This window comes from Seriola dumerili, unplaced genomic scaffold (assembly GCF_002260705.1).
Source record: "Seriola dumerili isolate Sdu_G_001 unplaced genomic scaffold, Sdu_1.0 BDQW01000017.1, whole genome shotgun sequence".
Lineage (NCBI taxonomy): Eukaryota > Metazoa > Chordata > Actinopteri > Carangiformes > Carangidae > Seriola > Seriola dumerili.
This window is the reverse complement of record NW_019174272.1, coordinates 10,536,782-10,603,002: the sequence shown is the minus strand read 5'-3', so window position 1 is coordinate 10,603,002 and position 66,221 is coordinate 10,536,782. Positions and strand designations below refer to the sequence as shown.

Sequence of the window (66,221 nt, the reverse complement as noted above, 5' to 3'; positions counted from 1 at the left end):
AAAGTTTTTTTAAAAAATGCAGTTATTTCAACACTACATGGTATGTATTTTTCAGGAGACTAACAGGGATGTAGGGACAGAACCACACAGGGAGAGCAGTGATCAGCGCATGGAGGAGCTTGGTAGCTGCCCACACCAGCCCAATACCTGCTTCACTGAGACTCAGTCCCTGACAAAAAAGACTCTCAAATTTCAAGACAGTTGGTTTAGGCAGTACAAATGGCTTCATTACAGCCCCTCGTTGAAGGGTGTGCTATGTTTGTACTGTGCCAAATATTTTGGAGATCAGAAATCCTCTCTAGCCAGTAAGGCTGATGGAGCTTTTATTAAAACAGGATTTAGCAACTGGAAAAAAGCACTCCAAAGGTTCTCTCAACATGAAGACAGTGATTGTCATTCAGCAGCGATGACGACACATTTGCACCGCAAACAGCCTGTCAGTACACAGCTTTCCTCTCAGTTAAAAAAGCAGCAGCACGTAGCCAGAAATAATCTCTTAAAGATTGTGGGAGGGGTGATGTGCTTGGCAAGATAGGACAATGCTTTAAGGGGGCATGGCAACAAAGAGGGCAACTTCCACCAGCTGATTAAGTACAAGGCAGAGGGTGATGAAGAACTTACAAGCTGGCTTCAGCGGCACAATAATTTCACCAGCCCCAAAATTCAAAACGAGGTCCTGAAAATCGTCAGTAACACAATTGTACATGAAATTACAAAGGAGATCCAATCATTGCCAGTAGTTCAGTATTCCCTTATCATTGATGGGACACAGGACGCAGCAGGAGTTGAGCAAGAGTCCTTCTGTCTGAGCTTCGTTGACAAAAACTTGCAACCCAGAGAGGAATTGATCGGCCTATATCAGGTTACATCCACTACTGGAGAAAACATAGCTAATGTAGCTAAAGATGTACTAATTCACCTAAATCTGACACTATCACAACTACGGGGTCAAACTTATGATGGGGCAGCCAATATGTCTGGTAGGATGCAAGGCGTGCAAGCTCATCTCAAGAAAGAACAGCCTCTTGCCGTGTATGTTCATTGTGGGCAGCATTGTGTAAATCTGATTACCCAAGCCACCTGTGCATCTTCCCCTATTATAAGAGATGTAATGCAGTTAGTGCATGAGTTGGGCGTTTTACTCAATCAGTCTGGGAAGTTCAAGGCTATCTTCACTGCTATAGCAAAGTCAGATCACACATCTCCGCACACATCTCTAAAGCCTCTCTGCCCCACCAGGTGGACAGTGCGAACGCCAGCTATGCGCTCTGTCCTCACCCAATACAACTCTGTGCTCACAGCCACAGAAGAAATGTCTCAATCCACCACGATGGAAATGTCTGCAAAAGCAAGTGGCCTTCATGACAGCTTTTTGAGGGGCAATACCATTCTCGGCATCGTTCTTGCAGAAGATGTCATGGCTGTTTTGGAGGAGCTGAACTTTTCTCTGCAGCAGAGAAGCCAAACGGCATCAGGGATGCTGGCTGCTGTAGAGCATGTGACGAAAAGCATCCAGGCTAAAAGATCAGAAGAGCACTTTGACCAGCTTTACTCCAAAGCATCTCAGGTTGTAACATCTCTAAACCTGCAGCCCATCAAGATGCCTCATGTACGGATGCCTCCGAAGCGCTTCATTGGTCCAGCCACACCACATCGTCATTCTCATGCCCAAGTGTACTACAGAATGCAGTACTTCAGTACCTTGGACACTGCTGTGGCGCAGTGCACTGAGCGTTTCAGTCAGGAGGGGCTTCAAAGGCTGCAAAAATTAGAGGACGTACTCATCTCTGGGAAGATTGATGCAGTCCTAGATGAATACCCAGAGCTGAATGCCATGGCTTTAGAAGTGCAGCTGCAAATGTTCCGGGCTAATTACAGATATACATCTTCCTCAGAGGTAGCAGACATTTTCCGGGAAATGGTGCCAGAGGTGCCACATCTTTTCAGGCAAGTTGAGGTCCTCTTGAGACTGCTGATGGTTGTTCCTGCCTCCTCAGCAGAGGCAGAGCGAAGTTTCAGTGCCTTGAGACGTCTAAAGACATGGCTAAGAACAACAATGACGCAGACCCGGCTAAACAACATTGCCATTTGCCATGTGCATCAAGAGAAATTGGATGCATTGGACAGGAAACATATCTGTCAGAGACTAGTTGAGTTAAACGATGAACGCCTCCTTGTTTTTGGACCATTTATTTAGATGATACCCTTCCATCTCTGCCCCCTGCTGCCTTGTCTGTAGTTGCAGTACCTTTACACATACTCACCCCATTTTTAAACATAGAGAACAATACATGCAACACTAATAATAATAATAATAATAATAAAAAAATAAAGAATGCACTGAGTGGAGTTAAGAAACTAAGAAAAGTAAATTGTTCATTTGTTGTGCTTGTTTGTATAACTCAGACTTCTCTTGTTCGTGTTTTGTTGCCTGACTTGAATATCTGCCATATATATAGTCAGAACTTCTGACCATTATTCACTGTTTTGTACAAATCTATGATTTCATTCACATTAAACTTTTCAGTGTAAATGTGTAGACATTTATTTTGAGACAAATCAACAAAATACAAATTAACTTGGACTTAAAAGTCCATTGTGTGATATGGACTTTTGGTCGTTCCAATCACAATATTTACATCCTATTCGCTATCTCAGAGAAATCACAGACTATTCTTTTAAATGTTAATTCAGATGGTCAATACATAAAAATCATAGAATTGTGGGAAATGCACTTTAAAAAAAAAAAAATTCTGGGGGAGGGCTCTCATCTGGACCCCCCCCCCCAATGTCTATACCATGGTTACGCCCTTGCCTATGACAGTAGCTTGAGTTGCCGTCATCACACAAACATACCGTCAGGAGTTGAATGAGCGTCACAAAGGTGAGGAGGAGAAACACCTAAGCCACAGCGGCACAATCACGACGTGACAGCTCAACAGCTGATCGCTCTCCGCTGCAGCACACGTGAGGAGATATGGGAGAGAAAGACTCAGGATCCCGTGATCAAGTCCGATGAAGGAGAGGGAAGATTCCCAGCGAGGAACTGTATTTAGGAGACAAAAGCTGACCTTGATGGCAACCGCAAAACTTTAAAAACAGCACAACAAAGCGTGCAACTGCAACATACCAGGGAGCAGCGAGCCGGGCGACCCGGCTGTGAGGCGATCAGGTGAGACGAACAGGTGCCGTGATTAGGGGGAAGGGCAGTGCACCCAGGAGCTTCAGAGCAAAAGGATTCCCAGTACACAACCACCCACCTTTATAGACTGCGCCCCCAAGCAGAGATAGGCTGATTCTGCAGCACTATTAAAGTCAGGTACATACTGCTACAATGAGGTTGCTTATTCTTCCTTATTACTTGAAAGCTTTCTTCATATCCAAGACATACCTTACTGGAGAGGTCTGGAAAGGTGTGGCTCCGGTAAGAGAATGAGGGGTCATCAACAATGTGTCAATGAAACACACTGAACTTACTCTAGGCCATAGTATCCTAAAAATTATCTGTTAATACCACTGATGATGAATGTAATCAGTCGCATAGAGATCTTAAATTCAGATTTCGTCATCTGATGGAGTTTTTAAAATGGCTTGCCACTGAAACCGGGGGAAGTCCTAAATCTCATTTTTTTTTCACCAAATACAAAAAAAAACAAATTATTATAAAGTTATAAAATAATATATATAAAAATGATTTAAGTGATACATCCCAAACATGAAAAGTTGAGATTGTGTATTCAAAAAGTCATGAGTTTGAACCTTTGGAAAATTCTGACTTTCTGAGCCAAAGTCCTACACGAGCTAACAGACAGTTTCCAGACCTGTGCTTGGTGAGAGGATTTATAGTATAGAATCGACAATCATTTGAATTTGCATAAATGACAATGGAATACCAAGAAGAGCTAGTAAATTCTTGGTAGCATGACTAATTCGATGCAATTTGGCAAGTCTGCCCTTTGCTAACAGTAGCTGATTGTTAACATGTTGTAACATGTTTTGTGCTTTTGTTCTTCAACCATGTAATGACTATCACCTCTTACAGCACCCCACATAGTTTCTGCATTCAGAGAGGTTTTCCCCTCAGAATTCAAATAGGAGCAGGTTAGATAAAGTACTTGACCCTGCTGGTTGGGACATATGTTGGCACTGTGACCTTTACCTGTGGTGGTCTGGCTCAGACAAATGTGTCAATACTTACATTTCTCAGGAGAGTACTCCTTTTGGTAACTGCAAAGTCATCATGGTCAACGCTGATGTCCATGATAAAGTACACCACTTGCTGTTGGTCATGAAACTGAAAGTATTAGTCACTATAGTTGCAGGATGATTAAAGCTTTGTAGAGGTGCATACATGGCCTGTGTATTTAAAATTGACAATGTTACAGTAAACTGTCATTATTCTATGAGCTCTTTTTGAAAACACAAATATGAAGCTGTAGAACTGGTCTATTATCATTGTGGATTTTAGAATAGGTTGATCTGTACTGGCTGACCAATGAACAGCTGCAAAGTCCAGTGATCAACTTGAAACACCTACATGACAAACAGAACATTCTAAACAAAACCACAATTATTACTCTCTAGATTTTTTTATATTCATAATGCAGTCTTAAACATATGCATCACGAGATCATCTACTCTTAATACCCACTATAGAATTTTATCACAGAAACAGTTTGAATATCTTTGTTTACCATTTTTGTTAGATTGGACCTTTTATCTCCAGGAAGGTGTAAAACCTTATTTTTGTTTTAATGAAATCTTAATTCCATCTCGCTTTATCAACTATAAGAGAAAAATATATCCTGGTCACAGCATCCAGCTGACTGTTTCCATGACCATAGTAGTACCCTGTGGGTTTAATGGGTACATGGGCACATTTGCTCCACAAGCTGAATTGAACTGAGAAATGAATGGATCATTTCAGGAATTGATTCAGTTCAGTTCGTTCACCCAAAAGATTTGTTTTTTTGAACGAATCGTTCATGAATGGCACACTACCTCCCACAGCTTACCATGAACCACATTTGAAATACGTGTGAATGTAATATTTTATGTCTGTTTAATGTCTTTTTTATTTTAATTTTCTTCCAAAACCCCCAAGAGATGACCTATGTCAATGTTTGCATATTTGAAAATATTTGTATCTATATTTATAGATACAAACAAGGAGATACAAACTACCTCACACCTCTTCTTTCATTTAAATCTAGTATCCACAGTACACTAACGAGTAACTACTTAGCCCTCAATATCCCTTATGTTCGCACTAGTCTTACATTTCCCTTGGAGATTGACTGCTTCTTGTTCTCACATCTGTCTTGAAAAAGAGATTTTAATCACGAGATTGCCTGATTAAATAAATGTAAATAAAATAAATGTTCATGAGATATATTTGCACATGCACAATATTTACATGTAATGTTAAAATCAGAAATAATAATGTTGACGTTGTTCAAGAAAAAAAAAAAAAGGTTACGTTGCTGTTTTGACCTGGACGTGACGTCAACAAGTCCTTCCTGCATCAAGACCGGCAAGATGGCAGCGGACACGCAGGTTTGTGTGACTATTTTTTTAATAGTACGCTATCCGCCTAAAGAATGATAATTAAGTACTTGGGAAACCAAATTCGATGTATCTTGAGTGGCGCTTTGTAAACATCCTGGTGTGTTTTGGTGTTCAACGAAAAACTCAGGTAAACTTTAGCAACAGCTAGCTAGCAGGCTGTTAGCTCAGTGCTACGTAGCCTCAGTGTGACTAGATGGGACTGAGCTGCTGCTACAGCCAACGACAACCAGCTCACACTGACAGAGGACTGGTCTCTGAACAGAGGGAGGCGAGCTGAAGCTGTGGATGGTACCGTTTTGTAAACTCGCCAGGGGCTTTAACTCACTGTCATTAACTGCAGTTGGTATAAATTACCAAACTTAAACAAACAGCCATCTTATATCTTTGTGGTGAGTTAACCAAGCTACGCCCTGCATAAGTAGTGAATCGTAACAACTGATATGTTGAGAGAGAGTTAAATAAACAGTAGCCTACGTAACCCAGCGTGGCAGATGCTGGCTCAGGGACAGTATTGCCTTTACTGAAAAATCCTTTTACGACCACCAGTTGATTGTAAAAAGAAGGCCTTCATTGTTGACTGGCTTTTACTAGTTTTCCAATTTATTTATTTTGTTGAAAGAAAGTTGGATACATGAAGAGCTCTTCCAGAAATAAAGATTTTCCTCCTTTTCTTTCGCATTTCTCTCGCTTAGAAGTAATCTCTGCCCCACACAGAACAATTTCAGACAAAATCTGACACTAATAGATTTATATCTAATGCATGTTTATAGGTTTTCAATCATGGGTCTGAATCTTATCAAACTACAAAATGTCAAATTTGGAATTAAAGTGAGAAATCAAAAATCTGAAGCAAAAATCCTTCACTTGTACTCCTCACAAACTACCAGTAAATATCAGATGGCTTCATTCCAGAAACAGAGCCAAGTATGCTGATGTTTTTTCTACTATAGCAATAACACCGTAGAATTAAGAACAGAGTAGTTTTCATGAGTTATTTGCATTTGAACATTTGATAGGATCTTACACCACTTTCTACCAATCGCTATATATCATGCAGCAGAATTTTCTTCTCCCATTACAGGCAATTTCCTGTTATTTCATCCCTATTTATATATTTATACATTATAATTTGTTGTTAATTTCTCCTGTGAAGATTTCACACAAATAAGATGAACATATAAAATTATGGTTGTTCAGTATATGTTCTTGCAGAACAACATACCACTGAGTAAACAGCTTTTTTCCCCCCAAAGTTATAAGGTGAAAAAGTTTGTGTCAAGATGTTTAATTAACAAGAAATGTATAAACAGGAGTGAACAGGGTTTTTAAAAAAACAATGTTCAATATGACAGATGTAGGGTGAATCTATATTCTATAATGATTGACTACTCCTTCTCTGAGCATACATGAAATCACTTAAGTTTGATCTGCAATGTATGTTACTCATACAATTGGCTGTAAGTAGGAGTAAATGACTTGATGAATGTGTCTTATTGTGCACACTCAGGGACAAACTGTTTTTTACTCTTATCTGCTCCTTTAGAGCATGCTGTAGTGTTATTCTTACAAGTTTGATAAGTACAAGCCCACATCTTAACATCAAGGCCCAAAGTATGAGTTGATGAACATGAAACTAGAGCTGAGATGAACTGATTTTTGTTGATAGACAGAAAGTCAGTCGCCTACTTTTCTTTTAATCAGTCAGTCATTTAAGTTATTTCTCACCAAGTATATCCTAGCTCCAGACTCTGACCTCACATGTCCCACATGAGCATGAACTTAATATCTTTTCCTCCTGGACTGAAGGTTCGATTGAGGATGTCACTACTGCCATTTACTTGATTTTTATTCACCAGTCCTCACACTAACTGTGACTACTACTTCAGGTTTCCGACACGCTGAAGAAATTTGCTGTAAAAGTGACCACAGCCAGTGTGAAAGAGCGCAAGGAGATATTTGGAGAGCTGAAACAGTGTATAAAGGGCAAAGGTGAGGAATTTTGTGATATTTAATTTTCTACATTATGGTGATGTTTTTAAAAAATATGCACTATAACCACCACTAATCATTCTTCAAAACACCTTTTTTTTTTTTAGAGTTACCAGAGCCTGCTATCAAAGGACTATGCAAGCTCTTCTGTCTCACGCCACACAGATATCGGTAGGTTTATGTTGTCATGTTCACCCACAACAAAACTACAACATAGTTTCAATGTTTACACTAAGTTTCCAGTTTATTCAATACACCTAGCTGAAATTAATGCAGCCCAATACAGCAGTCGTGTAGTTTATTTGCAGGTTGTGGTGCTGGTGAACTGGATTGCATTAGGAAGTGTTTTATGCTATTCAACCTACCCTCCTTGATATAAATGGAGTGGACAAAATAACCTGTCAGTATAATGGATGTGTGTGTGTGCGCGCTTCTCAGGGATGCTGCATCACGCAGAGAGTTGCTCTCTGTCATTGCCCAGCTGGCTGACAGTCAGCCTGGCATCCTGGTGACCAGCCTCCTTCACTGCCTGCTGAACAGTGGAGTCATCAGCAAACATGGAGAGCCCAGGTACTCCTCTGAACCACTGCAGTCTAAAGTTTGTTGTTGCACTACTTAATTAATTATTGCCTTCACAGATTAATAGTTGAAAGCATCGTCATAGCATTGTCACTATTGATTTTCCACTCTGTGTTTGACAGGCAGGGTAAGCAAGAATTATACAGTGTAGTGTATATACTTATAATGTTGTGAGCAAACGCAGCAGAAATACAACAAACTACATTAACACACCATAACAAAGTTCGCACAGTCTTATATAGATAAGAAACAGAATTTACCAATTAAAACAGCAGAAAATGTAAAAATATATATGTTCATAGTTGGATTCAAATAGAAATAAAAAAGAAAGCTTAAAAACAAACAGCTTATTAAATTAAATAATGTGTCTAGGAACTAGGGTCTTTGTTTCCATGTTTACCAACTTTATTTCTTCCCTTTCTTGTGCTTTCCATATTATATTTTTCAGTAAAAGCACAGGCTCTGCTGCCTTCATCGGCTTGTCTTGGACCTTCCTTTTAGTCCCCACTGTGTTTTCTGCTCCAGAGAAAAGAGAGGGACCCATCTGGAAGAAAATGGTCAGTGAAAGTTTTGGATTTCTTAAACAGATATTACATCATTATATTATTATCTGTGAAAAATATTGTTTGTATACAATCATATGGTTCTCATTGAATTGTTAAATGTCACTAGAATTTGCCCACATCTGGCCAGGGTCAGTGTTTATCTTGGATGTTAGGGTCATGTTGTGGCCTGTTGCCCTCTTTTTTTTAGGTGGAAGTTCAGAGCCTTCTTGTGGCCGAGGTGGTGGGAGGAGCCAAGAACATTGCTCAGAAATCAAGTCTCAAGAATCTCAATCACCTCTGGGAGCAAGTGAGTGCAGTACACACTGGCAGTGAATGGCATACTTGTCGGAGGGGAGGATCTAGTCTGATAATCAGACTGAATTGTCATTTTTTAAACTTAAGTCATTCACTTTGTTTGAATCACTAAACAAATGAGAGGTGTGGGGATGATACAGCAGCGTGGCAGGATCTTGACTAAATTGCCTGCACTGGTGCATAGATTTTAATCAAAGCCCCAATCATCTGCTCTTTTTTGTCAAAGGTGTTGTTCCTTTTGTGATTTAAGTCCACTCTGAACTCCACTCTCTGAGTTTTATTCAAAGAGTTGCCTTCACTATGACGTAGTTTCAACAGCTCTGTGCACAGTGTGACAACTGAAGAAGAAGTAGAGAGGGATTTTGATAACCTCACTGACAGTCGATCAGTCAACCCATTCAATGAGTAAAGATAAAAGGCAATTGCCATGTCATGGTGTGAGTGATTTTGTCTTTTCTGGTTTACCTTTGTCTGCATGAAATGGGTTTGTATGTAGTGAACTGCCTGTATTGCCTGAGTCATTTTCTCACCTCACCAAAAAAGCCGCTTAATCCCCATCCAGAAAGAGACCTTGAAGTAGATTGTCTGTATTAAAAATTAAATTACAGCTAAATAATAACTGGTAAATACTAATAATGAAATAACACTAAGCCAGTTGAAGGTCACATCATTTTCCCACAGCACACCTGTTAGAGAAATGGCTCCTGTAATTAATGGCTAAAATACCATTTGGTGTTATCACAAGAGAGGAGGGGAAATATTTTGTTACCCATCTCCCCCTGCAGTATTAATCCTGTGTGAATGGGACTTTAGAGTGTTGTCTTAAAAACCTGTACAGGAGCAGAAACCATGACCACTGTCGGCCTGTAAAATTAAATGATACTGGAATATACCTCAATTTGACCTGCCCAGTAGTCGTGGATCCTAATCTGTGAGCTGGAGGTCTGACGTTTGTTGTCTTTAACAGCACCCTGGACTGGTTGAGCAGTACATCAGCACACTGTTGAGTCTGGATCAGAGCTCCACAACTCTGCCCATGCTGGGCGTGTGTTTAGACTTCTGTACTGCTCAGAAAGACAAAGCTACAATAGAGAAGCATAAGGTGAGTTTCCTAATCACTTCTGATTTGTAACCTTACATTTTTAGTTATGTGCTCCAAAAATAGCAGCACCATTTGAACTTGTGTGTTTTCCAGAGTGCCCTGTTGGACCTGTACTTAAAATCAGTCCTCATGAGCAAGACAAAACCACAACAGCACATTTTGGACAAAAGTGGCGCCTTACTGCGTCATGTGTCCCACTCTGAGTTCAAGGAGCTACTCCTACCTACTCTGCAGAAGACAATGCTACGCAGTCCAGAGAACGCCATGCAGAGTGAGTCCCCTATAGTTTCTGGTGATTGTGTTTAATACTTACCTGCTCAGTGCTGGGGCCGCTCTCATATAGTGGATTAAAACCTTGTCCGGTCTCTTTCCAGCTGTTTCCTACCTGCTGTCCGCTGTGACTCTCGACCTCAGTCAGTATGCTATGGATATCGGAAAGGCCATAGCAAGTAAGGCCTGGGCTGATTTAGTTTTGTATTTGTTTTGTGGAACACCATTTTAAAAATGTGTCTTCATGCAAATAGCTGCCATAAGGATATTTAGCATAAGTTCCAGTGTATAATTATGGTATGGTCTGTGTTTCAGGCCAGCTGAAGGCCAACAATGCCCAGCTGATGGAGGAGGCGGTCCAGGCCATGCAGAACCTGGCCCAGCAGTGTAGTGACCCCACCGCAGTGCAGGACATCGTCACACACCTCTTCAAGATCCTCGGAGGTGAACTAATTAATTTCCTCTTAGAATGAGATATTGTCTCAATCATGATTGGTTCTGCTCACTTGAAATATAATTCTTGCATTTGCAGGGTCTGAGGGAAAGCTCACAGTTGTTGCCCAAAAGATGAGTGTGTTGTCAGGTAAGGGACCTTGCAGACACTTTTAATTATGACCTATCCATGAGACAGAAATGCAAACAGACAACCTGAGAATTTTCATCTTGTTGTTGTTGTAGGGATTGCCAGCTGCAGCCATCATGCTGTGTCAGGAACCTCTAGCCAGACTCTCAGCTCTGCAGTGACTGTGATGTTCATCCCTTATTTACAGCAAGAAGGTATCGCAGCGCTTCCTGTTACTGTCACTAGGGTGATAAGACAGTAAGAGCCCATAATGCAGTTTTATGCATTGGGCCTGTAAATTCTTAGCAAGATATGATGTTTCAGTCTAGTGCTAACTTTTCTTTGTTTTCTTTAGTTCACGAGGGCACCTTGGTGCATGCAGTGTCCGTGCTATCCCAGTGGAGTAGTCGCCTCACAGTAGAAGTTCCCAAAGCTCTCTTGGATTGGTTGAAGAAAGCTTTCACCCTCAAGACCTCCACCTCTCTGGTCCGACACGCCTACCTTCAAGCCATGCTGGGGGCCTTTAAAGGTCAGTGACACACGTTGCACTACATGTCAAACGTCCAGATGCATTAATTGAAGTCAGACCACTTATCACCTTTCTTTTCCCCTGGTGTTCAGGTGACACTCTGGCCCAGGCCTCAGACCTCATGCCTTTGCTTTTCCAAACGGTGGAGAAGGCTGTGGCACAAAACTCCCAGCATGCTCTGCTTGCAGAGGGTGTGGCAGCTTCTGTTCTTTTGAGTCGACTGGCTCTGTTGGAGACACAGACAGGTGGGGCCCTCATTTCAACAATAACTTCTTCTCATTCATCAAGACTATTTGAATTTTTTAGCTCACACAGATGGGATGTGATAATTAATTTTATTTTATTTTTTTGTCTCTGCAGAAGCAAAATTCACCATCTTCTGGAACGTGATCTTAGATGAGAAGAAGCCACTGTTCACCACAGAGAAGTTTCTCTCCCAGGCCAGTGAGGAAAGTAAGGAAATTGTTTCTTACTATCATCATTGCAGAAGCTCATGATTGATTAAAAAATGTTAAGACATAAAATTATGGCTTATATCTGTCTGTTGCATTTTATCTAGCTCTGCTCACAGAGCTGCTGCTCTGTGAAAGGCTCTTCCTGGACCACGCCCACAGACTTAACACCAGCAGATCACAGTGAGTCTGTCCTCCTATTAACCTGTAAACAACGTTTTCCCTGAAAATGTTTTAGAGAACTCAAATACTCTACATTTGCCTGCACACTTTGCATGTACCCAGAGGATTAAAAAGTATATTCACCAGTAGAATGGAAAAAATGGCCTGACACAACTTAGAATTAACTAAATTATGACACTCGGAGATTTCTATATTGTTAACACTGTCATCACAATAGAAAAAGCAGCTGTGGCGCCATTTTAAATTCCTCTTCAAAACCTTCTGCCACTATTGTTGTTGTTTGTTCTGATTTTGCTAACCTTACTTAATACATTAATTATCCTAATATAATATATGTGTTCTGCAGGATGTATCATCACGCCACAGTTGCCGTTTTGCTCTCTCGGAGCTGGCGTGTGAGGAAGAGGGCGCAACAGACCATCAGGAAGCTGCTCTCCTCTCTGGGTGGATCTAGTCTTGCCCATGGCCTTCTTAGAGAACTCTGCGTGATCATCAACAAACACAAAGTACAGACTGATTATTCAGACTTACGCCTCAAAAATATCTAGTTACAGTCCAATCTACTGAAAGACAATATCAAATTGTACTTCGGTACATATCCAGCCTCTGGCACCAGCTGCAAATATTAATTTAATGTTTTGTGAATATATATATACAACCACTACAGTTTGAAAATTAAAGAATGAGTTTGTTTTTTTTCTCAGCCTGACTATGACTGACTGTATGTTGTAAACGGTCAGGTTTTACCCCAGGACGTCCTGGTGTCAGAGTCAGGAGAGCTGACTGAGCTGGGTCGCAGCTACGTTCCCCCCCGTGTCCTGCTGGACGCGCTGTGTGTCATTTGCTCATCTGCCAGCCAATGGGGCGACCCCGCTGAAGCAGAGAATTTGGCCATGGAGATCCTCACAGTCACTCATCATCCATCCATAGGTAGGAGAACTCCATTCATCTTGATGACAGGTTTTTGTCATTTAATGACACTGGGATAGTAGATATTGGTGCTCTGTCCCACATCTCATCCACTACATGTATATATCTCTTCCAGTTGAAGCTCGCCGTGGCCTCTGGCCTGTTCTGCTCTCCTCCATGAACTTAAAAGCAGAAGAATTCATTGAAAAGAATCTGGAGGCAATTCTGCCACATCTACTGGAAGTCAATGCCAACAACCAGGTCTGATGACAACACACACCTCATTATGATTGAATGATGCAGTTAAACAGCTTTTTACCTTCTGCATACAGGATGTAAAAAATGCAGAAAAATCTTGCAAGAGATTAGCTATTGACTGTTGCTGTTGTATTTTACATGATACCAGGATGATTAATGGTCATGTGTTTCTCCCCAGGCGGTGAAAAATGCTGTTGGTGCCCTCTCCAGCCTTTCCCCCAACAAGCTGTTACCGCGGGTTATCAGTCATGTCACCGAGGGGCTTTCCCATCCTGCTCTACTTCAGGTCACAAGGGAGGAGTATGCCATCATGCTGACACCTGAAGGAAGCCTCTACGACAACAGCATCATCCAGAGGTAGCACACAGTCGCTCCTGCATCCGTTGACCAACCACAACAACAATCTCCTGTCTTCTCTGTTGTCTATCTGGCATTTATTCACTCATGTCTTCCTCCTCTACACTTGCTGCAGTGCTCAGAAGGAAAGCACCAAGAAAGTCAACATGAAGAGAGAGAACAAGGCCTACTCCTACAAGGAACAGATCATTGAACTAGAGCTACAGGAGGTAAAGTGTACTTTACCACCAACACTGTTCTTTGGTGGTGTTAAAGTCTGGAACACTGTTAGATTTCCCTTTGATCTTACAGGAGCTAAAGAAGAAAAAAGGCATCAAGGAAGAGGTGCAGCTCACCAGCAAACAGAAGGAAATGATGCAAATCCAGCTTGATAAAGAGGCCTCTATTCGCAAGAGACTTCAAGGGGTAAGGAACCTTAAGTCTAAAGTAAAGACTCAAATGATTTCTGTAACGCCTTCCTGACTTCTTGTTGACCTGTGGTTTACCTTTCTGTCACCAGCTGGATGTGGAGTTGCAGAGTGTGATGGGTCTGGTGGAAGCTACTTTGATAGAGAGACCAGCTCAGATCACCAGGGAGCTCCCTTCTGTCCTCCAGGTTCTTCTGCCTCTGCTACACTCCCCTCTGGCTGCTCCACGCGTCCAGCAGGTCTTCTTGGACATCGGAGCGTGCCTTATGCCCAAGCACCTTCACAGTCTAGGTACATAGCCTGTCTCGGTATTGTATTGATAAATACAGCTTTGTCTCAGTGTATCAAGTCATTATCATTCTATCCTTTTTCCTCCAGCTGTGCTTGTGGGTCATGTGACTTTGCGGATGCTGAAGCCCGAGTGTGATCTGGATGAGGCCTGGGGACTGGAGGACCTGGACACAGCAGTACAGCGTACTGTGATTCTGCTGCACAACCACACTGTGCCACAGAGAGAGGGCAAGACTGGTGGTGAGTCACAGACACTTAAAACTTAAAACTCAGCAGCAACCGCATTTTTCAACATAGACACATACAATGCGCCACTTTAGTTCTGAATCATGTATCAATTTTTTGCAAAAATGATGTTTTACATTCTGTGAATATATTCAGACTTTGACAAAATTGACTCAGCAATAAAAGCATTACAGGAACTCAGTCTCAGTTGGAAATCTCAATTAATTTAAGGAATGTGGAATTAAACTGTGTGTTATTTAATGTGCAAAGTACGTAGCAAAGTCATATCAGACATCAAATTAACAGTGTGAAAGAAGATGTCTTTATACTAAAGCAATAGGCTGTAACAACCAATCAAAAACAGGGGCCACATTTCAAACATCTGGGACAATTACCACATTAATAATTGTAAAATGAGACAAAAAATTTCATCAAAATCCACAGAACACAAATGAAATAGAAAAAAGAGAAAAACTAATAAGTGTAGAATCACTTCCTGATGAAGTTAATAGTCTAATGTTTCAGAAACTATTGAGGCAATATTTTAATCCTCTTTGTGTCAGGAAATGTAAAATGATGCATAAGAAGCCATAGTCTCACAATCTGTCGTGAAAATTTAATCTCATTTGATTCAGTGCTGGCATACTGACTGCTCTCTTGTTTCTTTGTGTTGTCTTTTTCCTTAGATGTGGTTCCGCTGTCTGCACCAGCTTTCTCCTTCTGTTTCCCTCTCCTCAACGCCATGCTCAGGGAGTCTTCAGGCAGCACAGAGGAGACAGAGAACATGATGACCAAAGCCCTGCAGGTCATCAACGAACACTCCCAGCTTCGGGCCGACACAGACCTTGGTGACATTGTTATAGATGAGGTAAAGACAAACGTCTCCGTTGTACTTTCTGTGACCTGCACATGAGGATGACTGGGAAATACATTATTTATGTGGAAAAAAAAAAAACATCAGTTCAGACAACCAGTATGACTCAGTAACAAAAGAGAAATGTTTTTCATGGAGTCCATTTGTCTCAGCATTTATTTACTCACCAGGCATCCACATAGCAGTCCTTGCCTTGTTCGGTTATTAAGCAAAGCCAAATGGTCTATGAAAATAAATCTCAAGGCGAATTGAGAAATCTTTGTGAAAATACTACCATTTATTTTGTAGTTTATTATGTACTTACTGTATGTGTTTTCTTGTCTCAGAACGGCCCTGAGCTTCTTCCACGTGTCAACATGCTGCTGCTTCTGACCAGAATTATTTCCACAGCCACCCCAAGACTCCAGGTACATAAGCGATTTTACAGACAGAGTTCACATTAAATTCATTTTAAACTCAATTCACATTATTGTAATTATTTATTAATTTATTTTCTAGATTCCACCATTGCTATATTTCTTACTAATTAAGTATTGGTCTGCTGTTTGTATTTACTGTACATGTCTCACTTGCTGTATTAGCTTTTCTAAAAGGACTGTTTTAGTTCCTGTTGGAACAACCTAAAGTAGCTACATCAGTGACTTGGCCCTGAGATGTGAGACTTTTCACATTCTGTGTTTCAGGTGTTGGCGTCTCAGTGCCTGACAGCTCTGTGTGCCAGTGCTGGAGGAGAAGAGGGCTGCACTGTAGCAGAGCAACCAGAGATAGATGTCCTCCTCAACGCCCTGCTGTCACCTTGCTTTTCTGTCCGGGATGCTGCCCTCAGGGTGAGCGATTGATCAGTTCATTTTTATACCTCCATGCTGGTGTCAGCCATTGGTGGAGACATTATATTTTGGGATTGTCCGTTTGGCACAAATGTTCACTTGGATTCAAGCATGAAATTAGATTTTGGTGCTCAAAGACCAAGGTCACTTTGACCTCACAAAACATATTTTTGGCCATAACTCAAGTGTTCGTATCCTAGTTATGGCAGAATACACTTAGTGCCTTTCAGTACACTCCTTCAAAGTCTTCACTGCATATATTTTATGAGTCTGGATATAAACTGCAACTTGACTGGATGGTGGAGGTGTAAAACCTCAAGGCAATAATTGTAGTTATATTAGTTGAAGATGGTCTATTCCATTCAAGCAATTACAGACAAGAGAAGTTACCATGTTTCATTTTCAGCTTCTTCTACATATTTTATGAGCTCAAAAACAAATTTAATAAACTAAGAAAGGCCAAACAGCTTTTAGACCATAATGGAGATGTACTTTCAAACATACTAAGTGGTAACCCTTTAACTATTTGTGCTCAGGGATTGTTGGAGATGGAGTTTGCACTGCCAACAGACAGCACAGAGGCCAGTGGGCTCAGCTTGCTGCGCAGGCTTTGGGTTGCCAGGTTTGATGTTGAGGAGGAGGGACGAGCCTTGGCTGAAAAGTATGTATTATGAGATTTCTTGCTCCTTTCTTGCTGAGTGTTCATTCTCTACTGAAAAGTAACCATGCTGTTCTTTAAATATCATTTAAAAAAATGTTACTTCCTGCAAGTTTTGATTTCTGCTCTGTGAAGGAGAATGGAAACGATTCAGTTTAACAGTTAAACTAATTTGTTGGTTTGTCTTTCCTCCTCAGACTCTGGGAGTCTCTGGGTCTGGAGTTGGTCCCTGAGCTCTGCTCCCTGCTGATTGGAGATGTCACCCACCACGAGGAAGCTGTCCGTTCTGCCGCAGCAGAAGCTCTGTCAAGTGCCGTGTCTGAGTACAGAGACCAGTCTCCTACGGTGCTCAGCCAGCTGACTGAGCTCTACCACCAGAAACTCTATGTGAGACCTGAGTCATAGCCAGATCACCTTATTACTCTTATACTGTAGCTCTGGCTGCTACTAGTGGATGAATTTGACCTCAGAAATCAAAGTGTGATATTTTTGTATTTTCAAAGAGACCACCTCCTGTGCTGGATGCTCTGGGCAGAGTCATCTCTGAGGCTCCACCTGATCAGTGGGAGGCCAGGTAAATCTCAGTGTGTGTTTGCAAAGATGAAAGATGCCAGAGGTTTTTAGCGTTTTTATTTTAGGAGACAAAATAAAAATCGGTGTGTCTCAGAGACCTTAGTCCACGCACAATTAACCACCATAATATCTACATTAGCCTCCTTTTAGTAAAGGCAGAAACATTTGGATTAGTTCCAACAAGGGGAGATAGGACGCCAAAAGATACTAATTGTGATGAGAGGAAAAGGCTGAAACGTGCTTGTCAGAGAGCCAGCTCACTACTTTTATCTGTGTAATTTTGAGACGGCCCCTTTCCTGGCAATCTGCTTATTAATGTCTTGCTTTAGCAGTTATATATCAGATATTATCATAAAAGCTATAATCCCATTATAACAGAGCGATAAATTTAAGTGTTCCCTTTTGTGAGCTAAGCTCCTTTGTCTCCCACACATTTCTTTGTCAGGTGTGGCATCGCTCTGGCTCTGAACAAGCTGTCCCAGTACCTGGATGAATCTCAGGTCACACCACTCTTCCTCTTCTTTGTTCCTGATGCTCTGAATGACCGCCACACTGAGGTGCGGCGCTGCATGCTTGACGCCGCCCTGTCAGCGCTCAACACACACGGAAAGGTACAGCTCACTTTTTTTTTTCCCCAGCTACATTTCAAACACAGAAATTGACGTGCACTTCGATATGAAAATGTATGTCTTGCTCTGTACTTGATGTCCCTGCTTTTTGTAACAGGACAACGTGAGCTCCCTGCTGCCAGTGTTTGAGGAGTTTCTGAAGAATGCCCCCCAGGATGCCAGCTATGACTCTGTCCGTCAGAGTGTGGTTATTCTCATGGGCTCCTTGGCAAAACATCTGGACAAAAATGACCCCAAGGTTAAACCCATCGTAGCCAAGCTCATCACTGCACTCTCTACGCCTTCACAGCAGGTAAGTAACTCAACCTGCTTCCAAACAACTTACTAACCCTTAAATATTCAGTGTTCAGCATCCAAGATTTGATTTATTATAATTTATTCTAGCCTTTTTTATACAGCTCTCATTTTGTTGCCACTCACATTGTTGTGCAGTGAAAAATTCACCACATTATCTCATGTGGTTTGTCATCTCTCATCAGGTCCAGGAGTCTGTGGCCAGCTGTTTACCTCCTTTAGTTCCTGCCATCAAGGAGGACGCTGCAGGGATTGTAAGAAACCTGCTGCAGCTGCTGCTGGAGAGCGACAAGTACGCAGAGAGAAAGGGAGCAGCGTATGGACTGGCTGGCCTGGTCAAAGGTCTCGGGATCCTGGCACTCAAACAGCAGGACATCATGACCACGCTGACCGACGCCATCCAGGACAAGAAAAACTTCAGAAGGAGGGAAGGTCAGTGATGATTGACCAACCACTGAACTGTTTGGCTTTGGATTAATTTACAACTGTTTTATGCAGATACTATTTTTGTCATTTGTATCTAGCATTTGACTGCCGCACAAAGTCTTTCAGAACATCACATTATGAAATATTTTTTGGCCCAATAAATATGAAAGTACTGACCTGCTGTTTGTCTCTTGCAGGAGCACTATTTGCCTTTGAGATGCTTTGTAACATGTTGGGGAAGCTGTTTGAGCCATACGTGGTCCATGTGCTGCCACACCTCCTGCTCTGCTTTGGAGATGGAAACCAGTATGTCAGAGAGGTGAGCAGGCAGATCCCATCTTGAGTCCACTGTCTCTCCTGCATTAAAATCTCATTTTCTGCTCAAATAAATCTCTTAGGGTGATCACTGTCAAAGGTTTTTACCCCTGTCTTTTTCTCCCCAGGCTGCAGATGACTGTGCCAAAGCTGTGATGAGGAACCTGAGTGCCCACGGAGTGAAGCTAGTTCTCCCCTCCTTGCTAGTGGCCCTGGAGGAGGAGTCCTGGAGAACTAAAGCAGGTGAGGAGCCCGTACATACACAGTTCCTAGACAGGTCTGGAATGTATTAATGATCAAGGATATGAAATTATTTGGTCATCTTCTGGGTATTGCTTAGAAAGCTGAGGAAGGTATACATACTACTTTATATTTCCTGTACTATAACTACACTAACTTGTCAATAGTTAGTAAAAAAATAGTTTTTTAAATGTGTTTTTGTTTACTTATATACTGACTATCACTGATTGTCAGAATCAAATGACTTTTCTAGTCATACAATAGATTCCTGTGAATAACCTTCTTCTTTCCTCCAGGCTCGGTGGAGTTGCTGGGTGCCATGGCTTTCTGTGCCCCAAAGCAGTTGTCCTCATGCCTGCCCAGCATTGTGCCCAAGCTGACTGAGGTGCTGACCGACTCCCATGTGAAGGTGCAGAAGGCCGGACAGCAGGCGCTCCGACAGATCGGTTCTGTCATCCGTAACCCTGAAATCTTGGGTAAGGGACTCAGCGGCCTGGGACAGAGCTTTTTTTTTTTTTGCTGTATGCACATTTTTCATTACGATAAGGTAAACTTCATTATTAATCCCATGGGAGTAAATTTACAGGGTTAGTTGTACAATATCAATACAATAGGTATTATTACTTATTTTATCTAGTTGTCGTTAAGCACTAACATATTCAGTCTGAGAAAGGCTGTCTGTCTCTGTTTCTAGATTTTAAGGTCTTAATGACAAAAACCACCCTTTATGTACTCTGTGATGCTAGTACTGCTACATTTTAATGGGCGTGTATCAAATAGGTGTTGAGTCACTAATGAGGGAAGCATTTTCCAATAGATAGCAGTCCAGTAGAGTAACACAATATGATTCAGGGTTATAACCAGAATTATTTCACCTGCTGTATGCATTAAATCTACATTCATGTATTTTGACATTTCCAATCAGAAAAAAATCCGTAAAAGTAATTTAGTTAGCAGCTCAGAAATGCTGCCAGTAAATGAATGAATGAATGAATGAATTAAAATTACAACATGAGGCTTGTAATCAAATAATAAGTTTGAGGATTTTTTTTGTTTACCACTGATGTTAAGTGAACTAGTATTTTAATGATGTCACTGTTACTCTCTCTCAGCCATCACACCCATCCTCCTGGATGCTCTCACTGATCCGTCCAGGAAGACCCAGACGTGCCTGCAGACGCTGCTGGACACCAAGTTTGTGCACTTCATTGATGCCGCCTCACTTGCCCTCATCATGCCCATCGTCCAGAGAGCCTTCCAGGACCGCTCCACTGACACTCGCAAGATGGCCGCTCAGATCATTGGCAACATGTACTCCCTCACTGACCAGAAGGTACACAGCATTCTAGATATATTACAAAGAACTATAAACAAAGTTAAAATCTTACTAATCCTTCAAACCAGTGTAGTCTGTAGACTTGCATTTTGCTTATGGTGTGACGTGTGTCATTGTTTACAGGATCTATCACCCTACCTGCCCAGTGTTATTCCTGGACTGAAGGCCTCTCTGTTGGACCCGGTGCCTGAGGTATGTTTAGTGACAGCTCTTTACACTGTATTTATTCATCAAGTGTTGGTGGCAGCAGAAGATGAAATCAATCAGATATGACATGAGTTTATTATAGACCTGTGATCGTAACCTTTAGTCCAACTCAGTGATTGCTTATTGATTTTGGTGATATGCAGTTGAAAAATTGTCTAGGTTCAAACTGAAATTTTTATACATCTATTATACATAAATTTTGCTCAGCATCATATTTTATATTTTATATATCATGTGATATTGCAAATGATATTGTAAATTTAAACATAGTAACTGAAATATTCAGACTATATGTTGCGTATTTTCACTCACTTTTAAACTAATATTTAAATATATTTAAACTAACAGTAAAAAGTAAATGTTTCATCTAAAGCAACTGATAGACAACATAACAGTCATCTTAATGTCCTCAGAGTCACAGTGTTATAAAGAAGGATGGTGTTAATCACATTAATGACTTATCATAAAAATGGTAACAGTAGTTAAGGTAGGCCTTGGGTAACAAACTAATATGCACTGGGGATTTTGATTATCTTCTCAGTAAACTTCTGCAAATTAATGCTTTGATATCAACTGTGTGAGGAAATGAGGAATGAGGAAATGAAACAGTATGTCAGACAGCTCTTGTCACCGTGGTAACTGACACAGACTTAAACTCAGACTCAGTTTCTCTCAACTTAGTATCTTCAAAACATCCCAGTTATATGTGCTCTGTTGTATGAAGCTGAAGCTGTAGTCGCTCCTCTTCTTCTCCTCTCCAGGTACGTACTGTCTCAGCCAAGGCCTTGGGTGCCATGGTGAAGGGGATGGGTGAGTCCTGCTTTGACGACCTGCTGCCATGGCTCATGGAAACGCTGGCCTCTGAGCAGAGCTCTGTAGATCGCTCTGGAGCTGCACAAGGTCGGTTCTTCTCTCCTCTCGTCTTGTGTTGTTGGAGATTTGTGCCTAACATCATTCAAGAACTGAGTGACCGAATGATTTCTGTGCCGGTGTCTTCAGGTCTGGCTGAGGTGATGGCTGGACTAGGAGTGGAGAAGCTGGACAAGCTGATGCCAGATGTGGTGCAAACAGCCAGCAAGATAGACATTGCCTCCCACGTCAGAGATGGTTACATCATGATGTTCATCTACCTGCCCCTCACCTTCGGAGACAAGTTTACTCCCTACGTTGGGCCCATCATCCCCTGCATCCTCAAGGTAGTGGCTACACAGTTGTTCACAACAATGTTTTTGTTTTTTCCCATTTAGCCATGAATCTTAAACTTAAACTGTGCGACAGAATTATAGACATACACATTAAATCACAACTTTCTGAGAACCAGTAAAATTACTGTTTACAAGTGAATTTGTATGTGGCCCTTGTCCCTGCATTTCCCAAACTGTTTTTTTTTTTTTTTTTTTTTTTTAACCACACATTACACTTTGATAGACATCTGACAGCTAGCTGTCCTTGCCATGTTCTGGTCTTGTACAACATTGAATCCCAATGAATGTATCGATGGTCAGCAGGAAAATTATAGTATATTAGTATATAGCATCATGATTACCATGGTGATTAAATACATCTTAATCTGGAAGCAGGCTCGTCATTGACTCAAGCAGTTTTATTATTTAACCGTGTATCATTCTGCAGATGACACTTCACTGCAGCTCAGTAACTCTTACCCTCTCTGTGTTGACCACCAGGCTCTGGCTGATGAGAACGAGTATGTGAGAGACACGGCGCTGCGGGCCGGACAGCGAATCATCAGCATGTATGCCGAGACCGCCATTGCACTGCTGCTTCCTGAGCTGGAACAGGGCCTGTTTGATGATCTGTGGAGAATCAGGTTAGACCTAAATACACAATAACCCATTAGTGGTCAGATAAATGTCACTTGTATATTGACTAACTATGGGTCTGTGCTGCTCTTGGTTTGCAGGTTCAGCTCTGTGCAGCTGCTTGGAGATCTGCTGTTCCACATCTCTGGAGTAACAGGAAAGATGACCACAGAGACGGCGTCTGAGGATGACAACTTTGGAACAGCTGCATCCAATAAAGTATGAATACATTTCTTCATCAGCAAATCCTCTACAGATTCATCCAGTTAATACAAAGAAGCAAAAGTTGTCTTTTTGTTGTGTGGATGACATGACCTTTGACTTTCTCTCTCACAGGCCATCATTGGTGCTCTTGGCGCTGAGCGGCGTAACCGTGTCCTGTCTGGTCTCTATATGGGTCGTTCAGACACCCAGCTGGTGGTTCGACAGGCTTCCCTCCATGTGTGGAAGATCGTGGTATCTAACACCCCCAGAACTCTTCGAGAGATCCTCCCAACCCTGTTCACTCTCCTGCTGGGTTTCCTGGCTTCCACCTGCCCTGACAAGAGAACGGTACTACTCCTTTTCACTTCTTAACGACACCACACTGACTTTATGTTCCCTGGTTGGTTACTGTTAGTTTTTGCCTTTTCCTGTCACTGTGAAAGAACCCACACACGGCCTTTTTACTGATGCTGGGTGTCCATGTGGTTTTAGATTGCTGCTCGGACACTGGGTGACCTGGTGAGGAAGCTCGGAGAGAAGATTCTCCCTGAGATCATTCCCATCCTGGAGGAGGGGCTGCGCTCTGACAAGAGCGACGAGAGGCAGGGCGTCTGCATCGGCCTCAGTGAGATCATGAAGTCGACCAGCAAAGATGCGGTGAGTCACACAGATGCTGTAACACACACATTTCTCTGCTATTATACAAGCCTGTAGAATCATAGCTAGTGGGGCTAAATGAGATTAAGATCATATTAGATTATAGTTGCCCACAGCAGCAGAAACCCATTAGAATTATTACCAGCCGTAACATGCACGTATTGTTTTCACAAACACAAAGTCTGTGTGTGTCATGGCAAAATGTGGTTCTGGAGACGCCTACTCTGGCAGGAACTACCACAGAGGCAGTTTTGAGCACTTTGTCACTTTATAAGGTGCAGTCACAAAACTTTACAGGTGTGTAGTTGAGATCAAAATGAAGGTCAAGTTTGAAGACGGGTGTGGTCTAACCCATGGGTATGAACGTCAACATGTTGATTGGCATTGTGATCCCATTGTAAGATGGTGTGCAGTTATTAATTAAAAACAGTACCTCAGAGCTGCTCCCAGGATTCAAAGCTACAATCCTGCTAACATGTACTTAAAGTTCATGTTTTTGTGTTGAACAATTTATTTTAAAAAAAAAATAAAAATCATACATTTCCAATTAATGTTACTACATATCAAGTTGTATATTCAAGTACAAATGTGTTTTTAATAGGTTGTCAGAAGTGAGCATGATGGCTCAGTCGTTAGGATATATCATATAACTGCATTGTGATGCTCTTTTGACATTCACTGGCTCTATCTCTACTGTCACTATCCAACACAGGCAACATGCTAAAAACTAAACAGTCTTCAGGAGAAATGAAATGGCATTAACATATTTTTTTATTGGTTAGCATGTTAAAGTTAGCTGCTTTTCAGTTCAGAATCTAAATTAAAAAAATAAACATTAATATATAAAAATTAAAAATAAATAAAAACACAAATAAGTTTAGGCCAGGAGCCTGAGAACTGTAACAGCCATGAATAATTATTAACCTGATGGTGTTTGCTCTGCAGGTGCTGGTGTTCTCTGAATCACTGGTCCCCACAGTCAGGAAGGCTCTCTGTGACCCCCTGGAGGAGGTTCGAGAGGCTGCAGCCAAAACCTTTGAGCAGCTCCATGCAACCATCGGTCACCAGGCGCTGGACGACATCCTGCCCACTCTGCTCAAACAGTTGGTGAGACAGCGAGGACGCAGTCTAAAATCCAGATAGCATTAAAAAGTTTTTAGTCTAGTCTTTAACACACTGAATGTCTTTTCCCAGGATGATGAGGAGACAGCTGAGTTTGCTCTGGATGGTCTGAAGCAAGTCATGGCGGTGAAGAGTCGCTCTGTGCTGCCTTACTTGGTTCCAAAGGTAACGTTTACAGTCAGGTTTTCCTTTGTTAGTCCATATTACTGTGTCTGTATGACTGACTAAAGTGGATGTCCTCCATCGCTGAACCAGCTGACTGCTCCTCCTGTGAACACCCGTGTGCTGGCCTTCCTGTCCGCTGTGGCTGGAGACGCTCTGACACGCCACCTCGGGGTCATCCTGCCCGCTCTGCTCTCCTCCCTCAAAGGAAAGTTGGGAACAGAGGATGAAGCGCAGGTAACACAGACAGTCACAAATTATAATATCTACTAATCCTGTTGTGCTTCAGCTGTTTTGCTACTAACGGTAACCCTCATGAATTACCGTTGCCTCAGGAGTTGTGCAGCTGCCAAACAGTGATCCTCTCAGTGGAAGATGAAGTGGGCCAACGCATCATCATAGATGACCTTTTGGAGGCCACACGCGGTGCGGACCCCGGCCTCAGACAGGCCGCAGTCACCATCCTTAATGGATACTTCGCTCGTACACGCCTGGACTACAGCACCCATACACGCACCTTGTTGTCAGGCCTCATCCGCCTTCTCAATGACTCCAACCCAGAGGTCCTGTCTCAGAGCTGGGATACCATCAACTCCATCACCAAGGTGTGTTGACATCAAAATGAAAGTAACTGAACACATTTGATGTAGGGTTACCTGAGGTTTCACTGTTTATATTTACACAATATAGTGCAAAGAAAGAAGAATTAAATACTTTATTTCTGGGGCGTCGTGTGGCGTAGTGGTCTAAGCAGGCGCCCCATGTGTAGAGGCTACAGTCCTCGCTGCAGTAGCCCCGGTTCGAGTCCCACATCGGACGGCCTTTACTGCATGTCATTCCCCCATTTCCTGTCTCTCTACTGTACTATCAAATAAAGGCATAAAAAAAAAACTTTATTTCTTAATCAAAGGGTGACGCAGTGTTGTTACTTACTGTTACTGTAGAAACTGGATGCGAGCAGCCAGCTGGCTCTAATTGATGACCTGCATCGAGACATTAGATCAGCAGCTGCAGACGTGAGGGGTCAGCACCTGCCTGGTTTCTGTCTGCCCAAGAAGGTAAGACGGCTCCTTCTGACACAATAAACACTGGCACCTTATCACAACATGGTGACTTCATTCTTGTATTTCTACCTTGTACCACACATTTGTCTTCCTGTGCTCCTGTGTTGGCAAATGACTGCAACTTTGCTCTGACACTGCTGTCGACAAGAGTCTGGTTTCCATGTCATATATGTAACTGTAATTGTGACCACACAAGAAACCATAGCGACCAATCACATAGAGGCCTTTTCATTTGTCAATTCAATACTGAAACTTCAGTTTTACCAGACACTTGTCAGACTGAGAATTCTCAGGGGGCATGGTTAATAACACACTAGCTCAGCAAAGATGTTTGATAAGTTTTTTAAAAAGCTTTAAAATTCCCAAAACTCGCTGGTTCCAGCTTCACAAATATAAAAAAATGTTTGCTCTTTTTAAGCAATTAAAATATGTTATCTTGGGTGCTAGGAAACCATAACAGGCCTGTTTCACAATTTACTGACATATTATAGACTGAGTAATTAAGCAGTTAATTGCAAAACATTACATTACCGATTAATCAGTGAAAATAATAGTTTGTTATTCATATTTGATGTTCTTCATCGTGTTTGTGTCCACAGGGTGTGACCTGCATCCTGCCTGTCCTCAGAGAAGGTGTCCTCACTGGTAGCCCTGAGCAAAAAGAAGAGGCAGCTAAAGCATTAGGAGGCGTCATCAAACTGACGTCTCCTGAGGCTCTGCGGCCCTCTGTTGTCAACATCACTGGACCTCTCATTCGTATCTTGGGAGACCGCTTTGCCTGGACAGTGAAGACCGCTCTGCTGGAGACTCTTACCCTGCTGCTGGCAAAGGTCTGTACCTGCATCTCCCTATAGGACACCAAAAGGGCTAAATATAATCATATAATATGATATGTAATTTTGGAGTATTAAGTCACCATTTCTGGCTCTAACGTCTGGACTGACTTCCCCCTACAGGTGGGCATTGCCCTGAAGCCCTTCCTTCCTCAGCTGCAGACCACCTTCCTGAAGGCCCTGCAGGACTCCAGCCGTGCAGTGAGGCTCAGGGCTGCTGAGGCTCTAGGCCAGCTGGTTTCAATCCACACCAAGGTGGACCCACTCTTCACTGAGCAACTGGCTGCCATCCGCAACGCAGAGGACGCTGGAGTCAGGTGAGTGCTCTAACAGTCGACGGATACTGGAAATTTCATGTAATCAAATCACATTTTGGATTCCTGTTTGGGCTGGTGATGGTTGTTGATTTAATATTGAATTGTAATTTGATATTGTATAACTAAATCATACATAAGAACATGACAGTAGTGAGGCTCTTAATGCTATCATTTCCTCCATAAATCCTTCAAATTTGATGAAATTTGATGGCGCATTGCTTCAGTTTAAGGAGTCGCAAGTAAAACCGGTTGAGAACCAGTGGTCTGAGGGATGTGTATGAACTCATGTGTCCACTCACTGGGGGGAAAAAAAGTTTCAGGAATGACACACAAAGCTAAGTGGAAATGTGTGTGGTGTGTATGAAAAAGGCCCTGAGCAAAAACAGGCAAATCTGTCAGAAACAAATACATTACCAGAGCAACATATCAAACAGTCCATGAATAACTTGGGATTTGACATTTGTCCCAAAATGTTCTTAACTAGAGGCCATTATAGTTGGCTGATATAAGCATATCATTGCTATATTGTAATAAGTAATGGCAGTACAGAAACAACAAATACATGTCTGGGTTCATTTAAAAACAGTGTCTCCATTACATCATTTGTCCACCAGAGAGCACTGACACATTCATTTTTCAGCTGTCCTATTCAGTCTGAGTCACAGTCCTTTAATAACCAAATCTAAAATCATATTTGTTTGTGTTTATGTTTAAAAAAAAAAAAAACTTGCCAATACATCTTTATATTTTTTTAAAGATTCAAATATTAAAATTGTTATCAGTCTCAGAACTCTACTGGTTACTGGTACAGCTCTATTATTACCACATGCAGTTTATTCTTATGCTTGTGCTGTGATCTTTACTCCATCACAGAGAGACGATGCTCCAAGCCTTAAGGTTTGTCATCCAGGGCGCCGGATCAAAGGTGGACCCAACCATCCGCAAGAACATCACCACCACATTACTAGGCATGCTGGGACATGATGAGGTATGACAGGAGGAGCAGATGCCTTGAAGCAACAAGTAAAGCTGAGAAGACTTTTTTTTTAATCTGTTGCAACATGCCCATTTTTTTCACCTCAGGGCCTGTAATTGCTACTGAATACATAAAGTAATTACCAATGAAGTAAAGTATAAATGTTTAAACACTTGGAAGAAATCTCACAGAGAGCTGTTCAGTGGTGTAGTTTTCTGTCTGATCACAGTAGAAAAACGGAAGTGAGGCAGAGAGGATGTGGCTTTCTGAAAAGGTGGTTTTGAGCCTACATGTCAGTTTGACAATATATGACACTCAACCTGTCGCTGTCTGATTGGTGTGTCATTCTGTGTGTGTGTGTGTGTGTGTGTGTGTGTGTGTGTGTGTGTGTGTGTGTGTGTGTGTGTGTGTGTGTAGGATGCGACTCGAATGGCTTCAGCAGGCTGTGTTGGTGTGCTGTGTGCCTTCCTGTCAGAGGAGGAGCTGAAGAGTGTGTTACTTCAGCACATCTTAGGTTGGTATTTACATGCAAAATGATCATCACCTTCAGTTCTCTGAATATGATCATTAGCATGTGTGTAAGGTGTGGATTTGTCAATTTCAGTGTCCTCAGTGATCATAACTGCAGTTTATCACAGGCACTGGCTTGGTGTTCAGACTGAAACAATAACCTTTAGTGTATTTTTTGCTTGGTTTTAGCACCAATAGTATTTTTCATGTCCTTTTTATAAACATATTTGTCCAGTAGAGCTTGAGTATCCCTGTGTGTGTTGCCTAATTTTCTGCTGTTCTCTATCCATCAGTAAAACAGTGAGAGCATGAACTAAACAAATTATTTTTATTTATTTATTTTATTTTTGCCTGTAGCGGACATGTCTGGTGTGGACTGGATGGTGCGCCATGGTCGTAGCTTGGCCCTGGCCATAGCTGTCAAGTCTGCTCCTGAGAAGCTGTGTGGGAAGGAGTACTTTGATACTGTAACGGAAACCATTTTGACCAACGCCACTGCCGACAGGGTGAGGAGAAAGTTTGTGCCTGGGCCTCTGTTCTTTGACAATACATTTCTCACATCTCTTATGAACTGATACACATGGCTGCAATGAATATCCTGTGTAAGTCAACTATAAATAAATAGTTTCATACTTTAGAAAATATGGTTATTCACAAGTTCTGAGTTTATTGGGAGGTATCTGCTGTAACAATTTATGGGCTGGAGTCTCCAGAAAGTCACTGCCCCTGGCCAAGAGATATTCCAGCCCATAACCTGCCATTAAACCACAACCGATTAAACAAATGAGATGCAACGTGTTAATTAGTCAGCTTTAGAGGAGCTGGTGGGCAGTTTTTTTTACCTTTTGGACAGAGTCAGGCTAGCTGTTTCCCCTGTTTCCAGTCTTTATACTAAGCTAAGCTAACCACCTCCTGGCTGTAGCTTCATATTTTCTGTGCCAGACGTGAGTGTGGTATCAGTCCTCTGCTGCAGAAGAAAATCTGCAGATTGCTAATTATTCAGTTGAAGATTCAACAGATAATTGAAGAATGAAAGTAATCCAGTATTTATACATTTTTTCTTTCTAAACTACAAAGACTTCAAATGTATAACTACATAATTGTTGTTGAGTGATGTGACATACTTATTATAGGCTATAATTCCATGTCCTCTACTGTTCCCCTACATTGCATGTCATTCCTGTCCTCAGCTCTGCTAGTACATATTGTTTTCCCCTCCTCTTCCAGATCCCCATTGCCACCAGTGGAATCAGAGGGATGGGATTCCTGATGAGGCATAATCTCAGAACAGAGGGAGGCACCAGTATTTCCCAGCGCATCATCACGCAGTTAGTCAAGGTAAAGCAGGAACCATTTCTTTCACTGATAATCACAAAGTGTTAGGCAGTTCTGTCGCTACAAGAAGCAGCATCACTAGTTACCTACCTACTAGTTAACTACATTTCTCACTAGCATGGTGGTAATATTGCTGTTTCTTAATCAAATAGCTTTTCAATAGTGAAGCTCTTTTATTGATCAATTAGTATGTTAGCATCACACAGCACAGTGGATCTTTCTGCTGCGGATCCATACGTGACGATGTTACCATACGTGGATGCAAACATGTAGCCATAGAAGCACATCCGCATGACACACACACTTGTTTCCATATCAAATAACTGACCTAATGCCTCTTACCCTAACCCTTAAACCAAGTCTTTACCCTCTAACAGCCACTTAAACTTGTGGAGTCCAGCAGTTTGGTCCCCACAAAGCTCTTGGACCCCACAAGTATAGTGGGCTCCTGGTTTTCAGACCCCACGAATATAGTAAAACACGCTCACACACACAAACAAACATAGATTAACATTCACACTCTCTACACCTGCACATGTTTTATTGTTTGTTTTTTGTTGCTAAACTGGTTTTGGAGTATTGAGAGTAATCTCGGGTTATTGTTTAATAAACAGTTGAACTGAAAATCATTTTACCTGCGTATCTGTTTGATTGACAGTTATATTGACCACTGAGATAGCTTCTGGTGTGATAAACTGCTTTTGCCATGTTGGTGTTAGTATAGATTAGCGTACTACATTTCTCTGAAAGTAGCTTAGCTCACTACACTTTCCAGGTCACTTGTCCAACACTGTTATCACAGGCTATATTGACTTCCCTTTTCTGCCTTTACATCAATGAGGAAGTGAGTGTAGATACAACTCCAAATTAATGGTAATGATGTTAAATTAAGTCATAGGCTTAAAAGTCCAATAGTAACTTGAGGAGTGTAGAATATATTCAACTCTTGCTGTCAAATCAGAATTTAATCCACTCAAGTCCAGCTGAAGTCAAATATCAGCCATAAATTATTAATTTCACAAAGCGTTCAGTTGTATAAATAAAATGATGAGATCTAATATCAGACTGATAGATATCAGATATCAAGTAGTTATAAATAAAGTCATGAGGCTATGAATGAGTGTAACTGAATAAATGCTATGATGAGTGCCTGCTTTCACAGTGGGTAGTAGATGGAGGTTTTGTGTTATGACATCTACTGTCTGTGTGACCCCACAGTGTCTTCAGAATCAGTCCAGTGACATCAGACTGGTGTCAGAGCGGGTGCTGTGGTGGGTGTTCAAAGACCCGGCTACACCCTCAATGGAGGCCGGTCTCATCAAGCCTGTGCTGAAGAGTCTGCTGGACAACACCAAGGACAAGAACACCAGTGTCAGAGCCCAGAGCGAACACACCATCGTCAACCTGCTGCGACTCCGTGAGGGAGAGGAAACCATGCAGGTCAGACTACAGACTCTCTAGTGTAATTTACAAATGCAGATGATTTACATTAAAAATACTGTTTTTCTAATTTTTACTTTTTACTCTTGCTGCAATTCAGAGTATGACTGCCATTCTGGACTCTGCCAGTAACGACCTACTGTCAGAGTGTCACCGCCGGTCTTTGAAGAAAATTGCCAGCCTGCCAGACTCTAATGAAGAGATAGATGACACCATCCTAACGTGATGGAGCAGGACTGTGCAACGAAATGACATCTGCAGAAATCAACAGAAGCTCGACTGACATGTAGAACAAGTCTCCACTGTATGAGAACCCCAGACACTCTCGCCACACATGCCCATGTTGCCTATCATGGACCGAGGCTGAGATGGGTTGTGTTTTGACTGGTTTCCAGCATATTCCCCAACAAATTTATTTTCTTTTTTCTTTCTCACTTTGTGTAATTGTTTTATTGGCCTTTAAGTACAATTTATAACTCTCTTCTTTTATCTCACAATGTGCAGCTTATTGTGCTGTACTGAATTAAATTAGGTAGACACAAGGCCAAATCTTTTTTGATGTTTCAGTGTTTTGCTACTTATTTTATCAAAATTATTTCAAGCATTTAAGACATCACTGTAATGAAGTGACACCCCTATCTTTAACTTTTATTTGGACTTTGTGTGTGAGAGTTGTTCAGGGGCAGGGATGGGGGGGGGGGCCTCTTGTAAGAATAAAAACCATTCTTATGTCAGTGATACGGTTGTAAAAAGGCAATACAAAATAAAAAGATCTTGATTTCATAATGTGGTGTGTGAGATATTGGAAAGTTTCCTTCAGTGTGGGCTCAGGAAATCACTCACTTTACTGTAATTCCACAGGTTTTTAAGTTGTCAGTGAAAACAAGGTTGATAACAGACAAACCACATTGTAGTGTCACCATGATACAATCATCACGAGAAGTAAACCTAAACATCTGAAAGAAAATCTTCAAATTTATTTCATGTTTCTTGAACATATTAACCCTCGATGTATCCGTAATCTGATTAGTGTTAATAGAGGGATGGAGTAGATTTAGCATATTCCAGGGCTGGTAGTTATCAGTGTGTATACGGTTTAATTTATGTTGTTATAGATTATTTTTTAAAGAAATGTGAAGGAGTCTGTCATTTTGAGCCTAATGAACCCTGCTTGTAGAAGTTTCAAAGAATCAATGGGACGCTTCGGGTCCACTGCCCTCCAAGCGGCTTGAGTCTAGTGTTCATCAATGGGATGGGACGGCTAGGCTGTAGCAGGAGCTTGCGCAGTGAGGCCGGGTCAGAGTTGGGTGCAGCACCAGCAGAGGAGGAAGCGGAGTTTCCGGCTGTTTGCAGCGGAGGGAGAGGATTGCTGACGCCGCGAAACCCCGAGAAAAACGCCGCCGGCTCGGGGGCTAAGAGTTTCTAGCATCTGTAGTGGTCGTTTTCTTTCATATCGGGGGATCTGGGGGCAGGTGATTCTTTTTACGGGCCCAGGGGGTCGGACAGCAAACCGAGTAGAAGAAGCGGCACAAGGCGGGGGTGAGCCACCAGCTACCGGCATGGCCAGGGACTACGATTACCTCTTCAAGCTGCTCATCATCGGTGACAGCGGTAAGCCGACGCCGGGGATGCGGGACGGGAAGTGGGCCCTGTCTTGTTTTTTTTACAGGGAGGGAAGCCGAAATGCAGCTGTAGGTCCGACGTGAACTTGTCTGGCGCGTTTACTACTTGTTATTTATTTTATTTTATGCATCGATTCTTTTTGTGAAATGTACACATCCGCCATATTTATGTGGCTGTGACAGGGCGGAGGTTGTGTGTCCGGGCTGGGCATGTCAGCCGATCAGGCCGGATATCGCCTCCAGATCTAACCCTAACCCTCTCAAACATTTTCTAGTCCTGTGCTCATATCGGCTGAGACATTTGCTGTAGCTCCACAACAAAACACACGTTGTAACCCAGATAACTGCTCGGGGGTTCTCATACTCCTTTAATTTGGCCTCTTGTTTGTATCCCCTGTTAGCCGTGCTAGGTAGCTGGAAGTTAGGCTAACATTACACTTTGATTATCTAGCTAACTGTTTAATAACGTTTGCTGCACTGAGAAGCTATTATTTTAAGAAGCTGGGGCATTTCTACATACACTTAATGTCGCATTTCTTGATTTTGCTGCGCTTTGTTAAGTAAAGTAAGTTAGGTTAAGTTAGTGAGATGCGTTTTGTTATTTGGCTGGCTAGCATGATAGTGCTAGCTGCTTTATAGTGGAGGAATGCTGCACTGCAGGCTCTGGTTTGTATCTTTGCATCCAGCCAGTCAAAGTATAGTGAAGTGAGACTAACAAAGTGGTCAGTGTCAGCTATAGTGTAACCCAGTTAAGTGCATCTGTCTGCCAGGCTGCTGAGGTTCACACGCTACAGGCTCTGTGGTTACCTTAGCTGTGTTTAGCTTCTTTATAATGTTAAAAACCATGGCGAACAATGTTACTGCCCTAGGTAAATGCATAATGTTTAATCTGTTCAGACCTGATAAGAGTTGCTCTTCTTGTATCTCCCGGTTAACGTGAAAACATGCCTTTTTAAATGCGGCTCCACCCTCAGTAGGAGTGGAGCCTCATCCTGCAGAACCTCTTTGTGGGCAATGATCTTTGCATTCATTGACAGCCCCGATCCTGGCACTACCCCATCAGCTGGCTGCTCACAGTAGAGGGCAAGGCAGCACAGCAAGCCCTTCACTGCCCCTCACACACAGAGGCCAGTGTCCCCTCAGCTGCAGTGTGGAAATACATCTGTCTGTAGTGCTGCACCGGGATTATTTAGGAAAGATGCTCTGACCTTCTGCCCCTCCTCAGCTGCATGTGGACTGATCTGCTGCTGAGAGTCAAGACATTCATCGTACTGGATCTCGACGGCGCACTGAGGCTGAGTTTTATCACTTAGCTTGACTTGTTTGGCCTCTGGCCTGTCACAGTAGGATATGCGCATGACATATCTGTTTATAGAGAGTGGTTTGACACTAGCTCAGTTATGTAACATAAAATTCTGTCAAGCATTTCATTGTACACATAAGATGTTCACCGCCACTGCTCTACAAGACCTATGGAGTATCTTAGACGATACACAAATTCAAGGCTTCAAAGGTTGAAAATGGAAATGTTTTGTCACTGACAAATTGAGTGTTTTATCTTCTGGAGAGTTTTTGGCAAGACAAGCAGGAAGGCATGGCATATTAAAGCTTCACTAGTACAAAAAGATGATCTCTCTCCTGCTTTGAAGCTTTGGTTATTGTTTGTTTGAACAAAACTCTGTAGCGTGGAGACCACAGGAACCTGAGAGCTTTTTATGTTGGGACCAATCAAACATGAGATGACAATAACACAATAGGTAGGATAACTAACACGGCTGCAGGTTGAGTCCCACCCCAGGCCGAGCGGCACAGTCACTTCCTAACTTCCAGTTGTTACCTGACAATCTGTGAAAGACACAGCACTGATCCTGCTCATCTATCTTCCCTATCATCCTATTCTCCTTCTCCCTCTGCGTTCGCCTCTCCTTTCATCTGTTGTGTAACTTTTATTTCTTCCTCAAACCTATTTATTATGCACGATAATTTTAGGAACCCTTTCTTCCTTTTGTTGTCTTGCCTCTGTGGCTTTGACACAAGCCTTTCCAGTTGCTGTTGTTTCTTCTGCTATTGCATTGATTAAGTTTATGTCAGTACACGCATCATCAAGATGCTTGAAGTGGACATAAAGGGTGCAGCCTTGTTCACCTCAAATCCTTCATACTGAACACTGCAACAAGTACAGTGTTGCTTAATGCCTTAAAGTATTAAATCTGTAGGTACACAAGGATTACCGCAAATGTGTAGGTTGACGTCTTGTTTTTGGTTTGCAGTCATCACAAAGTGTCAGCTTTGGTAACTAGGATATGATGAGAAACTAGCACCATAAGGAAAGTTGCTCGTTTGTGGTGCACAAAACCTTTCAAAAACTCAACGCTTGTCTTCACACAATGCTCGTATTTTCTTTGAAAGCTAGAAGTCAAATATTACAAAAAAAACACATGCTTTGCTTTTTTGGAAACCTGTTGTACTCTAAACCTCATCCTGTGCTTGTGTTTCCTCCTCAGGAGTGGGGAAGAGCAGTCTCCTCCTGCGATTTGCAGACAACACATTTTCAGGTGTGTGGTTCTATTTCAGCAACTCTATCATAATTTCAACACTTTCTACTGTAATGTTGTAGGTCATTAACTTGACCTTGTTTTTGTGTGTGTGTGTTTGCAGGTAGCTATATCACCACGATTGGGGTGGACTTTAAGATCCGGACGGTGGAGATCAACGGGGAGAAGGTGAAGCTACAGATCTGGGATACAGCAGGGCAGGAGCGCTTTCGCACCATCACCTCCACGTAAGTAGATTCATACACACACACACATATAACACACACATTCTCGTGGGCATTTCATGTGAAGCGCTTCGTTTTCATTTCAACAATTGAATCTGAAACCAAGACAGGTTTTTTGCGGTCCTCAGAGTAGGTATTATTTGAGGAAGCAGTTTGTAGACAGCTAGAATAAGTCAGTGCCGTTCTGTGAAGTAGGGTGGAATTCCCCACAGATCCTAATTACAGATGTGAGAGGGAGGTTCCTGGTCTCATACTGTAGTGCTACATGACGGCGAGGGCTGGGCAGCTTTACCCTCTTATGCTTGTAGTGTGTGTCACACTTTTGTCCAGTGTGTATCGTATCCATGTGGCTCTGGCTTCACACTGATCTAGGGCAGAGCGTCCTTCTTTAAAGAGGTAACTCTGGTCCTCTTTTTTTTTTTTTTTAAATCTTTTTATTGTCAGTGATTCACCTGAATAGACTGAAATCAAAAAGTGTTGTCTGCCTGTGTAGCCGTAGCCTGATGTAGCTTATGTAGATCTCTGTTGCTGCCAAAAAATCATCAAAAGTGCATAAAGGAGCAATAGCATTACACTGGGCAGATTTTGTTTTCAATGGTTTTGGATGAGGGTGGGGTTTTGTGGAACAGAGGTATAATCTGTATCAGGATATACAGTAGATCCTCGTTCATAGGATAAATTCATTGTTTGTTTTGGTCTCTACAGGTGAATTGTTAGTGATGACGATGATAATAAAAAGTTAAACACCAGTGTTATCCTTTAAGTGCAGCACTCAGACTTGGTGGCTTTTCTCATGTAACCCACATTATTATTTTTTCATGTTGCAACACAAGAGCAAGGATTCCCACCCTCGAATCACAGATGTCGAACATGTGTTCAACACCAGACGTGAGAGCTAAATTTCACCGCCACGTCCTGTGATAGGTTTGATTTATTATCTGTTCAGTTTGGACACAGCTGAGTCACAATGCAAATCAAACACGCAGCCGCTCATTTCAACTTGAATGGGAACATTCTCCCCGTCCCGTCGGCCGAGCTTTCAAAACACACTGCACCGCTCGCCTAGACTCCTGCAGCTCACAGCACAACGCTAATGAATAAAAGTGGATTACATCACATTCATGTAAGGCTTTAATGGGTCATTGGAAGACGCAGCAGTAGTTAGCCTCCAGGTGACTGGTTTTAGATGTCTGGCCAAGAAAAGGGAGTTAATGCAAAGTGAATGTGGACTTTAGATATTACAAATTGTTTTTATAGGGGAGCGTCTCTGTCATTACCCTGTTTATAATTGACCTCTTTTCCATGTTGTCATGACTCCTCCCTCACTAATGATAATAGTTAAAATAGTAATCATACTAACAAGTTGGCTGCATGTGAGATGAATTAAAACTGTGAAGCTGTGTCTGTAAAACCAAAACAATAAGTGGAAAGTTGCTGAAAACGTACGATGAGAGAAGTTGCAGAGTAGGGTGATAGTTCTCTGTGTGTTTATCACTACAAGCAACAACGTTCACGTTACACATCGTCATTTAATCCATTGCCACATTCAAAATATTGATTATAGCAGCTTTAAAACACAACTACACCCCAGTGACTAAACTGCTTTGACATTGATTGACATAACAGATTTAGCTAAGGAAGACAAGGCATCCAAAACATTTAAAGTAAACAACATCACGGATCTGTTTGCTTCATCGTTTAGCTTGTCCCGTTTAGTTTTTTAGTTTGGAAACCCAGATTGTTGAGGCGTAGTTTGCTCCTGTTGCTGTTGGCTTTCCTCTCCACCAGAGTGTCCCTCACTGTGTCTGATGACCAATTACTCATGTGTTCATGCGTCTTGCACTAACGCCAGCTGTCACAACCGATGATTTCTCTTTCTTTAAGTGCCCAGCTGGAATATGGACTTTCCATTTCAATCACCGTGTAGTTTACATGGACAGGCTGGACATTACAGTACAGAGGTGACACTCGGTCTGTAATAAATAAAAGCGACGCATAAATGTGCTGCTGTGACTCCCACTGTATGAGGAGGCAGCGTCTGAGCAGTGCGGGCAGAAACAACATTGATGTGACCTACAGCTCAAACAGCAGTCATCTTCCCTACTCACCCCTGTCTGACTTTGACCGGAGCAGACAGAGGCTGCACTTCAGAGCTAGTAAACCATCACTGTCCAAGCCCGTGAGTTTTGTCCTGAACAAGACCAGAAGGGTGTGTTTGTAAGTTTTTATGACGTACTTGCAGCGCTGCAGCGAGGACCATCCGAACACCGAAAGCAGCCAGAAAGCTCGAAATTCTCTGCAGTGCTGACGCTTCAGCCCCTGAGGAGTATGACCGTCCTAGTTTGGAAGCGTGGCTGCCAGTTGATCTTTAGGAATCCCTCCCCCAGGCAGGCGGCCTATTTAGGCTGATTGTTCACTTTGCTGAAGTAGAGTGGCGTGGTGCCTCATTAGGTCCTTAATGAATTTCACTGTGGAGATGCATCACGGGCAGAGACCTGCTCAATCCACCCGGGCTGCCCGGGGTGATAACCATCATATGTGAGACCCTGTGGCTGTGATCCTGTGGCTGACCCACAGCTGCCGTCACCCTGAGGCCCAGATCAAGAGTCACAGTATGATGTAAATGACAGTTTTGAAGTCTTTATTTTAGTGTTGAAGTTTAAAGAAGTTCCCTTCTACTAGTGAGTTCATGCTTTTATTCTGACAGGACTTTTTCATTTGCAAAACTCGTTTTGAAATTTGGGATGCTTCCTCACCCTAATATCACTGTGATACCAAATCACCTCACAGCATTTACTCTTTTTGGGCTTTAAACAAAAGAAAAAAATAATTGTATGTATTTATTTTGTCTCCAAAATGTGGAGAAATTCGGATAAGAAGTCTGGTGTATTTACATTTTATTACCCTGTTTGTGCAGATTTTACTACAGAAAAGGTGACTGCAAGTTGGGGCCCACACAGTCCTGCTGTGTGTGTTTATAGCTCTCTATTCATGTGCACTGAGCGCACACACACACACACACACACACACACACACACACACACACACACACACACATCCACCATCCACCCCTGCTGTCTGGTGGCCCATTACTGCTGGACATTTGGGACAACACCATATCCCCACACTGTCACGCCAGGCAACAACACTGACACACACACACACATACACACACACACACACACACACACATAGTAAGCCTTTCAAAAGGGTCTTTGTGTTTGTTTGGTGCAGTGCAGCTTCACTGTGGGGATGCTCCCTTTCTGGGGCCTGGCAACTTTTTGAAGCCTGCAGGTTCACAGTTGAACTGTCGGGCTGTCACACTCTGGTTTAGTCCTCTGTGGGACAGATGAGGTCTCATTTCTGTAGACTGTCCTCCTTTATTCAGTCACATACTGTCCTATGTACTAAAGTGATGCATTATTAAAAGTAATCGTTTTAATTGACTATGCAGTTACTCTTCAGTAAAATTCATTGAGTCAGTCTGGACAATTAGATGTTCTTGTCATTGGTAAAGGGCCAGATGTTCAGACTCTCTTCAGCAATCTAAGAACTCGTTGCTCATTTGAAGTAACTGCGTCATTAGTAAAGTTTTCCTTTTACATTTTTAAGACAATTAAGTTGTGTCTCTTCATAATTGAGATTTGTCTCCCCCTGCTGACATCATCAGTAGTTACCTCAGTGGTACCCAACCTCTTTGTCAGATGAACCTCTACAGCCCTGACAGATGAACTCAAGTAACCCTTCATCCAGACCACATGTCATGTTCCAAGTGTATTCCCTGGATTCATTTTTAAGCCGATTCCACTAAACATCTGATGATATAAAAGTGGACATAATAGTGGATGATACAATAATTTCTTCATACAATTGAACCGTCAATGATGAAGTCAGTTTGGTTGAGTTTACATTTGTCTTGCTACCAGTTGCAAAACCTGGACATTTCAACTACATTTGCATCACCTGTAGCTGTCGTTCAACTTTTAGTTTACCTGTAGCTATACATCAACCCTTTATCCGTTACCTTTAATTAACTATCTATAATTTAAAAGTTGAAATAGCTCTATTTCATAGTTAAAGCTATTTCAACTGTTTTTAAAAAAACTACTGTTATCTCTTTACCTAAACTATTTATCTGTTGCATTTTGCTTGTGCAAGATAACATTCTCCTAACTAGTGTCCATTCAGTCGTAATTCCAAGTTCAGTTTTTCTCTAGATGGCACAATATGTGGATAAATGTTTCATTCAAACTGTAATGTCTGGGGCTTGATGTTAAAGGTTGACTGTGTCTCTCTCCCTCTGCATGTTCAGATACTACAGGGGAACACATGGGGTCATAGTGGTATACGACGTCACGAGTGCCGAGTCCTTTGTCAACGTTAAACGATGGTTACATGAAATCAACCAGAACTGTGACGACGTGTGCCGAATATTAGGTGAGCATTCGTCTCTCTCAGGCTCTTATCATCTTGGCTTCTTTTTGCTTAAAAACAGACTCCACTCTTCACTCTCCTGCACACCTTTATTTATTTTCAGTGGGAAACAAGAACGACGACCCCAACTCCAAGGTGGTCGAGACGACTGACGCACAGAAGTTCGCTGAGCAGATGGGAATCAACCTGTTTGAGACGAGTGCAAAAGAGAACATCAACGTTGAAGAGGTAACTCATTGTTTGTGTTGTCTCTGGCCTCGGGCTGTTTACAGACTGACGTGTTTGTGTGGCGTAGTTTCTGGGACATGCCTGGTATGCAGAGCAGCTCAACTGACGGATTGAATCAGGCAGTGTCTGAATTCTCTGTCGCACCAGATGATCAGTCAGTTGTCTCAGGGAAATAAACAGGCTGCAACTAACAATTATTTTTTATTATCAATTAATCTGCTCATTATTTTCTTGATGAATGAATAAATAAAACACGAGAAGACCATTTCTCACAATCACAATTCTCTAAATCCCAACAACAGCTGTTTCCCCCCCCCTTTTCCAGTCTTCATGCTAAGCTAAGCTAGCTGGCTGCTGTGTGTAGCTTCATGTTGAATGGACAGATGTGAGAATGGAATCAGCAAGAATAAAATGTTGAACTGTTCCTCTGATGCTGTGAAAATACCTGGTTTTGGTCCTGATTAGAAAAATCCAAACTCTGATTACAACCAACAGATTTTAACCACAGTTGGTTTTTCAGCATCGAATCAGTCTCTTCCTACGGAGTAAAAAAAAAAAACTGATCTGCACACTGCACTTCATAAACAGCCATGTTTGATGTGGCTGATCTGACTGACTGATTTGCTGTGTTCACCACACATTGTTGGTTTTGTGCTTCTCCTGCAGATGTTCAACTGCATCACAGAGCTAGTGCTAAGAGCCAAAAAGGAGGTGCTCGCCAAGCAGCAGCAGCAGCAACAGAACGACGTGGTCAAACTCACCCGGAACAGTAAACGAAAGAAAAAGTGCTGCTAGCAAACTCAAGCTATCCACACAAGGCCGGCGGCGTCTTTTCTTCACGCACACACAAACACACACAAACACACACACACGCACACACAAGTGGGACTCAGAGCGTCTAAATTAAATAGCAGATAAAGATTTAATAAATATACAGTGAAAGATAAAAAAAACGAATAAATAAATGGAGAAAAAAAATGTCCCCTTTGGACAAACTAATCAAGAAGACTTTAAAAAAAAAAAAAAAATGTACAGATTTTATCAGACGTCAGATCAAGTTTTATTTGGAATTCAGCAGATGGGCACTATTGACCTGAGGTCCTCCTTTCTTTAAGGATCTGCGAGCTGACAACTGACTGCCATAATTCTCAGATTTATATCCACATAATCCCCGTATTCTTTCATCAGTATCTCATCTCTCCTTCTCATTCCACTGCACACGGGACATTCAGAGTCGAGTCAGACTCTGCGCCTGAGGAGAAGGAGGGTCCACCAATTTTTTTTCTTTGGATCTATTTGTTTCTTTCTAGTTTTATTTTTTGGGGGGGCAGATGGGCAGGGGGGGGGGGGGGGGCTGTTTTTGGTTGGTCAGGAGGTGGTCTTTGGGATTGGCGTCTGAGTAAAGGCGGAGGTCTCGACACCTCTCTACAAGTTTCAGCATTTCAGACACCTGTGTTACCACGGCTCACGCCAACAGATCATGAACTGCTAGATTTTGTTTTATTTGACTTGATGGGGGAAAAAAAAAAAATCACATGGATGATGATGATGATGGTGAAGATGATGATGAAGATGATTGGTAGACGACCTTTAGCAACTAATCCGATGGACAGAACTGGTGACTTTCTCGTGTTTGTTTGTTTTTTTTTTTGTTAATGTTTTGCCAAGCTCCCCCCCCCCAACCCCCAGTAGTGCTGAGCCAACGATAACTGATTTTATTTTGTTCTTTTTTGTCTTTTTGTTCAAGTGCAGCAGAGCAGTTGAACCACTCCTGGAGCTCTCAGACGTTCAGGTCTGACAGCGCCGGTCACTGCAGTCTTACTATGCTTTTAAACCTTTTCCTCCACTATTTTTTTTTTTTTTTTTTTAAAGATACTGCCAATATAATAGAAAACAAATTATCAGGAGCTCAGTGGCGCCTCTCATTGGACTGTTGCCATAGTGACCCCTGGTTGGCCCAGAGGCAGGGTGAATGAGGCTCTGATTGGACCCTGTTGAGTCTCCAAGAAGCGCTAAGGGCTAAGCCCCCTCCCACCCTCCCGCTCTCTTATTCTGTATTTCTGCAGCACCGGCCTTCTTCCACCCGACACCCACATATCAGCACCTCTCACAGCGACGGACTCGCCTCCTGTACTCAGTCACTCACGCTGCACGAGGAGGCTCTTACTCTGGAAACTGGCCTCTCTTAGTCATCGCGGTGACCTCACATCCATAGCAGACTTATTGCCCTTGGTTTCTGAACATGTAACACTTTGTTTGAAGGGGTATTTAAAAGGTAATGCCTGACATGCATTTAGACTGTCAAGGATTTACTGTGTTTCCTGAATATTCTCAACAGTTAACTGATGTTAAAGTCTGATGTTATGTTTTTTTCTGCTCTTCTTTGTCACACCCCCCTACTACCTGTTCAACTGAAGTGTTACCGGATAGTGTTTTTTGGCATCCATGATGAGAGTGTGGCAGAAAGTGGGACTGTTAATGTAAGAACAAATGTGGATGAACTGCAGCACCTGGAACTCAGTGTTTTCGGGCCTGAGCTCCTCTCCCTCTCCACGTGCACCGCTAGGGTTTGTCGCAGAGGCGAAGCATCACACAATGTCTATTACTGACATCTTTTTTTCTTTACTTTGAATTGGGAGAGTAATAAATGGAGAGAGAGCCGTAGGTATTGGCTAAGATTCTGTTGGAAATGTTTCGTCTTCACCCTCTGGGCAGACTCTGGCAGGCGGTTTGGGATCCTGATAAACGTCGAGAGGTCGCTGTGACCTCCAGGGCCTAGAGATGGTATCAAATCTCACACTTTATGATTTCTATTCATCAATGTGTATGTATATATAAATATATTTGTGTGTTTATATTCAATATAGAACATACACACATAATTAGCACACCAAACTGCGCATGTGCGAAACATGCCCCGTGTGCTATGGTTGAAACACACTCGTCAGCTGTGGTTTGCTGTACACTGGAGAAAAAGAGATGTACTATTCATTTTTCCCTACATGAATTTAATCAGTAATAAACATTTTAAAAGAATAAATATTTGACACATAATGACTGATCTCATTTGTCAATGATTTGAGACTTGGTCTTAACTTCATTTTGAACCTGTCTTTTTATTTTTTTCTGTGAATAAAATTTTATGGAAGTGTGCACTGGTCTTTTGGGAAGCCTCTTATAAACTGGAAATAAACTGTTTAATTTAGTTTTATGTAGAGTATGAATCATCTTGTTTTCAGAGAGGAAGTTTCCTCCATAGCAGCAACAAGACAAAGTAACGACGTTACACTGTCTGTTTTTCATCCCTCACTATCACGAGTCTCTAACAGGGGAGTAAATGCCAACATCCTGAGCTAAATATCTTCCACATACTTGGTTTGTTGATGAATATAAACAGAGCAGGACCTTTGGATTTTACATTATCAGTATCACCGAGCGTCATTTGAATATGTTTGATATTGGCTCTTACACCAAAACCCAACTTTAAGACATAAACATACTTTATATTTCACCAAACATCCACAATGCATCAATGTTAAATAAAGACCTTAAACCCACTTGGCTCGACCAAATTAAAAAATATGGAGTCATAATCTGAACCGGCCTTTCCCCCCCAGACATTCTCTCCTATTTAACTCAGGTGTAATTGGAGACATTAATGACTGCGCTGCAGTTATTGCTGGAGCAGATTCATCAGTAACATCATCAGTTCCACCTGTGTTTCTCCTGCATTGACAAATGTCGCCTGTGGAAAAGGTGGGCACAAATAAAACAGCTAAAGGAAACATGACGTGTGTGTTCCTGATGTTAACTCATTCCCAGTAACTGTTGCCTGGCTCCTGGTGATTGATAACATTGTCATATTAACATTTCTGCCTTTAGACTCAGGTGTAAATGGTAAATATCTGCATTTATGTAGCACTTTTATCGAGGCTGCTTTTCAAGATGACAAGATGGTTAAAGCATGCTGCCATGCAAGGTGCTGGCCTGAGCAGTTCAGGGTTCAGTGTCTTCCTCAAGGACACTTGGACTTAACCCGCCAACCCTGTGATTAGTGGACGACCTGCTCTACCTCCTGAACTACAGCCGGATGTAAAGACTGAAATGTTTCCTCATTAGGATAAAAAAAAAAAAAGAAAGAATCTGACTCATGCGGACTTTCACTTCTTTCCGCCCTCAGTGCAGCAGACACGGTGTTGATGTGTGGATTCGCAGCACTAACTCTATTAGCTGGAGAGATCACTACATTTATTGCTACTGACATTCCCTTTAAAATGAATCTAAGCGTAAGTTCAATCAGGAAGACTGTCTTTATGCCTCTTTCATTCACGGTTCTCTCTCTCTCTCACCTACACTTCCTGTAATCAGCTGACTTCAGGTGTTTTCAGTAACCAATCAGATTTCAGCACGATCTCAACCAACAAATCACGTTGACTCTGCGTCAAACTGTAAAGTCTGTTCTCCCCTCTCCTGCTGTCAGCCGTCATTTCAGTGCGGATTGCTGCGGCCCTCCTCCACCCCACCCACCTCCAGTCTTCCCGGGGGGGGGGGGGACAACACAGCGCTTTGAGCTAGATGAAGCTCGTAATGTAACAGGATGTTTAACATGTAATATTTAGTTCATGTTGTGAGAAAATGTTTATTTCTTGCCCTCATTGTGTAGATACTTTAAAAGCCTTGTTGTATCCCTTCTCCCTGCTATTGATGTATTCTCTGTGGACGATGGTGTTCTCACATTTCGGCAGAAAGTGTGAAGCATCTTCAGCTCATTTCCAACACTGTGAGGACAGAACAGGAGAAAAGCATCTGTATTTCCAGGCCAAGTCAGGCGAGACAAGCAGATTGTATTTAAGTATTTATTTGTACAAAACAATCCCCCAAAATGCTAAGAAAATTGCATGATAAATATTTTGAATAGTTTGAAGCATTCTGTAACTGAAACAGTGCCGTTAGTCAGTGGTGAATGGAAGCACTCACACGGAGCACAATGAGCCCACCGAAAGCACTAAATTCCAAAATAACATCCGACTGAGTGGAGACGAGCGACAGAGAGAGCACACACACACACACACACACACACACACACACACACGCACACACAGACACACACACACATTCTCTCAGTGGTATGTCTGTCTGTCACTGCGACACACACACACTCACTCAACCCACAGCGGCAGCATCAGGATGTTTGCCACAGAAAGACGCAGCAGCAGACGGGGTCTTAAAAATGCTTTCAATTGGAAAATGGATCAGTACAGTCTACAGTGTCGGAGCGACAGTCTGGAGCAATACATACAAACAGGAAACAGAAACAGCAGTTAGGACGTAATGTGGACAGAACCCAGTGTGTTACAGTGAATTGTTTTTCCAACAAAATGTGACACAGAGAGAGACAAATTACAGTCTGGATATGGCAGGAGCGACCGGTGTTTAATCTAAGTTTGCTGCGGGCAGAGGCAGTTCCTTACCTGTCCTGTCAATCAGCCAATGGGAGGAGGGACCACTGAGTGTCAAACTACACTTATTTCAGTTTTTGATTTCACCCATTTTCACTCACTTTACAGAGACATGTTCCTGCCTGTGGGAGGAGCATGTTTCTATTTTTTTTCTGATCACATCCTTTCAGACAGGAGCAGCGAAAGAACTTTCTAATGAGGCACCCCTTTGTACAGAGTTTTTAATGGCTATATTAATGGTTTATAAATCATTAACTACGTTTTGTCATTAGATCTAACGTGACTGAATTTGGCGTCCGTCTGTGAATTCAGATCATTGCGGCAGAAACTGGACGCTCTCTTCTGGCTGCTGATGTTTTCAGGTTTAGAATCGGTGTTAGTCTCATTACATTATTGTTTTGGATTGGTCCTGGTTATTTTATGGTTTTAGATACAGAAGCTTTTAGGCTGTTAAAATTGCCACATGGGTTTAATTCTGGTAAATTCTGATTTTATGGTTATCCGACTGATCTTGCTCCTCTGTTTTTTCACTGTTAGTGCTGCCTATCTTGGCCAGGACTCTTGAAACAGTGATTTTTAATCTGTATTTTGTTTTTTTTAACCTTTATTGAGCAGGAAAATGTAACAAACACATTTTGGGTTTTCAAGTTGTGAAAATCTCTGAGGTTGGTGTTTAACCTCCTCCAGCAGGACACTCAGTTTGACTTTTTAATTCACCTCATCCAGTGAATCATTTGACCTCTCACTTCCTGGAAAAGGACGGCAAAAACCTCTTAATAAATTTACTAACTTTTACTAACTTTACTAACTTACTAACTTTTGTTGTTGGCTTATTAAGAAACTCTTGGCAAAGGTTTATTAACTACTACAGACATAATATTTAATTCCCTTTATTAATTACTATTAAAGGAATAGTTAGACATTTTGAGAAATATGCTGATTAGCTTATATATTCAAGTTAGATAAAAGATTATTTCCACTCTTATGTCTGTCCACTAAATACAAGGACAGTTTCCTTATCTTAACATTAAGACTAAAAATGTCAAACTATTAGTTAAATGACTTGACTTTATCAATAACTCAACAGCCAGAGAGATTGTTCACAACCTGTCAACCTAAAGGTTTTTATTATTAATCCTTATAAAGAAGTAGTTTTATTAACCATTAGTAAAGCCACTATTTACAACTCTGTTTATAAAGGGTGACTTATCAGAGAGTGGTATTTCTTGTGCACTCTTGGATTAAAAGTTGAGATTCACGAGTCTTCTTGTAGTTTTCACATCCTGTTGGTGAATAATTTGGACAGAACTTAAAAGGAGCTCCTGAATATCTCTTTCCAGTTGTACTGCCTGCCACACCCGAACAGTCAAATAAACATAGGTATGAGTGATCATGTCCATCTCACCAGTGTAATTCCTGCTCACTGTTAGGACACACATGAAAAAAAAAGATCCTACAAATAACAATGTACAGGTATATTTCTCTCTAAAAAAAGATTTTCATTCAAAATGTATGCATTTTCTCTTATAAATATATTGATTTCATCCAAACCTATTCGGCTGTTTATTTATTTATTTTTTTTATAAAAATCATTCTTTGGGTTGATCCTTCCCAACAACCAGCTGAAATGACAAGAAGACATCTGCATAGGTTTGCACAGCTGCATTAGACACGAGTTCAAACGCAGACAGACATGAGACATCACTGTGCCACACTGTAAGTCATTCATGCTCGGAGATTTCAGGTCAATACATACCGCTTTACCAATGGAGATACAGATATGTCGCCTAAAACGGAAGCCCGGCATCTAAGAAATCAAAGTGCCCATGAAGTATTGAAGCAATGAGAATGGAGGTAGACCTTTTCTTTTAGTGGTGAACCAAAGCAGCTCAGATGTTGCCCACTGCAGAGGAAGTTTAGAGGAGTCTCTGTACACCGACACACCGCCAACAATATGAAATTCAACAGGTTATTGTTGAGCTGGACTGACTGATTGACTTGGAGAATTGATGAGCCTTCTACATACAGTAGTTCTTCCTCCTTCTCAAGCTGATGTAAACATTTTGAAAATTTGGTCAACTAGGAAGATGATTGACATCATGAGGATGATGCTAGACAGTGTCTTTTTCTTTGAAAAAAAGGATAAATGTTTAAATGTTAAATATATAACGTGAACTGTAGAAGAACATATCACCTGGACGATAATGTCAGCCACCCACAGGTTTATTCAGATGTCAGAGGTGAACATAAAGGCCTCATAGAGTTCACTAGAGTTCACCATGGACGTGAGACAGGTCCAAATAAAAAGTGCTGGTTTTTATACATTCACTTGATGTGAGGGTCCTGTTAACTTAATCACGGTGATATGATTTTGGGGACGAACAGGAATAGAAATCTAAAGGAGAGGGGGCGGGAGAGGTGTAATGAAAAGAGTATTGGTTGCATTATGGGATATGTAGGATCCTGTGTTTTTGGAACTTGATATTGTGGATTAAAAGGCTGAACATCTTGAACTCTGCTGCTTTGAATTTGCTGCACTGATTTTTCTGGCTAATGGAACTAGCTGTAAACGCAGCATAGGCAAATTTCAACTTTTAAAATTGTTTAGCACATGCTAGCAAATAATTGTTCACAGCAGTAATTTGGAGTTTTAAGTTTTAAGAACAATATATGTGCCTCTTTAGCTGCTGAATGCTCCACTATATTCACCAGCAGGTCACTGACTTTGTGTGTCTGCTGTTTGTTGCTGCAAGGCAAACACATAGCAGGTTTATTAGAGCTGCCTGCTGCAGAAAACTGGGTTGGAGAGAGCCTGGTGAGACTGAACCATAAACAATAAAGTTGTGGCTGTAGAAAAGAAATAAAAACAAACCAAAAATCCAAAAATGAACTAAAAAAAAGGACTGTAATGCTCCGCAGAGCTAAGGCAAACTACAGAGTCTAGGAGCGATTCTCTGTGGGTTTGTCACTACCGGCGGCCCCTTTCATATTAGACATAGCTGTTTGATTCATTTTTCATATAAAAATATTGTTTAGCGCAGCTTTAATATCTCTCTTGTGAGTGAGTAAATTACTGGAGCACCGCTTTAAAAGTTTTCTTCATCTCACTGTGATTGAAGGTTTGGGGTTTGGGACATGCAATCGTGGCAAATACCCACTGTAAAATTAAAAAAAGCTGCATGGCTGTCCATAAAAAAATAAGCATTCTTTTTGTCAGTTGTTTTGTCAGATATACAGTACACCATGGTCCTGATACATAAAGCTGTTGCCTCATGTTCTGAACGTCCCCTGACAAAATGAATAAACCTGAGAGATTACGTCGGTTGGCTGCAGCTTCACCATCCTGCTCTGTCTCATCATACTCTGACGTACAGCTCTGTCCCACTGTCCTCATCTTTTCCCATGATCCTGCAATGTCCCATATACCCAACTGTCTTTCCCCAGACTCCTTGGCCTGATAACTGGGATGCATACAATAAGAGTTTGTACATGGTGTTCCCCTCTCTACAGAGTTGGCAGTGGGCTAGTAGAGATGGTCATAGGCACTACAAGGAAACCTTCCTCTTTGGAGGTAAACTTTGTGACCCTGTTCATGTTCTGTAAGACCGATAGCTTTCTATGAGAGGGGCTGAAGCCAAAGCCTCTGGGGAAGTCCTATTCTTATATTTCCATCTCTCACTGTCAGCAGTCACCAATTAATCAGTAAGGAGAAGAGTAATGGTACAGATAAAGTGCAAAATGAGCCCCCCCCCCCCAAACCTCAGTGTGCGCCACTGCCCGTCTTTGGCTGCGTTGTTGCCCCTGTACTACGATGTCACTCCCTCCTTGTCCCCCGCGTGGTCCGTCTGCCGTGCCTGGGGCCAGTCCGACAGGGCTCAGTTCTTTTTGAAAAAAGAGAAAAGTCTCTTGTCCCGGTCGGAGATGCGGTGAGCTCGTCTGGAGGACTGACCGCCGTGGGCCCTCGATGACCCTGACAGGGAGGAAGGGGCCGAGCGCCACTCGTCCTGGTGCTTGTCCATCAACTGCTGGTCAATCACTCTGTGCATATCATCCTGAAGCCAAGGACAGAGACGTGAATAAGAGAAGGACAGAAGAGACTTGTCACAGAGAGGACATGTGGCGGGGTGTTACAGGAAGTTTTGGTCTGGACTCATTGATCAGTTTATCTGTTAGTTACTGATTACACAGACATAACAACCACCTCTCACCCCTGGCAGATCACTTATTGATGCTCAGCATCTCTCACAAATGAGGCTGTATGTCAGCTCTACTTCTGAATAGCAAGTAATCCTAAAAACAGCCTGTCTGGCAGTTTTACATTATGAGACTGGTAAAATAAACACAGAAATGATCCTGACTGGATTAACCTTTTAAGGGGCCCCAAGGCAAAAATTCATTTTAAGGCCTTTTAGCCTCTGTTCCATGTGCACACTGTACAATTACTACAGTTTTCACCAGTCATTCTACCTGGCTCCAGACTTTCTGTGTGGTAATTTGATAAAACTTTTTATTTAGGAATATGTACAAAAGAAGCATAAAACTAAAACAATGAAAATATGATACCATTTAATACTGATAACAATTTGCCTCTCATGAAAATCACATTTCGGATCACCAGTGGCTGCATTCCATTAGGAGAATGGAAGAAAGAAGTTTGTGATTGACATTTCTGCCAAATCTCTCTCAGAGAAAATGGCTTCTGCCTGTGGAGGCAAAATTATTCAGTCATTAGACGAATAAATCTGAATACAAAACATAATTTTGTGTTGCATAAATAAATCTTTTCTGCTTTCCTGTCAAGTTAATCATCTTGTGACCCCTGAGATTCAATGATTCAAAGTTCTAAATTGAACCAAATACTGATGGTTCGTTTATGACAAGCTGCTCAGTACTTAATATATGAATAAACATGTTTAATCTTTTATCAATAAGTCTTCTTACTTTGAATGTCGCTCAACATAACGTAGCATAAATATTAAATATGATGATATATAATAATCAGCCATTGTATCAGCCAAGCATTAAGATGTACAGGGGCTACAGAGGTGTTTTTGATGTCTGTGAATCATCTCTGAACAGGTAAGGTGACCAGTGGACCCATCTCCTAAAACCATTCATGTAGGGAACACAGGTGTATGGAGAGAGGAGACAGGCAGGTGGAGAGAGAGGTGGTGGTTTGGATGGTTCTCTGTGATGGTTTAATGGTTTCAGAGAGAAAAGGAGCTGGGGTGGGCGTTTCTCCTGAGTCAGTTAACCGTGGCATGGAATGGCTCAGCATGGCGTAGTCGGGTTAGTGCAGGGTGATACGGCGAGATGGCGCAGCACGGGCTCACCTCTAAGGCAGGAGGGGGAGTACCACAGGGGAGAAAGGGTGGTACGGAAGCTGAGAAAGGCCACTAGATCAGAAACCACAAGAGCCAAACAGTAAAGAGCCCTGAGGAGGCAAACTGTGGGCACGGAGAAGAGAGAGGAAAGAGCTGCTAGTTAGGGATGAGGAGGGGGAGGGAGGGAACACACACACACACACAGACACACACACACACAGACACACACACACACACACACAGTGTCCGAAGGCTACATATGTAATATGTTTCCTTACTGACACCCATCCCAGCCAACCAGCTGACACACACCCTCAGAAGTTAATTGAGTGGTTTAGTGTATGTGCACAGATTCTGCAAGTGTTAAAATACGCTGACACTAATCTGAAGTGACAGGGGAGGGAAGGAACATGGACAAACTGTTCTAGCAGCTAGTGTCATTTCATTCTTATAGACATTATGTAATAGTCTACTGACTAATTTCATTGACAATAGGATTAACAAAATTCACTGTTTCTTTGTGGAGCAATCTTAAAATAGCTGCTCCAAAATACTACAGAAGGACTATTAGGCTTTTACTAGTAAATCTCTCGTGACCTTTGACCCACCTGCCAGGCCTCCAGCTGCTGCGACAGGTTGAGCTTCTGCTGGATGGCGTCCAGAAGCTGGCTATTCAGAGACATGATGTCTATTTTACACTTGGCCAGCTCCATCTCCACCGCTTTCTTTCTGCAGAAACACACACACACAGAAACTAGAGGTTTCCTACCAGCACAGAGGCCTCAGAAAAACTCCTGCACATGGTGATGGATGAAAAATGAATCTTTAAAGAAGAGTTTGACTCTTTGGGAAATTCATTCTGCCGTGAGAAGAGAATATAAACACCACTCACATGTCTGTCTGACAGTTAGCTTAGCTTAGCAAAAACACTGGAAACACAGGGAAACAGCTAGCCTGACTAGCTCCAAAGCTAAAACCAAATCCACTTACAAGCACCTCTAAAGTTCACTAACTAACAGCTTATGGCTTTAGCTTCATATTCAACAAACTCAGCAAGAAGGGAAATCAGCTGGTTTCCCAAAATATCAAATTATTCTTTTAAGCAGAATCAGAGAATGAAAATGTCTATAATCTGTATCCAACTCATCTCTGAGTTGAAATGATGTGCAGAAGGACAATTGCAATGTCAATGCAATGACAACAAAGAGTCTATCTATCTATCTATCTATCTATCTATCTATCTATCTATCTATCTATCTATCTATCTATCTATACTTGGAGGAAGAGAGTGCACCTGAAATGTTGGAAATATGCCTCATTGCACAGGAAAACTTTGTGTGCGTACAACTACAGCAAGTGCAGAGGGTCAAAGCTGAACCTAGAAGGAGACCTGTAAAACTGTGCTGAATGTTTATAAGCAGTGGGGGTAATGAATGTAATTCTCTCTGCCAAATGAGGGGGTTCATTTGACTTCAAGTGTGTTCTGTTTCATCATATGTCTTTTTAGGGATGTCACTGCGTTTCCTGATGTCAGCACCTAGCACACAGTGTTATTGTTACTACGAAAAATAACCAAGAGGTAATAAACCAGAATTGTCCTTTAATCATCTCATTGAGTCAGAGAGTTGATTAAGAAGGTTTGTTACATTATATATTATAAGGGCAGTGTATTTATCTTAGAGAACCTGGGGCCAGTTGCACAAAACACCTTAAGTTAAGGGTTTCCTTAAAGTCTGAGTTAAGGTTACCTTTAAATAAAAACACCCTTAAGACTCCTCCTTAAGGTTTCTGTGAAGTTCCTGTCAAAACCACAGGAGGATATGGCAGCGCACTCCTCTAATGTTGCTGGCTTCCTTGAAAACAGGCATAAGCTAAGGCAAGCAAATAAACGGTCTCCATGGAAACAATCACATTTTACCGCTGTAAAATCTCTTTCACTGCTGTAAATTACTCACCTTCCATAACTAAGGAAACCTTTTAAGAGATTCTGTGTAACACCCCTAAGTAACTCCCTCAGCTAAGGAGAAATTAAACCTTAAGTGTCATACTTAAGTAGAAAACTTAAGGTGTTTTGTGCAACCGGCCCCTGCTCCATTCTACATACTCTATATAGTTGTTGGTGAGAGTGATGTGTTATTAGGAGTTATAACTGCATCAGTGTAATGCAGTGTTCCTACTTGGCTATGGCGTCGTCTCTGTCTCTGATTGCACTCTGGAGCTGCTCGCTGGGTTCTCGGACTTCAGCCATCATCCTGATCCGCTGGTTCTCCTCCCGCAGAGAGCACATTTCTACAGAGAGCAGCGCCATCTGCAGGTGACATGGGAGAATACAGCAGGTCTGTGAGACACAGGCCTCATAAATTCAAGCTTGCTTCCTGCTTCAAGGTTTTACTGGCAGTGTTATACAGTGGGGGTGCTCACGCGTGAGATATTTAGTTGACCCAGTTTAGTGGGAAAAATAAGGCCTGTGTGTGTTTTGTGTAGATCATGTAAGATGGCATCTCAAACCCACAGGAAGGAGTGAGATGTCCTCACAGAAAGAAAACAAGGTTGAAGCAATGTCCTACATTACAAACAACATACATCACATTCACACAAACTGGTGAGAATCTGCAGCACAATGTTATTCTTAGAGCAATCTTTAATGCAACGTTATTCCACCAAGAAAGAGTGGATGTGATACTGAATTAATGAGGGCTGTCTGACACTTTGCTTTCCACGTGATTAGCAGCAGAGCCTCGGTGCGAACACTTTTGTCTTTTGCAAGTGTTAAAGTGTCATCAACATGTGCACAGACAGTACATGATTTACATGAGTGCGCACATGCACAGATGTCAGAGGAGTCGGTACCTGACTGTGCAGCTGCAGCAGCTCCTCGTCACTGCTGCGTGTCTTGTCCTGCTCAGCCTCGTACAGGACTCTGACCTCCCTCAGCTCTTCTCCCAGCTTCCTCACCTGCTCCTCCAGAGCCTCCTCATCACTGCGCCGCGAGCCCTGTCAACACACAGCACACACTCACTGTCTATGCACTGCTACTGCCCGTATAGTTCATTATTGCATGTCTAAAATAAGCCCACAGAGGCTGTATCCTGTTAGAGCGTTATCAAGCTAGTTGTATTTCTTGCGCAGTTTGTTTCGGCTTCGCAACCTCATTAACTTTATGAGAATAGGTATCCATCTTGGTACCACTTTATTTTATGGGTTTTATAGTTTCTACAAAGGGACAGATATGCAGTAAAGTTCCTGGAGTGGAAGTTGTGATTTTGGAGTATTTAAAAAGAGAAATTACTTGATTGCAATGTCAGCATGACAGCTGGATGTGAACTGTAACAGTCAACGTCCAGGCATTCAATTCACTTATTTTGAGAATAAACATTCCAATAGTGGGTGAAGATTTATTTTGGTTAATACACATCACTGTGGGGAGGATAAGCCACTTCAAAGAAATTCCTTTGAAAATCACCAACTTCTGATAAACTCTACACAACCATGTAACTTCATGGCTGTCATGGCCGTTCAGCTTAAGGAGGCAGGTCTAAGTTTTTGAAATCTAATGGGTTTCGAAAAAACTTTAAACTTGGGAACAAAATCCCCCTTCTGTTCTTCTCAGTGTCTAATTCTGCCGGGTAAAAACAGATAGCTGCTGATGATTAATATACACAGACGTAACTGATGACCTGAACAATGAACAATTTGTCTTGGTGTAAACATTGACTTCATGCAAAATGTCCAGAGACAAATGACAAATGAGCAGCAACAGCAGAGCAGATAGATCAGGAGGGGCAGGTGATCAGATCCTGCTTTGGCTGAGGGATTAATACGACAGTGTAAGTTCTCGATAGAGTTTGGTTTTGTTAGGAGCTTCCTGTGTCTCCATTATGTATCATTTTATTAGCTGCAAACAGAAAACAAGAAGGCAAACAGAGATAAGGCCACTACAAAACCTGTTTAGTCTGCCACAGTATACCGCTCCATTTAATTCAATTTAATAAAACAAGCTTAATTCATTAATTAAAAATATACACCCCCTAGTGACTACTATATAATTTCTTTCCTTAAAAATCTAAATAAATGACTGGAGTCTATTTGCTCTATAATAATAACAAATTACATAGAACTTCTTGAAAAATCATCTTAAAATCCCTAAAATTGGGCATTACCTCCCTTATCTTTGAGAGAAAGGATATTTTGTCAGTGCTGAGCAGCTGCCAGTGTGTTATTACCGTGGACTCGTTGCCATCCAGCAGGTTCTGTGTTAGCCTCCGTAACTCCAGCAGGCTGGTGTGGAGGCTGCCAGTAGGCACATCCTTGGCTGAGGACGTCTCCGAGGACTCGTCCATGGAAGAGTCGGTGGACAGCGCCGAGTCCGTGACGTCGTTTCCCCGGAGATGGGAGCAGAGTGAGCGGACCTCACAGTAGGCCTCCCACAGCTGAAGACGCAACTACACAGACAAGTAGGGGGGGGGGAATGTTTTAGTTACCCACCCGCCTGGTGCTCACAGCGGACTGAAACTGAGACTGAAACAAACTAAGAGTGGAGTGAATGAAACATAATCCTAAGGTCATGATAATAATAGTAATACTAACTACCTGCTCCCTCTCCTGCTCCTGCTCCTCCTGCTCCATGCTCTGTTCTATCTCACACAGCAGGCTGGACGGGTGTGGGGTGAGGCTTTGGAGGCTGTGCTCCTCTGTCAGCTCCTCCAGCTGAGCAGTCAGCTGCCTGTGAGAAACCTGAACCTCCTGGAGCTCCATTTGGCTCTGTCGCAACTGGACATGACAAAGGAGGCAAAACCGGGACTTAACGGTGCAAACTATGAATACCTGCAGAGCGCTGACAGGAGTGCTGACTATTTTAAGGACAGATTTTAGTGGGTTAAACACAAAAAAAGGGCTTTGCAGAAGGTAATGTGCAATATCTACAGAGGTAGTAGCTACCCTCAAAGACCTAAGAGTCCTTCGTGCATGTCTCCGTACCTGTAGGTCCTTCTCGTGACACTGCTTCTCCAACACCAGCGTCCTCTCTCTGAGGTCGTCCACTGTACTCTGCAGCAGCTCATTCTCTTCCAGCATTGCGTGCACCCGGCGTTCCAGCTCCATCTTCCTCTCCGACAGCATCTTAATCTAAGATGTCAAACAGCACCGGTTAGTTACCGCACCACAGAAAATAGGCATTAAGTCGAGAAACAGTGGCCTGTTAAGAATTCCTGGTTGATAGCGGACAGATGGGCAGCTATGGACCTGATTAAGGGATAAATTTTGTTGTTTTGCTGACTCTGAGGCAAGCTGGGCTCTTACACAAGATTAAAAAGTACTCCCACTGGTCTAAAGAATGTTTGTTGCCTAGCACAGGCGTAGGCGTTAGTTGCCACCCTCGTCTTCAGGAATGTTTTGGTGATATGTTTGCGTCTCCACAGAGCCTCATATCAGCTTACTACCTTACCACGGCTGTGTAACGGCCTTCAACTGAAGGCTAGCATCGCAGCAACACAACTTTTTCCTAGTGACTGTTTTTTCTTTTAAGCTGCTTGAGCAGCTTTCCCCATTAAACAAACATCAGTTCTTGTTCATTTTTATCCCTCCTGCGTTTGACCTACATCTGGTAACCTACTTCACAGCACAGGAGCTTACATGTGGATCAGTCGTTTTCACTACCATACGAGCATCTACATCGCCAAGTTCTGGATATTTTTGGGCTGCTTCAGTCTCTGTCTTTACGCAAATAGGGCAAAAAGTCATTAGTCACCAGCACATGTCATATAAAGGCAAAGCGTTAGAAAAGTGGGAGCACCGAGACATTGCAGTATCTCGGCTAAATATAGAGCTGTAGCATTTTCTCCCAATTATAGCGCAGGCTCTGCAGTCTGGGTGTTTTCTGCCTGGCTTTGAAGAGCAGCTACGGGGAAATCTCAGCTGTTGTTATGCTCTGACAGTACCTTTGTTCATAACATATCTGGCTGATATCATACATGAACACGACTGACATCACAACACATCTCATGCTCTGATTACCAAACTAGTGTTTCATGCTCAATCTTAGGAAACAGGGATTGCCATATGGGAATGTCAAACATGGATTTTTCATCCATATATAAATTCCTCTTTTGTCCTCTATTCCCAACGACAACATAAGATCCAATTTGAATCATATGTATCAACTAATTTAACTGGACAGAGTAGAAGCACTTGTAAAAATAGATAAATAATGGTGCAATCCTTGTTTCTATTATTTTACAAGCTGTTCCATGCAGCATGCAGTCTGGCCGATAGACAGACAGCGCTCGGTAACCACTCACTTCTAGCCCTTGCTGCTCCAACCGAGACGGAAGGAGGGTGAGGGAAGGAGGAATGGGTGAGGAGAGAGATAAAGATATAGATCAAAGAAAGAGAGGAGAAGGTCAAGTTTTAGAGAAAGTGCCCTGACAGATGAAACAGTTCCAGTAGCATGACAGGTGCAAGGTGAACACGGCTACCCTCTGAAAAACAGGACATTTGTTGAAAGAAGTGTTTTCCTTTAGTGGAATTTTACACTTATTATCCCCAGAAACTCCAACTTTAAAGTGAGAATATGTAACTTTTGCCAAACAGAAGCCATTGTGACCAAAGTGTTGGTAATCGCAGGATAATGGCACAGAAGTTGAATCCCTAGCGTTCTGCTGTCACCTTAGACACCCAGGCTCCTTGCTGAGAAATCAATAGCTGCAAACAAATAATCTATTTTTCCAAATAGATCTGAGCTGCACTTTTCCTTTCTGTTTAGCTTTTCGTGGGTGACTGGTCACGCTGTGTGTTCAGCTCAATCAACTGTATGTAGTCTAAAGTGATATGTAATAGAAAAGTGCTACTGATAGCGGCTCACCTCAGCCTGTAGAGTCTCTAGTCGTGTCATGTGCTGGCTCGTAGACATACTCTTCTCCCTGAAGTCGTCCCGTAATGAATGGACCTGAGTGGACAGCTGCTTCTCCACCTCTGCAGCCTGGAAACAGACAGACAGAAACAGAACACACACAAATTAGGGCTGCACAATTAATTGAAATATAATCATGATCGCGATATGGCCAAGTGTAAAATGTTGTGGTGCTAACAAAAATCACATCATCATAATTTTTTTTTCAGTGAAAATAAAACACAAAAATGACCATTCCAACTGAAATCGCAATATCGTGCAGCCCTAACGCAAATTGAATCAAAAATTTGCCTTAAATGAGTCTCTTCCTGCTTTAAAAGTATTCTACCGATTCAGCAACACTGTCAGACAGGCAGTAGGCAGTTAAAAGAATGAAAATCGATACAGCAGAGATAAGTATTTTTTTTATTCCACACTCTTCTTCTTTAGTCAAAGCCTGGCGCCTACATTACCCACAGTGCAACTTGAACACTGACAGTTCACTTGGAGATTCAAGTGTGCTATTCAATTAGCAGCTAATGTAGCTAATGTAGCCTGGAGCCACTATGAGCAGCAGGCTACAGAGTTCTGGTGAACCCACTTCTCCGGATTGTTTTCATTTCAAACTTCAGCCACAACCAATGCTGACTCCAGTGACATCACCTGAGGCAATTTATCACAATTTACTTCACACAGACCCCATACATCTTTCTTCACATATGCAGTAGACCTGTAGACAGACTTTAATGTGTTGAATCAAGTGGACCTCCCCTTTAATTATAGTTGTTGGTGATGTTGACACAACAACACATTGTTAAAGTGCTACATTAACTGCTCAGTTAGATTAGAGACATTGCACAGCAGCTCTTTAGTCTGTGTTCTCTTTCTAAGATACTGAGGTGACTCACTCACTGGAGTCTGATAGAAAGTGTAAGCACACACACACACAAACACACACACATACATGTAGAAGTGCGTAAACAAACTGATTTTCATAATGAGCTCAGTGTTATTGATGTAATGTTACTCCCCAGTCTGTTCCTGGTCATGGTGCATCTGATAGCTGTTCCTCTGAAAGCAGAATTTCACCTGAATGTCACGGCCCTTTTTAAAAGCCTTAAATAGTCCACTGCTCAGTGTTTGTGTAATCCACCACGGCAGCATACCCAGGCTTATTGGACAGGTGGGATCAGACTACACACTGCCTGGCTGGTCTTCATTAGCATAGAGCTGCTCTCAGGAAGCTACCATTCGCATTATCATCACTGCCATGGCAACAGTAGAATCCTAAAAATGACTCACTTTTATAGTGCACCGAAGAGAATAAACATGGTGTATATATAGTGTATATATCACCGAAACACTTTAACCAAGGAAGTGTTCAAATAATCAGTATATTTTTTCAGGTTTGTCTTTTAATCTCTGTGTGCTGAGTGAAAATGAAGACGACTCATTGCATGAATATGAACTGAAGCCTGCAGGTGGCACTACACGCTGCAGCAGCTTCTCAAGAAGCTCACAGAGAGATTTGAAGAGGCTCAACAACTGGTTGTGTAGATACATTAGTTTACTTCAGTTCACTGCTGTCCTCAGGTAACACTGGTTGTAGTCTGTGCCGCTGTTCTGCTGGGAGTCTCTGGAAAGGACAAGCTGCCAGGAAGACTCTGCCTCAGATGCACCGTTCTGGGGCTCCGCTCTGAGCGGTAACTAACATGATGGAAGCAAAGTAACTGCTCTGTGAGATTGTTACAGGAGGCTTGTTAAAAAACTGACTGTAAGGATGTCAAAAGGGGTTTGCACGCCCAAAGTTCTCCTCACATAAAAGCTTTTGAACACAAGGGTAGAAGTTATCTGCCCTTCTTTGATTTGATCAATTAATCATCCACCTCCTAGCATAGTGTTATTCCAGAAAGGACTGAGATGCAGGTATTATGAATTCATAGGGAAAACACAATATATGGCAATAACATAATAAAGAAATAACTTATTTTGTAAAATTACCGTAATGATGGTTAAATTATTTCCACCATGCTGGAAAATTAAACCTCTTCCCTGTACACGCATTGGACCTGGCTCCAAATAACTAATTATAATACTTCGAACAACTGAAAGATTTTAGAGTTTACAAAATCAGCACAAGTCAAAAAGTGTAAGTTTAGCTGTCAATCAAAAATATAATGAGTGTGGTTTACACTGAGTGGATGGAGAACTCATTGAGCTTGACTGATGACTGAATTGTACTAGATAGGCTTTGTAGGTTTAATGATGGTGAATCAAATGCAACAAATATGTAGACCTGACACTCAAAGCAGGTTAAACAAACGCTGAGAGACAGACATCACTGATGAACGTATCATACTCCAACACGGAAATATGTCTGTTTTCAGGAATTACCAAGCTTTCTTTAGATACTTACAATTAAACTATTTTATGAGTTGATAACTGATCTACAGATAGAAATGAATGGCTCAACTAAAATTACTGTCTAATATAACCAGAATCATATCACCCAAAGGTGATCTTAGCCTTTTACCAAACCTCTAACCCCCCACACCCCCACAAAAAGATTACAGTATTGGTATAAGTATAACTTTATAAGTTAAAGTAAAGTTTGACACAGGACAGGTTATTTTACTACGTCTCTTAGTCAGTGGGTTTTCAGCCACTTTGTCCGTGTCCAGATGTCGGTTCCTGTGTGACAGCTGCATGATGCTGTCTTCTCTGTGTGGGACACAGATGTGCAGTCAGTGGAGGTCAGTGCAGTGACAGGTCACAGTGGTGACACGACATCACCACTGGCCCAACAATCTGACACACTGAGATCATATAAAAAATAAAAAAAAACCCACAAAGTTGACTGCAGACTGTCGGATTTGCAGATCTGCGCATAAATTCCTCAGATAAACCAGATCAAGCATTATCAGCACGACAGGACGAATGGGGGCAAATCAGACTGTAGCGACAGACGCCTCAGCAGAGAGTAGGGCTCAGCAGAGACATGTCCCTTTACAGCCTCTTTACTCTCACATTTACCTGAGCAAATACTGCACATTCACTTTCCAGGAGGAGAAGAGCTGAAACTAGAAAAGTAGATATCACTCCTGCTGATTCAGCTGCAGGCGCTCTGTGGTTGCGGAGCGTGATCTGGCAGATATGACTGCAGGTGCATCGTGGGTCTTTGGTTGCACGACCTAGCATCTGTATCCTGATGCCATTCTGTAGAGCACATTCCCATGGTAACAACACATGGAGTTACAATTTGCATGTCACTCTGGTTGTCGTAGCAACCAGGGAGAAGTGGGATTGGTGGAGCTGTGACTTGTGGTCTCAGTGCTTCTGGTATTTTCCTTAGTCACTTTCACAGAGAGCGCTGCCGTGTCTAGACTTAGGGAGGGTGGGCAACCCCACTTTCAAATGGTTGCATAACAAATCTTCAGTGTGACAATACGTACCAATCACAGAGCTGATCCTGAGACAAACAGCTACAGTACCTTGGGCTGATGGGAGGCAGACGTTATGTGCTCCAGTGACTGGATGTGAGCGAAGATGATAGCTGGACAGATGCCCAGGGACTGGAGGTTGTAAAAGGAGGAGTGAAACTGAATCCTGTGCAGAGTGTGATCTGGATACACTGAGGCCACATACGACATAGGATGCTAGATTTCTGCTTTTGTCATTCAAAAATATTCACATTACACCTTGCTTGTGAAACTGTTGTAAATGGCAAGTCAAATAAATAGAATTATTCCTCCTCTATAGTCTCAAATAAACAACTTTGATGAGTCACTGGAGGCTGCAGTCAAATTTTAATTAAGTAAATTCTAGAGGTTGAGGGAAGTAGAATTGACCATGGTCATAAAGCATGTAGACACTTATGCTTGAGTCAGTGCATCCCCAGCCTTCTCTGAGCATGTGTGGTAATGTAATTAGAGGAAGGCCCCTTTCCTGCTAGTTCACTCTGATCAGATTAGGCTTGAGGAGACTGGCTGTCCTCACACTCGAGACCCACACAGACCAGCACATGCCTCCTAGGCTCAACTGCTGGATCAATGGAACCTATTTTCTCTAGGTGTATCGAATATAGTGTTTAGTTTTATCATCAGTGTTGGGAAATTCACTCGAGCATGCACACACAGGCACACACACACGCGGCACACACACACACAGACACACAGACACAGACACACACACACACACACACACACACACACACACACACACACAGAGGAGTAACCACAGGGAGTTTGTGTGCAGCCCAGGAAAAGATTTGACGACAGAGCTGGAGATTACATTTTTAGATCTTCTTTGCCCAAATATCTAAGTTACCTGCTGTTATTAATTAAGTAGAGTATGGAGTGGAGTTGTTTTGGTTTTGGACTGAATGCATATGGTAAGGCTATTAGCACGGATTATAGCCTAATCCCCTCAGCGCTGCATCTTACCCCATGACTTACATCACTTCCTATGGAGTGCCCTGCCTTCTCAAGGTCATCCCACTGCAGCCAATTGAAGGCTCTGTTAAGAACTGATTCCTGGGTTGTCAGGAGGGGGAAGGACTGCTTTTATAAATCTAATCTTTGGCTCAAAGGTTTGCCTTAGAAAGCACCCTCTAAAAAGGTGTGTAGTTATATATAGAGGTCAATATATATATATATATATATATATATATGTATATATATATATATATATATTTGAATAAATCCATGAATAAATCCATAAATAAATGAAGAAAAAAAAAATCTGTATTTCATTTAATACATGAAATCAATAAAGGTAAATCAATACACAAAAAGTGAATTAATAATGATAATTAGTAACAATGTTGGTAAGTAACAGAGAAAATGAATTACAAAGCTACACTTACTGAAAAGGTGGTTAAGAAATCACCCAAAAAGCCTTCAGTCAAATATGGAGGATGAAACATTACTTTTTTACCAATAAATTAATAATAATTAATTAATTAATGCATAATTAAATGAATTAGAAAATAAACAAATAGATGACAAATGTATTCTATTTATACATATTCACTTATTTATAGTTTCCTACATTTATGCTTTTAATTATTTCTGCATTTGTACATTCAATATGCATGTAGATATATGGAAACTATTTACTTTTGTGAAATGTGATCACTTATGTATGTCCTGATTAACTACCAACATTTATTTATTCATTCATAGATTTTCTCCATTAATTTAATCATATATTTATGATACTTTTAATTACTTAAAATATGTATTTATGTATTGGCTAATAAGTAATTTTTTGTCCTCCACAGTGTTGTAATGGCAGCCACAAATCTATTACACTTTTAATCTGCATCTCCCATTTGTTTTCCCAATTCGTTATTGTTAGCCCAGAGGCTGTGGATGTGGTTGTTCTGTCAATTAGGAGCCTGATGCTCAATAGATGTGTCTATTGTCCAGTCACCACTCTGTGAAATGTGATTTCCAGCAGGCATGCTAAAGGATGCCAATAACAAGCTCATAAGCATTTGATGGACATAGGAACGTGTCCTATTCCATAGTTCTGGACAGGGTTTACAGGACGCAACATATAGACTGATTTACATCATAATACAGTCAGATGGGTAGAGAGATGGGTATGGCAGGAGAGAATAGCTGACCTGCAGTTCACTACTGCAGGGTTTCCTCAGGACAGTTTTACATTCCCTCCATTCAATCTGAGCTGTAAACAGTTAATGTTACTTAGTCACAGCACATTGCTTAGTAATGAGTCCAGACAGAGAGAGAAAAGTACGTAAGAAAGTCATAGAGAAAAAGGATAAAGAGAGAGAAAGAGAGAGAGAGAGAGAGAGAGAGAGAGAGAGAGAGAGAGATAGGGAGAGAGTACTGTGGCTGACCTCATTTATTCTATTACCCAGCAGGTCTCCCTCTGCCTGCCCAACGCACTGAATCATGAGATCTGGATCGATGGAGTCAATTAGGTCTCATGAATTTCACTGAGTCACAAAGACCACAAGATATGCTCTCCCCCTAAACACAATACAGACCACTTCCAGTGAATATCTTTATAGATTCCCACACCCAGGTTTCAATTAAATCAAATGCAGTTCAATTATGCTAAGTGCCTGCTTTTGCTGCAATCCACAGCGACTGACCCGTCCAGGACAGTCCTTGATTGCAATGTGATGATGGTGTTGGGGCAAGATATGGCAAGAAGTTAATTTAATCTGATCAAGACAACAAGCAGAACTCGCTCTGCACAGCTGCGAGCCGGGGGTTAAAATCAGCCACATGGAGCCTTCTCCTCCCTGAGCAGCGTGCGCCCGGCAGCAGATCATATCTTCTCCCAGGAGGGGAAACAACACGCTCGAGTGTGATCGTTGCCATAGACATTAGTGCTGACGGGGTTATCAAAGCACCTGCACAACCTTTGTATATACAGCTCTGGGCATCTTGAAATGTTGTCTATGCACCCACTGCCAGCCTACCTGGCAGCTGACAACACTGTGATGCCTCTGTTTATAGCCCTTAAGTTGATATAATGGTCTTACAGGTGTTTAGACTATATATCCCTCTGACAGGGTAGGTAGCATGACGTAGTTTTGCTGTTGGTGAAACGCGAGCTCAGCCCTGTGACTTAACAGCTCTTAGCCTGACACACAGTTTAGGAAATATGATTATCAATCATTCTTATAGTTGCTGTGACATGTTACATTACTTTTTCTAGTGTGGGAATGAAGCCTCGACACAGTGTGGGCAAATAAACAAGAACGCTTTTACACTTAATACAGCAATGACATTAAATATGGATCGTCTATGTGGAAAAGTGTCCTTGTTTTGGTGTAGAATGAGCAGACTGAAGTGTTTGAGCTCCTTAGCAAAGGATTAATCAGCTGAAGCTAAACACTAGCACTCTCAGCTCCATCAATCTGCATCTACTTCCAATCTCAGTTCGACCTGATGTATATATCTTATCTATCTGTCCGTCTATCAATCTATTTTTCTACCTGTCTCATATCAGACCTTTCTGCTCTGCCAGTCATAATAACTGCACTCAAATTACCTGTCAATATGCATAGTGCTATTGCATAAGTGTGCAGTCCAATCATTCTAAATTATTCACCATTACACCCGGAAGCTCCGCTTTTATATTGATGAGTTAGCATAATTCAGGTGAAGTTAGAGAGAGACAGGCTGAATGGAGGTAGATTCCCCCCTGAGGGATGATGAATCTTCACTTGGCTGAGCCCCTTATGTCATGTCAGCCAGGCACACTTGAATTGGACTGAGTGACCCCGAGGCCCAGCCAGGGAGAAAGGCATACTATATACACGCTCACATGCACACGAACACATGCACGCACACTGGAATTTCCATGAGAAGTTTCATGGTAGGGTGGAAGGGTGTTTAAGGCAGCATTAAGACCATGTGATACACCAACTCAAAGCCCTGACTAATTAACTTTTCCATGCAGATTGACCTAGTGCATCTGAATAAGGACATTTGAAGCACACACACACACACACACACATACAAACACACACACATGACACTGCTCACCCTACTGAGTTGCTCCAGCAGTCTATGGTTCTGTTCAGAGAGCTCACTGATGGCCTTGGTCTTGTCCCTGTCAGCTTCTCTCAGCTGGACCTGGTGGCGCTCCAGCTCACCCTGCAGCTGCTGGACGTCCGTCTCCAGATCGGCCACACGACCCTCCCACTCCCCCTCTCGACTTTCCAGGCGCCGACGCAACTCATGCTTCTCCTGTTCCAAGTGCTGCATGTGAATGAGGGGAGAAAAGGAGATATGGTTAAACCCTGATTTGCTTGGATTTTATGTACAGTATTGCCCTAATTTTACAAAGCATATCCAATGAAAGCCTTGCATGTGTGACAAAGTCAGAGACTTCACACAGATGCTGGTTCTTCAACAGACTGAGAAAGTTGTACTCAATCCTTGGAAATATTTCAGTGAAGGAAAAAAAAGTGCAGGATGGCAAACTGATCCCCTCACTAAACATGACTCTACAACAATAAAGGCAAATTCAAGTTTTTTCTTAAGCTCAAGTTGTCCTGCAAAAGTCAGACACGTTTTCATTCTGTGCTATAACTGTAGATTTAACATTAACATGAAAACATATGAATACAGTTTGACTATTGC

At 42.0% G+C, this 66,221-nt stretch overlaps 3 protein-coding genes across 4 annotated transcripts in view; 2 read left to right on the top strand and 1 right to left on the bottom strand.

Moving 5' to 3' along the window:
* The first annotated feature begins 5,532 nt into the window (after window positions 1-5,532).
* Window positions 5,533-32,143, top strand: gcn1 (GCN1, eIF2 alpha kinase activator homolog). Its single transcript, XM_022751990.1, has 57 exons — window positions 5,533-5,556; window positions 7,455-7,557; window positions 7,665-7,728; window positions 7,996-8,127; window positions 8,585-8,693; window positions 8,890-8,988; window positions 9,964-10,098; window positions 10,192-10,369; window positions 10,473-10,547; window positions 10,684-10,812; window positions 10,901-10,951; window positions 11,047-11,145; window positions 11,286-11,459; window positions 11,552-11,704; window positions 11,820-11,912; window positions 12,019-12,094; window positions 12,441-12,600; window positions 12,835-13,024; window positions 13,140-13,264; window positions 13,440-13,618; window positions 13,734-13,827; window positions 13,910-14,023; window positions 14,118-14,316; window positions 14,404-14,556; window positions 15,228-15,409; window positions 15,742-15,822; window positions 16,099-16,242; window positions 16,779-16,903; window positions 17,098-17,287; window positions 17,404-17,474; window positions 17,919-18,084; window positions 18,200-18,394; window positions 18,582-18,828; window positions 19,020-19,141; window positions 19,266-19,380; window positions 19,674-19,853; window positions 20,490-20,710; window positions 20,837-20,905; window positions 21,682-21,820; window positions 21,920-22,116; window positions 22,606-22,748; window positions 22,842-22,959; window positions 23,077-23,292; window positions 23,437-23,601; window positions 24,547-24,708; window positions 24,796-24,888; window positions 24,979-25,122; window positions 25,221-25,490; window positions 25,830-25,943; window positions 26,549-26,779; window positions 26,906-27,099; window positions 27,973-28,087; window positions 28,493-28,589; window positions 28,943-29,091; window positions 29,813-29,923; window positions 31,139-31,360; window positions 31,461-32,143. Exons 1-57 carry the CDS (start codon window positions 5,539-5,541, stop codon window positions 31,584-31,586), a joined length of 8,016 nt encoding a protein of 2,671 aa, XP_022607711.1. The 5' UTR covers window positions 5,533-5,538; the 3' UTR covers window positions 31,587-32,143.
* Window positions 32,144-32,658: 515 nt separating this feature from the next.
* Window positions 32,659-41,451, top strand: rab35 (RAB35, member RAS oncogene family). Of its 2 annotated transcripts, XM_022754251.1 has the most exons (6): window positions 32,659-32,971; window positions 35,487-35,537; window positions 35,641-35,764; window positions 40,074-40,198; window positions 40,299-40,423; window positions 41,090-41,451. In XM_022754251.1, exons 1-6 carry the CDS (start codon window positions 32,920-32,922, stop codon window positions 41,216-41,218), a joined length of 606 nt encoding a protein of 201 aa, XP_022609972.1. In that variant the 5' UTR covers window positions 32,659-32,919; the 3' UTR covers window positions 41,219-41,451. The 2 variants fall into 2 exon arrangements, with proteins under 2 accessions (XP_022609972.1, XP_022609980.1); XM_022754259.1 differs by lacking the exon at window positions 40,299-40,423 and having other exon boundaries at window positions 41,090-41,196.
* Window positions 41,452-49,757: 8,306 nt separating this feature from the next.
* Window positions 49,758-66,221, bottom strand: part of bicdl1 (BICD family like cargo adaptor 1) — a 17,780-nt gene continuing 1,316 nt past the window's right edge. The window contains exons 2-9 of the mRNA XM_022752929.1: window positions 65,622-65,837; window positions 58,066-58,182; window positions 56,184-56,330; window positions 55,797-55,976; window positions 55,430-55,648; window positions 53,384-53,514; window positions 51,815-51,935; window positions 49,758-49,934 (exon numbers count right to left, since the gene is read on the bottom strand). Of these exons, the coding sequence (XP_022608650.1) occupies window positions 49,758-49,934; window positions 51,815-51,935; window positions 53,384-53,514; window positions 55,430-55,648; window positions 55,797-55,976; window positions 56,184-56,330; window positions 58,066-58,182; window positions 65,622-65,837 (1,308 nt within the window). The remainder of the gene's footprint in view (window positions 49,935-51,814; window positions 51,936-53,383; window positions 53,515-55,429; window positions 55,649-55,796; window positions 55,977-56,183; window positions 56,331-58,065; window positions 58,183-65,621; window positions 65,838-66,221) is intronic.

Coding starts and splice junctions, on each gene's coding strand:
- gcn1 (XM_022751990.1), top strand. Junction 10,952..11,046: donor AAAGATGAGTGTGTTGTCAG/GTAAGGGACCTT, acceptor TTGTTGTTGTAG/GGATTGCCAGCTGCAGCCAT. Junction 24,709..24,795: donor CCACTCTGCTCAAACAGTTG/GTGAGACAGCGA, acceptor GTCTTTTCCCAG/GATGATGAGGAGACAGCTGA.
- rab35 (XM_022754251.1), top strand. CDS start 32,920: ATGGCCAGGGACTACGATTACCTCTTCAAGCTGCTCATCATCGGTGAC. Junction 40,199..40,298: donor CGACGTGTGCCGAATATTAG/GTGAGCATTCGT, acceptor ATTTATTTTCAG/TGGGAAACAAGAACGACGAC. Junction 40,424..41,089: donor AGAACATCAACGTTGAAGAG/GTAACTCATTGT, acceptor CTTCTCCTGCAG/ATGTTCAACTGCATCACAGA.